Here is a 72,089-nt window from a genome sequence, read left to right on the forward strand (position 1 = left end):
TACGGTATGCACTGTAAATAGTTTTTAATATAATTCTCAGAATTATACATTACAGAATATTTAAAGTCTACTAATGGTCTATAGATGTTTCCTTCTTTATGAGTTTTAAGTCTGATATTAAGTTGATAAGTACGTATTTTATTAAAATCTCCCATTTTCTTATATTCTTGAGTCGTAAGATCTTTTCTTATGGATTTTTATTAATTTATTTAATTTTTTTTTTTTCATTTCTTCTATTGGGTTGCTGGGGAGAAATTCGTATTCTTCTGTAGATACTATTTGTTTTTTCTTTAGTTGTAATTCTGAGTTGTTGATTATTACAAGTGCGTGAGATTTGTCTGCTATAATAATAAATATACATTTACCTTTAAAAAATTACAATTAATTAAACTATTTATTTTATTATTTATGTTAATTGCGTTTTTTTTTCTACTATGCAATCTTTGTATAGACCTTTTTCTTTGAATTTCTGAAAGTTTCTACTAAAGTTTAATCTTAGTTGCATTTTGTCTTCTTGTATTCTCGGAATTGGTTGAATAGCACTTTGTATTTTCGCTACTACTTCGATTGATTTCGAAAAAATGGGTAAATTCATATTGTATCCATACAATAATAAACGGAAATAATCACTTGGTATATCAATATTTGTTAAATTTATAATTAATTTATTTAGACATTGCTCTTTTTCTGTATTTGACGGATAATCGTGGACCAGAATGCACGCTCTCGTATCTACAAGAAGGGTCTACGTTGAGTCTGGCGCCTTAGATCGCTCGGCCATTCTGACCTGTTCTGTCATCACGATTGATGGCTAATAAATGGTGAATGTTCAAGCAGTTTTATGACAGGCCGACGTTAAACTATCTAAACTATGATTCAATTGCAATTGTTTAGTTTACGGAATTTCGAAAGAAGTTATAACATGTTTTGTCTCTTACAAGGAATAAAATGTCCTTCAACTGAGTGATGACGTCGACGTTAAATTACAAATCGTTTTTCCATTTTGACACCAGAGTATTGGAATCAGAGGTGGGTGGTCCCGATTAACTGTACATGAATTTCTAATGCAAGACAGAAGTCATTTTATTTCAATTCAAAACTCTTTTCCTGAAAGAAGTTAAATAGATGAAAGGCCCGAATCTATTGCTAACAGGGGCGAGACAGTACATTACTAATTTGAGATTGAGAGCATGTATTTTAAATTAAATAAATTTAAGATATGGTAAAAAATTGCATGGTGTATGTGTAAATTTGCATCTTTATTTTCAGTTTGTTAAATATTTTATAAAGATTTGGAAACTTAGGAACAATTTTAAAAAGTTGTTAAAAAATTGAATTGTGTTTTTTTGTTCTTTCTTTGTTTATTGTTTGTGTTTTATATATGTATTTTTCACACTTGGAAAAGGCCAATAGTACAATACACCAGAAAAATTCTCAAAAAATAAAATTACAAAGACTTTATAATTTCATTTATTGACAACTTTTCTGCTATTAAGTTAGAGAATTATTTTATAAAGATTTGGTAACTTAAAAACAATTTTAAAAAGTTGTTAAAAAATTGAATTGTGTTTTTTTGTTCTTTCTTTGTTTATTGTTTGTGTTTTATATATGTATTTTTTACACTTGGAAAAGGCCAATAGTACAGTACACCAGAAAAATTCTCAAAAAATAAAATTACAAAGACTTTATAATTTCATTTATTGACAACTTTTCTGCTATTAAGTTAGAGAATTATTCTTAACAAAGTACTCGCAGAGACACACTTCAGTTTAATAATCTCTGTTTTATAGCATTTTATTTCGTGCTTTTGTATCGATAGAAATTCGCAAGTTTTTANGTATGCTGAAGTTATGCTGAACTTATACGGAAGTTATGCTGAAGTTTTTCTGAATTTATGTTGAACTTATGGTGAAGTCATGGTTACTTTATACTGAAGTTATGATAAATTTATGGTGAAGTTAAGAACATACTGTTATAGACGTCTCCAGTACTCACAAATAAACTCAAAAGAAATGTGCAAACAAACAGGGAAATGGTAAATAGCATTTCAACGTAAAACTATCAATGACAGCTTACAAGCTTTCGTTTTATTGCTACAGCATTATTGATTGCTTGTGCAAGAAATTGCAAAAATAATGCGCAGATTTTTACATATGCAATTTGAAGCTTCTGTTACTATTCTGTGAAGTAGCATTGCTCTTAAAGTTATGCTAAAGTTATACTGAAGTATGGTAAAGTTATATTGAAGTTATGTTAAATTTATGGAGAAGATTAAAAAATACGTGCAGATGTGAAAAATCAAATTACTGAATACAGTTGACCCTCTATAACACTGTTGATAATTCTGTTTTATATGAATTCCATGTTGTACGAGTCACTTAAATTTTACAAATATGTGTGCCGGGCTGTGAACGGCTCACGTATTTGTAAAATATAAGTTCAATACATGTTTGTTTTACCATCGACAGTATTTGTTAAATAATTTTTCAATCGCTGCCATTATGTGTAACAGTCGTGAAATTTAACACATTTCATCTGTTAAATCAAAAAGTATTTGATGAAATTTAGTCTGGCTTGGAAGAATACGGGACATATGATATTGGTCCTTATTCTTCCAAGCAAAAGGTAAATTAATTTCAAATTTATACAATAATTAAAAATCGAGTATACAATTTCAAATAAATGAATGAAATGTAAAACTTAATTTATTGAATTTCTTAATTAAATCGTCAATCTCTATATATTAAAATATTTCTATATACTTTGGCTTATTAATATCATACATGAAAAGGTATATAAGGCACAGTTAAAGTGTTTTAAAGCAATAATATTTAACAATGAGATCGAAATGTGCTGTGATCCTGTTACTTCTTGTGTTTTCAGTACAAAGAATTCAATGTAAGTAACTAAAAACATTCGTTATCTTTTAAAATATTCTTTATTTACGTGTGATAATCGTTAGGTTCAGAAGTTGAAGTGAAATATCTTCAGTTCTGCGATAGTAATTTTGGTGTCAGCCATTGTCAAGAAGCATGTGAAAGAGAAAATTACACTCATGGAAATTGTTTACAAGTTTCTTTGGATGTTCCTGATCTTTTATGCGTATGTAGCAGGCTGAGTGAATTGGTTTATGGATTAATGTATTACAAATAATAAAAACGTATGTACAAGTTTCTTAAACATGTATGTTTTACCTGTTTATTGAGAAATAAATCAAAATTGAACTACCTTTATGACTTGTTAAGTACTTAATAAATGTCTAAATAAAGTAAATGCGTATAATATAAGAATCGGGGTTTTTTCACGAATATCAAACAAAATCCCTTCTGCAAGTACGAATTACTGAGTGTACGATTTTGCATTTTGAACGACATTGTCATCCATGTTTTATACTTGTGTAAACTGTTGCAAAATTCGTATTGTTTGAGATACATCAGTTTACCTCGCACGATTTACTGCTATTTTCAACGGCAAACAAATAGATAAATCGAAATCTATGGACCACGTAAATAAGCGATGATTGCCTCAAGAATGAGCTGGTCTTATCATCAAAGCAAGCTCATGTTTACGGTCTCTTTAATTAATAATTCCTATGAATTCTGTCGAAAATGTCTGAAATTTTGCAGGAAGATTTGCGTATTAGTGACATTGATGTCGTTGAATTTTGATGGTTAAAGATCGAGGGGTGGGGAGATAGAGTGGGTCGTGTTTCGTGTCTTGAGTGGGATCAAACGTAATAAAGATTTTATTCGTTTTATTCGAGCGACCATATAAGCTAATGTGCTTGTATTTTATGCTGAAATTTTGAATAAATTCAATTAATAATATATCAAAAAATTGTAGTTTCAAATGTTAATTAAGTACATAAATTTATTATATATGTGTTAAAAGTATTTTATCTGTTTCATATATCAATATTTATAGAAATAAAACTTATCATAATGTAAGCATGTCAAAAACTTAAGAAACAAAAAAGTCTTTACAGTTTTCTAATAAGACAATGAAATTTCCGCATTTCTCTCAAGTATGGTTGCAATTTTCACGAAGAATTATTTTGGGGCCCATCAGGAGATTCTTCTGTACTTGTCTAACGAAAAAATTCATTTTGTTTTTCTTATAACACTGTTATATAAGTGATTTTCAGAACAGCATGTATGTATAATTGAATATCCACTTTAAAGAAATCCTAATTTTATTGCAAATTTTATTTAATGTTAGGACTTTGTAAAGATAATACATTTATTGCCATAAAAATTAACGCATGAATGAATGAAATTGTACATATGTGAGTATAACGATAATATAAGTGACTATAAAATAAAAGCAAAAATATCATTTATTGCAGAAAATACTACAAATAAAAAAGAGGATCTCGTACTCTGTTGAGCCACCTCTAGCGTGAATACACGATGCGCTACGGGCGGTTATGGAAGCGTACGGGTGTCCTGCGGTATCTCAGTCAACAGTTGCTGCGAGCGGTCCTCTAGTCCGACCGAATACCTAGGCTGTGCCAGATGAACCCAGACATGTTCGATCGGTGAAAAATCGGAAGACAGCGCAGGCCAGGGACGTATGGAAATATGGCGGAGGCAGTCTTGTGAAACCCTTGCTGTGTTTGGTCGAACATTGTTCTGTTGGAAAATGGCTCTTGGGAGCACTGCCACGAGAGACAACACACGTGGTTGCAGGATGTCACTAACATACCTCTGGACTGTCATGATTCCTTGGATCACTACTAGAGATGACTGGCTGTCGTATGCGATGGCACCCCAGACCATCACGCCAGCTATGGGGTGGTGTGCCTTTCCAAAGCGTAGACAGGATTAAGGCGATTGCCACGGGGCCTCCAAAGAACACGGCCGTCGTCAGTGTTGAAACTGAATCTGGGTTCTTTGCTGTAGAAGACTCGGTTCCATTCTGTTGCGGTCCATTCAGTCGGGAACGACACCACTCCAAACGGAGGAGACGACGGGTAGTGTCAATTGCAGCACACATAATGGCCGCTGCGGTAACAAATGTTTTTCACCCAGGCCCCTTCTATGTCCGGATGGCCGACCGTATGTCCGGAGGACCAGGCGGTTCTCTCGGCTAATGATCTGCTAAGAGCTTCCTGAGCCTGGGCGTCGTGTTTGCGAGCTCTCTAGTCTACTGGTCCAAACGCCTCCCCATAGTGTTGTCAGAACGGCTTCGGTGGTGGATTATTCGGCGAGATGATCATTCGGCTTCTCTCGGCCCGAATGATCCTTCCCCTCCCAAATTCGATTAGTTGTTCATATGGTCTTCGATTTGCGACGTAAACGTATTTACAGAGATATAACGTCCCTCTGCAACACGTAAAACTACAGACAGCGTGCTTTTTTATAAGCCAAAGGAAACGCACTTTAACGCTTTCTGATGACATTACACAATGAGCCATCGCGCTATAACTCTAACCATTTCTATATCTGCTTGACAAGTTTCTTAGCGATACCACAATCCTTTCTTGGCACGCTAATTTTTACGGCAAAGAGTATATTTTCAGAGCAAAAATTTGAGATCTGGTTCATTTGATAGCATGAACAAACTGCACCAGTGAATAAGTTACATTAGATATGATCAAGGTAAAAGGACTTGTATGGAAAGAAATGAATATCCATTATACACATACAGAGTTACAAAAGTTTCATAACTGGAAACTTAATATTTTTAAATCGAAGAAATAAAATTAAGTATAAAATATCAATTTCACTAAAATATTTTCTATTATTTTAAATATCAATATATCAAAATCTTGTCATTCTTTTCCATATTTATTATTTCAGTATATTACGTATAAAACAAAATACAATTTTAATAAACAGAGTGAATTTTAATAAATGCAGAAAAACAAGTCAAATTAATTCATCTAATTCTTAAAAACTGACTGATCTTTTGCGGGTTATCAATTCATCTACAGGACTGTCTGCAAACACTTTGGCATTTATCCAGGCGTAAATGTGGTCTTTCCAGCATTGCACAAGTATACGCACAGGGTATGATAATTTCAATGAGACTTTATAGTAAAATAAATTAATTCTTTCGAGAACAAACATGCATAAATAATGGGGAAGTCTCGCTGCAATACGTAAATGTAAGAACAAAAGTGCAAAATAAAAATGTGATCTTCATAAAAATAATGTTCATTGCCACAGAAGAACCATGTAAATTAAACATGTTCCTTTGTTGAAAGAATTGATTTATCCTTCTGTAAATATCACATTGGAACTAATGCTTTGTGGGCTAGGCATATATTCATGCATCGTGCAATACTGAAAAGACCTTTTTTGAGCCTGGATAAATGTTATTTTGATTGTTTATTATTTATTTTATCATTATACAGATGCATACTGTTTTTCTAAGTAGCAAGCAACCAAGTAAGCAAACCAATAGTCTAGTTCGTTTAATGTGAAATAAAGTACGTGCGCGTTGCGGCCCATCAGTGGACAAGCGGTTTCGTTCCCTGAACACTAGGTGTTCGGTTCGATAGGACGGGCTGGCCACGTGGAGATTTCCGGGTTTTCTCCACGTCTGTAACGCCTGAATAGGGGCCCCCTAAGCAGATCGCGTTGCCGTAACTTAGTAAAGAAACAAACATGCGCGTTGCCTGGTAAAGGGGTTTTAGTTTTTTTATAATTTGGCCCACCAATGGCCTAGTGGAAGAAACCACTGAACACTGGTAGTTACATAGCCGGATGTTCAAGCGGTGGCAGCCTGCCACTTTAGGAGGCCCAGGTGGTTCGATAACCCCTAAGAACTTTTCAGGATGGCCTTTTCCGATATGTCCGGCTCCAGCTCTCACCACCCGGCCGTCCCATTGAAGACCTGGTCGAACCCATAATGGGCTTGCAAAAAACGGCTGTCTTAGTGTCCACAGGGCAAAAAGAGACAAAAATTAACGTAAAAAAACACTAGTGGCTAGTCTTAGGTTGGGGCAGATTACGTGGAGTTTCCGGGTTTTCTTCAAGGGTTTGAAATCTAAATAGGAGCCAGTTTCCTAGAAAAAGTCCTCCCACGAAGCATTTCTTTCTGCCTTACTCCATTACTCTACTCTTTCTAATAATCCTATAAGATTTGGAAAAAAATAAAATATTTATTAAATAAATACAAGAAAAATGATTCCAAGTATAATAAAGTTCGAATTTAACAGATAAGAAGTAAGTAAATCAGCAATTTTGAAATATTTGAATGAAATATAAAACTTCTTTTGTTGAAGTTCGTGCTTCACCATCTGATAACAATTATTTGTTTTTGCATTTTTAGGAATTTCTCTGTATATATTTACGTGCTTAAATGTTATATATATATATATAAATTGTGGAATTAAAACATCGGTTACAATTCTTCAACATGAACTCGATTCTTCGCATGGTCTTGTTTGTTCTCGTTCTTATTCTTCTAACAATTCATTGTGAGTAATTACAAAGTTGTGTTTTTTCTTATTGTTGTTGTTGTAAGTATTTATATATATATAATAATGTTTAGGTTCAAAAGTGGAAGTGAAATATCTACATGTCTGCAATGCTGATCTGAACGCCGAACATTGTCATAAAACATGTGTAGATCAGAACTATACTTTTGGAAATTGTGTGGCATATTCGGCTGAAACGACTGATCTTATATGCGTGTGTAGCAGAACGAGAAATTGGGGCTGTTAATTAATTTAAATTCTTGTAAGAGCGTAGCTCAAGAGATAAATATAAATATCTGTAAGTTAGTTAATAAACTGTTCGATGCACTTAACAGAGTTTTGTATCAATAATTTTTAATGTATTAGTTATACTCATATTCATGGGGTAAATAGTGTTGTTTGTTTTATTAAGTTATGGCAACGCAACACTTGGACGATATGCCTGGGGGAAACGTCTTCCAGGAGGTCTTTTTTTAAGAGTAACTGGCCCCTATTTAGGCATTATAGATGTGGAGAAAATCCAGAAAAATCCACGCGGGTAGCCCGTCCTGGCGAGGCGCGAACCCACAACTGAACTCCCAGTGTTCAGGAAACGGAACCGATTGGCAACTGGTGGGCCGAGAGAACAGATAGATACACTACCTAAGTGAGAAGAGCGCTATGAACTACTAAATAGTCTAGGCAGAGCGTTAGCGAAGCCTTCTTCTATGTGGTTTCCCCCCAGGTAGGGAACCGAGCCTGGACGTGGCAGGGGGGCCAGGCGGTGAGAGACGACGGGTATTGGGTCCCGAAAGACTCGTCTTGGTCTCGATCGTTAGTGGAGTCTTATGACTCGAGCCGAAGGTTGCAGATGTGTCAGAACATCATGGGCTTTGGGTCTGTATACCAAGCCTTTTACTAGCTTGCTGTCCGATCGTCGTCTTTGGCGGGAGGCGACTCTGGCGGGGTTTCGAACATCTCCCTAAACTGGAACCTATCTCCGTTGGAGCGGACGGCTATAAGAGCTGCTAATTGGCATTGTGTCATGCAGGCTCACACTAAAACAGAAGGGAGACTGGCACGGTCGAGGCACGGGGCTATCCCTAATAGTATCGACAACGAGAGGGCCAAAACGAGCCCTCAGTAAGTCCGGAGCTGGGGGATGGTCGCTGTAGCCGTCGCAAATATGGTTCCTAAGGAGGACTTGTTTTCGGACGAGATATGCAGAGTGTAGTCGATCGGGCTTGTCCGATGGAAGTTGGCTGTATAGCTGATGGAAGCTGGTAGCCCTGCCGACGGAAGCGTAGGCACCCGTTGGCCTGCGGTGTGATGGCACTCGATAGGGGCGCTGCCGAAACGTGGTAGGGATCCTTCGCTTTGGCGAACGGTCCCGAGTCCCCCTACTCGCGACGGTTAAATCGTCTGCTTGTAGCGAGATGCACATTGTACCTTGGGCTGATGGGTTTTGTCCCTGATATTACACATTGGAGCACACAGTGGACGCTGAAACTTCTGGATTCAAATCTCTCATCGGTACAGTAACTGGAGGCCATGGATCTGACAATCCGAACCCTCTGGGATCTGAGACACACAAAGCGAACTCCTGCATCCACCCGGTGGCACGGGGCCGATGTTTCACGATAAGGGCGATTAAATGCAGTCGACTTAGCCCTAGCCCGTGGTAACACAGACCACGTAAAGCTCCTTCTGTCCGGTAAAAGAAGAACCAGCGTCCCAAGAGGAAGACCGGGCTTTGCACACCCAGGTGCTGGCTTGGGGCCGCGGCCTGCATGCCGAAGCCAGTGAGGCGAACTCGGAGGACTAGAAACGGGAAGAGCGTTTCCTAGTAGGAATGATGGGGCGGCCCAAGCCGAGCAACCAGCCGGACTGGGGTAACCTTGGGTAGGAGGCCATTTAAATGGGTAGCTGTCCCGGCAGCGGGCTAAGCAGTGACGACCCGGCAAAAAGGAGGCCAAAACGAGCCCTCAGTGAGTCCGAAGTCAGAGCTGGCTCTTAAACGCATTGATTCCCGAACGGATTCAGGGCACCCGTGAAAGGTCGGGATCACCCTAATCCCCTTTTTTTCTCTTTTTTATTATGATAGCAAAAGTAAAAAGTGTAAGAGAATGTGTTAAGGGTGCGTCTAGTGCGGACGTTACGCCTGATTACTCGAGCGATCATGTTGACAAAGTGATGGAGGGAGTAAGTGTGGAAGGCGGCGATACAACGAGCTCCAAGCCACAAGAGAGGCGGACCCTGCGCTCGGGCAAGGCCGCCGATCATCAACCACACGTGCCCAAAGGTGACGGGCAACCGGATACAGTCAAAGTATCGATCTCTTTAGGGAGCAGCGGGTCCGAGTCGGACTCGGCTAGTTCCGGTTCTGGGGATGTTTTCGACTCCGCCTCCTCTGGTGAGGAGAGTGAGTGGAAACCCGCGCCTAAGAACTCCAAAGCCAGAAGAAAACAAAGAGGGCAAAGGTGGCTAAGGCCAAGGCGGGAAAATCCGAAGGCGCCAAACCAAAGAATAAACCCACCAACGCTGCAGCGACCGTGGCGGAGGGGAAACCCTCTACCAAAAACAAAGGCGGGTCAGGGGTATAACCCAAGAAGAACCCTACCTAACAATGTTAAAAAATACCTAAATCTAGAAAGATCAGGCACTAAACTTACCGAAAATAATCGCAAAAGTTAGAGCAAAATTCAGAAAACACTCGAAACAATCGCATACCAACAAAGCAACAGACAATTGTCGAAATTCTATTGTTGCGTGGCGACTCAGTTTAATGCTAAAAATCTCGATTTTTTGACAGAATTTCGATTTCGGGGGGTTTCTGAGTCTGTCTTTCTACAGAAACGGACCATTCTGCTTTTTGTCCGTAGTCTTTCACTCACGCCCACAGAGACCAGGTGTAATCCATTTTCTTAGAGTTAGGATGTTCGAAGGCGTTCATAAACTATGTCGATTTGAATAGGATTCGACTTAAATCGAGCAATGGTAGAATCTTCTGGAACTGTTATTCTATAATTTGAACCCATTGTACATCTATAAATGCCCATTGCCTGGCCTTCCTTAATCTCGAGAACGCAGTTAGATACACGAAAGTAGAGATCATATATGAAAAGATTAAGAGTATATATGAACGTCCTATGCAAGGCGGAAGTTACGTTATTTCCATTCAAATCATTTCCCCCGAAAGGAGAGATGACAGGCACGCCTGTATTGCTGACAGGAAAAGTATGATGTACGGGGGCGAGACACTACAGTAGTAATTTGAGGTGGACAGCATATATTTTAAATTAAATTAAAAGTATAATTAAAAATTGCCGCCCGGCATTGTAAGCGTGTCACAATAAATAATTGCTGGTTATTTCTTTAATTGCAACTTTAAGAATTTTGAAAATAAATGGTTTATAAAGAAATAATATCGTTTTTTCGTTTCTGTGTTTAAATATTTCTCGAACGAAAACTTACGATATTTCACACGAACAAAACTTACAGGTTTTTGGTGTTTTTGCTTAACACGACAAACACGCAAACTTTAATTAATTAAAATCACGAAACATCATCAGCATTAAAATCTAATAACTTTGCTACGTTAAAATTACCGCGATTTAAACACTCATTTGATTTGTATATGGAAAAAAAGGTAAAGTATAAAACGTTTTTACTATTCTGACAGCCACTACAACAGGTACACTAGATATTTACTGGTAAAAAACAATAAATATTCCAATGAACATTCTTGATTGAGTGCAATACGGTTGGACATAGGCATATGCTATCCTGTGGCAGATGTTTTTACAGATGCCACTTGTAGATCGCCAGAAGATTTTTCCGAAACAATCCGGCAGCTTTAACACACGTTTTAAGGCGTCATAATCGCATGGGGGTATGAACTTCGACGACAGAAAAAGACAAAAGGTCTCACTGAGATTCGAACTAGGATCGCTGGATTCAAAGTCCAGAGTACTTACCGTTACACCACGAGACCTCCGGATGAGCTGCTTCTCGAAAGCCTGTTTAAAAGGCAATCGCGTGCCAACAGACGTTACTCTGTTCGTTTGTCACATGCAACGGAAATTTGAGTGTTGCAAAAATGCAATACCATTAAAAAAACGTTTCGTTTAATTCCCTCAGAACAATATGATCTGTAATTGATCACCTTATTGTTGTTACATATCTTTTCGTACTTACGGAACATTACTTTTTTTTTCCTGTCATGTAAATAGCTAATTTCATTATTATTCTCTTCTTCGTGAATAAATTCAATATTTTCATTCAGAGTATTCGCATAACTTTCAATGTTCTGTGCTGTATTAATATTAGAATCATATAAAATTAATATGTCGTCTACATATCTAGCTTAGAAGACAATATCTTTGAATTTTAAGGTTTTTTCATCAATTGACACCATAAAAATTTCCGCAAGTTTCGGGCCTTCTACCGATCTCATTGCTATTCCATTCTTTTGGCGGTAGTAATCTGTGGAAATTGCGAAATAGTTATTTTAAAAAGTAAATTTTATAAAATCTATAATACGATTAGATAAATTAAATTTACTTAAGTTTTCAACAATAAAATTCCAGTGTATTGATAGGTACATTGACTTTACGTCCGGACTTATAAATCGGAAAGAATCCTGGATTTGGCCTTGTAATAATCGATCTGTATTTTTTAATGCTATATTTGGAATACGGTATGCACTGTAAATAGTTTTTAATATAATTCTCAGAATTATACATTACAGAATATTTAAAGTCTACTAATGGTCTATAGATGTTTCCTTCTTTATGAGTTTTAAGTCTGATATTAAGTTGATAAGTACGTATTTTATTAAAATCTCCCATTTTCTTATATTCTTGAGTCGTAAGATCTTTTCTTATGGATTTTTATTAATTTATTTAATTTTTTTTTTTTCATTTCTTCTATTGGGTTGCTGGGGAGAAATTCGTATTCTTCTGTAGATACTATTTGTTTTTTCTTTAGTTGTAATTCTGAGTTGTTGATTATTACAAGTGCGTGAGATTTGTCTGCTATAATAATAAATATACATTTACCTTTAAAAAATTACAATTAATTAAACTATTTATTTTATTATTTATGTTAATTGCGTTTTTTTTTCTACTATGCAATCTTTGTATAGACCTTTTTCTTTGAATTTCTGAAAGTTTCTACTAAAGTTTAATCTTAGTTGCATTTTGTCTTCTTGTATTCTCGGAATTGGTTGAATAGCACTTTGTATTTTCGCTACTACTTCGATTGATTTCGAAAAAATGGGTAAATTCATATTGTATCCATACAATAATAAACGGAAATAATCACTTGGTATATCAATATTTGTTAAATTTATAATTAATTTATTTAGACATTGCTCTTTTTCTGTATTTGACGGATAATCGTGGACCAGAATGCACGCTCTCGTATCTACAAGAAGGGTCTACGTTGAGTCTGGCGCCTTAGATCGCTCGGCCATTCTGACCTGTTCTGTCATCACGATTGATGGCTAATAAATGGTGAATGTTCAAGCAGTTTTATGACAGGCCGACGTTAAACTATCTAAACTATGATTCAATTGCAATTGTTTAGTTTACGGAATTTCGAAAGAAGTTATAACATGTTTTGTCTCTTACAAGGAATAAAATGTCCTTCAACTGAGTGATGACGTCGACGTTAAATTACAAATCGTTTTTCCATTTTGACACCAGAGTATTGGAATCAGAGGTGGGTGGTCCCGATTAACTGTACATGAATTTCTAATGCAAGACAGAAGTCATTTTATTTCAATTCAAAACTCTTTTCCTGAAAGAAGTTAAATAGATGAAAGGCCCGAATCTATTGCTAACAGGGGCGAGACAGTACATTACTAATTTGAGATTGAGAGCATGTATTTTAAATTAAATAAATTTAAGATATGGTGAAAAATTGCATGGTGTATGTGTAAATTTGCATCTTTATTTTCAGTTTGTTAAATATTTTATAAAGATTTGCAAACTTAGGAACAATTTTAAAAAGTTGTTAAAAAATTGAATTGTGTTTTTTTGTTCTTTCTTTGTTTATTGTTTGTGTTTTATATATGTATTTTTCACACTTGGAAAAGGCCAATAGTACAGTACACCAGAAAAATTCTCAAAAAATAAAATTACAAAGACTTTATAATTTCATTTATTGACAACTTTTCTGCTATTAAGTTAGAGAATTATTCTTAACAAAGTACTCGCAGAGACACACTTCAGTTTAATAATCTCTGTTTTATAGCATTTTATTTCGTGCTTTTGTATCGATAGAAATTCGCAAGTTTTTAAAATGACTTTTTATATTTCTCTTTCGTTATGAATGGCGTACATTTTCTTCTGCTTTGACTTTCGGTTTAATTGCGAGAAAGATTATTTCAACTTTAATTATAAATTTGTCCAGAAATAAAATGTGCAGATATAATATTTAAACTGATACACGTAATCAATCGATATAAATTCAAATGTTTTATTAAGTATAAGTTTATATACACGTTTAATTGTTCAACATAATTATAATTGTAGCTTAGACATATGCTAACTGCAATAGTTCCCTTTTGTTTTCATTCGGGTGTCCAGTGTTGACACGCACGTTGTAGGCGAAAATCCATTATTTTCTGGTTAGAATTTCATTCTCGGTTGAAAGATTTCAAACGACCGAAGACGGTGCTAAGTTGTCACCGTCGACTTTAATTAACTGAAGTGGAAGAACACGTCCCTCGTAAGCGATGACGAAGGACATGTATCATTCCAAAAATTCCCAGCAGGAAAGGGAAGACGCCGAACCGAAATTAAAAGTCACATCCGGTCATTAGGTCAAAGCCAGGTAAAAGTCCACATCCGAGTAAAAATGTCACAATCGGGAACAAAAGTCACATCCGTGTAAAAATGTCACAATCGGGAATAAAAGTCACATTTAATAAGAAGACCTCGGAGATTTATTTCTTCCAGAAGAAGAAGATCTTCTTCCACCAAGGCTTCTTTCTCCTCTTTTTCAGGATCGATTTACACTCCCCCTTCGACTCCTTCCTCGCGTGCCTCTCTCTGCTCCGACCATTCCGGAACTTCTGGATATCTCTGTTCCAGGTAGTCGATGACAGACGAGGTGCTCTCATCGGGAATGGTTACAATCACCCGTTTCTTGTCGGGTTCCTCCGCACCCTCCAGCACTTTTTTCGGACGCACGCGAATCACTCGAATCGAAGAGGAAGACGTTCCTGATGTCGAGGAGCTTTCCTCCGCACTCTGTCCTCCAGAGGTATTCCAATTCTTTAGAGCCTTAAAATTATCCATTCTGCAAACAATAAAAACCGAGTATTAAATATTGTAGAACGAACGTTAAATTAAGAGAATATTAAAAAATTTTAATATTAATACGACAGAAAATGATCGTTTTAAGTATAAGAAAAATTGTAATCATGAATGAATATAAAGTTGTAATGGAATATTCGTTGTGGGAAAATTATCGCTGCTAATTGTGATTTAGTACCTAACAATGTTAAAAAATACCTAAATCTATAACGATCAGGCACTAAACTTACCTAAAATAATCGCAAAATATGCAGCAAAACTCTCCGAAAATACTCGAAACAATCGCATTCGAACAAAGCAACATACAATTGTCGAAATTCTATTGTTGCGTGGTGTCTCAGTTTAACGCTAAAAATATCGATATTTTGACAGAATTTCGATTTCAAAGTGTCTTTCTATATTAAATTGAGCAATTATAGAATCTTTTGGAACTGTTGTTTCTATATTGTTAAACCCATTGTAGATCTATAAATGCCCACTGTCCAGTCCTTCCTCAAAATGAAAACTTTAATATTTCGGAAAATTAATATAAAAATTTGTAATTGTCACTTTTATTTCCCTGTAAGGTTAGATTCTATTAGAACATATTGCACTTAGATGGCTGCACTCAAAGAACTGTTTAGGTTGTCTGTAGGAGCCGACATCTTCGGAAGTAGTACTGTTGTATCTCCAGGAAGCGCGAATAAACAGTAAATTGACGAAGAAAGAGATTCATACGTTCTTAATGACATAGGAGTGTACAAGACAACCGATAATCGCTTTAATCGTCATGATTAAACAATAAACAACAGCACTTATAATAGCTTAGAGATTCATTATGTACTTTTTAAAGTATTGTTTTTATCCTAATAAATTATTTTCTAAAATTATTGTAAATGCATATTTAAGAAAATACAGCATTTTGTGTTTGTCTAGTTATGTTTGAAAATGATGTCTAAATCTGTCTAAATCTGCATTCTTTTACACACAGCAGATAAATGAGCGCTGCTGCAAAATTCTGCAGTTTAACGCCGAGAAGTGTCGCGCCGCAACCGCCCAACTGAAGGTGGAAGTTTGCGGAGCGGGAGATTGATATCATCCTGCTCCAAGAGCCGTACCTAGTACATGGAAAAGTCGGTGGCCTCTCATTACACTGAAGCGTTTTTGCCCAAGAAGGTGACCACTGTCATGCTGCAGTTATTCTCACACGCAGGAATGTCGATGCGTATGCCTTCTACGTCTCTCGGCTTGTGGTGGCTGTAGAAATACGGTCGCCTACTTGCTCGTGGGCTGTGGTCTCCGCTTATCGTCCGCCAAGACTAAATCTGGGTGACCTTCTGAGTGAACTCGAAAGGGTTGTCCTGCCTCTCAGTTGGGTTGTCTTGGCTGGTTACTTCAACTCCAAGCACTCGCTGTGGGGATCCCCTGTGGACGGTTTCGACAGGAACATGATGAAGGAGTCGGTGGAAGTGTGGGACTGGCTTATCCTGAACGATCCGTTTGGGATTGCTACCTACTCTTCATCTCCGGGCGAAAGCTGGATCGACCTTACCATCGTTAATGGAGCTATGCTGAGACTGACCTCGCAATAGGAAACGGTCGATGCGGAAAGCTATAGCGATCATCGCTTCATCTCTTTTGAGGTGATGTGTGGCTCGTTTGCCTGGCCGAGCTGCCGTTACAAGCTGACCGCCGGAAACCGCGACTGATTCAGCAAATGCCTCGTTGAAAAGACAGCCGATATCGTTGCCAAAGTCTCTAAGGTTGAGAGTGTCGAGGACCTGGAGGAAGTTGTGGCCTTTCTTACCGATGCGTTCAGAGAAGCAGGAGACTTCACACTTGCGCTGCTGCGGCCCAACAACCACCGGTCAGTTCCCTGGTGGACCCAGGAGTTAAGTGTCCTACGGAAGCGTGTGAGGGCGTTTCGCCCACGCTTTCAACGATGCAGGGACGATGACCTTCGGGCTACCAGGAAACTGGAGTGCAATAGGGCCAATGCTGATTACAAGTACAAAGTGAACGATGCAAAAAAGACCTCATGGCTCAGATTCTGTCAGGAAATCAGTGGCGAGAACCCGTTCTGTCTTCCCTACAAGCTAGTGGTGGGCAAAGTCAAGCGTAGTTTGGTCTGGGGGGCCATGAAAAGACCTGATGGTACCCTAACCTCCACACAGGAGGAATCGATACAGGTGCTGCTCCGCTCGCATTTTCCATGCGATGAGCGGTCCGATGATACCGAAGAACAGAGGCGTCTTCGAAGTGACGCGGAGCTGCCCGTTCTTGAAGCCGAGTTACCCGTGCCGGTGTCCAAATCTGAAGTTGTTCGCGTTGTGAGCAGTCTAAGGAAGAGGAAGGCACCTGGCGTTGATTGGATCACGGCCGAAATGGTACAAGTTCTGCAACATGAACGTCCTGGCCTGCTCCGTGCTTTGTATCAGAAGTGTCTGCTCCTGGGTCACTTCCCAGTGCAGTGGAAACGGGCACGACTTGTGTTTATTCACAAGAATAGGCGTCCGAAGAACGAACCGAAGTCGTATCGACCGATCAGTCTCTTGCCAGTTCTAGGGAAGGTTCTAGATAAAATCCTTAGCGACAGAGTGTTTTACCACTTAAAGCGGAAAGGGCTGTTACACCCACACCAATTTGGGTTTCGGCCGGACTTGTCTACATGCCAAGCGCTACATCGTGCGGTCTCTCTGGTTCGCCAGAACCGCCGGCAGGGCCTCCACACGTCGCTCGTTTTGATGGACGTCGCGGGGGCTTTTGACAATGTCTGGTGGCCATCCATAGTGGGTGAACTGAGGAAAGCGAACCTGCCGACCACCCTTGTATCGCTTACCAGAAGTTTCCTGAGCGACCGCGAGGTAATCTATCAAACACCAAGTGCAAGTCATACGAAGATACTGGAGAGGAGTTGTCCCCAAGGATCCTGTATCGGCCCCTTACTTTGGAATGTTCTAGCGAACACGGCACTGCGACTAGTCCTTCTGGACGACGTCCAGTTGCAGGCATATGCAGACGATCTGTTGCTAGTAGTTGCAGGCTACAGCCGTAGCGACATGGAGAGTCGCGGCAACGAAGCAATAGAACGACTCGTTCGCTGGGGGGAGCTGCACAAGCTCTCGTTCAGCCCCGAGAAATCGGAGGCCCTGAAGGTGGCCCGGACTAGAGTGTTGGCCCGCCGACCAATATACCGGATCCGGGGGAACCCTATCAGAAGAGTAAATGAGCTCAAGTACCTCGGTGTTACCATAAATCAGACATTATGCTGGACGCCCCATTTGAGGAACGTCCGTGAAAAGACGAACCTCATGATAGCAGGACTGTCGAGACTAGCGAGGCAGGATTACGGCTTAAGCGGCGAAGCGCTTCGAACCATCTACAAGATGTGTGTTGAGCGTGTCGTCTGCTATGCCTGTGGTGTTTGGTGGAAAGATTCCACCAATGTTAAACAGAGCAGGACGCTGCTCTCGATACAGAGGCCCGCTGCTTTGCGGGTCATAAGGGCATACAGATCTGTGTCAACGGAGGCGGCCCTGGTCTTGGCCGGGCTGCTCCCGCTGCCCTTGGTTGTTAGCCAAGAGGCTGCCTTCTACCGAAACACAGTAGAAGGGATAGAGGCTTTGCATTGTAATCAGAAGTACCCAGTCAGGCTCAGACATAGAGTGGATGTCTTTAAGGTCCATCCGGCCCAACGGATTGGACTAGACTGGGAGGTCGGTGAACCGACTGGTACGGGTGTTGAAATATATACCGATGGCTCATAAGACGGCAGCTTAGTAGGTGCCGCGTATGTCGTCTACTGCGACGGAGTTGAAGTGTACGAACAGTCAGTCAGACTGAATGAGGAAGCGTCTGTGTTCCAGGCAGAACTGGTGGCCTTGGTGGGGGCGTCCCAGTGGATCCTATTACATCCGGGTCCGGAGCCGGTCACAGTTTACTCTGATAGCCAATCGTCGCTACAGGCTTTGAAAGACGGGTACCATCGCGATTCGCTGGTACATGAAATCAGAGGCATGGTGTTGAGGGCGAGGCTCGAGCGACACGTCGCCCTGTGGTGGGTCCGAGGCCACATCGGGATCCTGGGCAACGAGCGTGCCGATCAGCTGGCAAAGGTGAAAGCCAGCAGCTCATTTATAACGAGGACGGTGGAACCCTCGGCTGCTTATATTAAAGGCACATTGCTTAAAAGATCAATGACCAATTGGCAAGAGTGCTGGAATCATAGTACAGTAGTTAGGCCAGCCTACGCCTTCGTGCCTGTAGTTGACCTCTCTCCGGTGTGTTGCAATTAGCACACAACCCAGATACTGACCGGCCATGGAAGGTTTCTCATTTTATGTCCAGATTCGGACATGGAGATGGTAGCTGCTCCTGTGGGTGTCCTCGCGGTGACGCGAGACACTATGTACTTGACTGTCCTCTTACAAGGGACTTCCGCCGAAGGGCTGACCAAGTCGACTGGTCCCAGCCACCTAAACAAGTACTTCGAACGCTAGCAGCTAGTAAAGGAAACTTAAAGAAACTAAAGGAATTGATGGAAATAGTCATAAATTTATGATCTACTTGCCTAGTGAACGCGCTAGGCTGGGCCCCCTTTTCTTGTAGGGCAGGGGACCTCGCTGTTCGATATCTACTAAAGCAATCTATATTGCAACTGAGTGCCTAATCAATTAGTCAGTGGAACAAAGTGCGGCACATGCCGCACAACTTTTAAAGCTATGTCACGTTAGAGAGCTGGGTCTAGTGACCGCGAAAGCTCTCGCAGGGCCTGGCTTTGTAAGGCGGCAGGAACGCCCTCAGTCGAAGACAACGGAAAGACATAGTCTCTTAACCCTGTGGTGCCAATTCGGCGGGGCAGGGAAAGAGATCCCTATCGGGAAACGCCCTTAAGAGACTATGTGGTTTATAGAATTGCTTTTGTTCTGAAATTTTGATGGGTTGATTTTGATTAAACATTGCCATCTTTCATTAATTGCGATAAAGAATCCAAGAATGTGATAAAACTGGGGGTCCATGACTTCGTTTTCGAGATTCGGAAAAGTTCATGTTACAATGTCTATGCCCACTGACACGATTGAGCGAGCATAACTGTATTTAGGGGGAAAATATAAAAAAGCATGCTCCTAAAGGAAAATTGGCGCGATAAACGATTAAAACACAAGAACAAAACAATCGCGTGCAGCGAAGGATCGCCTCCTCCGTGTCCATAGGTGCAAGGATTGCCTCTTTCTCTTCGTCAAAAAGCAAATATTGCTTTTTTCGTATACAAATACCTTCCGTTATTTAGGTATATAAAAAAATAGATTTACAAATAAAATCGCTTATTGATGATAAATCATAAGACAATTCTTTCATATTCATATTATTTTACCATTTATTAGTGACTAAAGGAGATTTGCATACTAATGAAATGGATGCGCTTGTTTATTTTCGCATAAATCATTAAATCATGGCAGAATATTTGATAATGCAGGAAACATGACGACTTCAACGTTTTCAGAGTAAGCCTACGCTTTGATTTTATAATTGTCAATGCTGAAAACGCTGCTTCACATAAACATGCAGTAGAAAACGTTACTCAAATTCAATTACGTGACTCACGGTTTAAGAATTTTGTCTGTGTATTGAAAAGCAAATTTTTGTTATTCTCATGTAAATATTCTTTTAATTTTCTTATAAATGGTTTTTTTTCTTTGTATTCAGCCAATATTAACACCATGTGGAATGAGGAGTTCACACTTTTGATAGCCATACAATACTGGATAGTCACATCTGTTGTTGCAGCACATTTCTACAAGAGTTGGTCCTTCTCCTCTATTGAAGAATTCGTCATCATATGGACGATATTCGTTCACTGCAATTTGAATAAAGATTATATATTGAGTAAGACTCTATTATATCTGAAAATAAACTGAATTTTTATATAGAAAAATTAATTAATTTACATCTCCATTGTCTAAGTTTTGGAATGCATGCTTGAACCAACCAGACATACAGTGCGTGTCCACATGCTTGAACTTTACCCACTCGACTTTCTAAATAAATACATAAATATTAAGAAAGTTAAGGTGCAAATCGTTAATAGAAATTAGTATATTGTATAATATATTGTACAATCTTATATCATAGTGTAAATTTGGTAGGCACATTGTGTCAAACGGGAGTTGAAAAGCAACACCCTATACATCCTGTTCTCACCCACCAAAACATTCTTAGTCCTTCAAATTGATCCTGCAATCGTCACACAATGCAGAATCTACTACAGGTACACTAAATAGATTCTGAATTGTGTGGGAGAGTCACCAACGCTCAAGCCTGAAATGCCTATTGTATCTTGATCGATTGGAAGTTGAAGAGCAAGGGCCTCCATACCTGGTTCTCATCCACCTGAAAACCTTTAGTCAATTTTCTGACCTTCAGATGGATCTTGCAGTCATCACATAATGCAGAATAAAGGATAATGTATGGTACAAAAATTACACATAAATTTAATGTAATCATAGTTTTACATAAGGTTAATTGAATTTAGATTTTCTTTATATTAAATTTAAGAAATATCTCACCGTTTGGAACAATCAAAAGCGAAGAAAACAATAGAAAAATGATCATATACCGTGAAGTCACCATTATGTTTTTCTGTACTAAACCTTTGAATGTTTAATGGTTCATAAGGAAACTTTTATATATAATCGACATTATTTAAATTACACGTGACGTTCTACAAATTAAATTTTCATATAAATGTGTACAGTTAAAATTTCAGTAGCAGCTTGTGAAATTTATAGAATTTAATATTTAAAGTATAATTAAATTTCTACAGAATGGCAAACTGAGTATCAGTTACAATTAATATAAATGAAAAAAGTGCATTCTTTGTAATTTAATATCATAAACTGTTAAGGCAAAGCAACACGTGTTAAGGCCCACAACGTGGGCAACACATATTGCCCACGTGTTAAGGCAAAGCAACACGTGGGCAATATGCTAGGGAAGTGCCTCCTTGGGGATTTTCTATTGGAAACTGGCCCCTAATTAAGTGTTAATAACTTACATACAATTCTGTTTTAGGTACTGTACCTCAGTTTAGCGTCATTCAATTTAGTGTCAATTTCAGAGGCAATTGAAGTTCGAATGTAAACATTATTGTCGAGCCATAAAAATTATCAATATTTTTGTGGGTTTACACAAAATCGTTAAATCGAAGAATTCATTTGTACAGTAGACCCCCCTATAACACTGTTGATAATTCCGTGTTATATGAATTCCATGTTGTACGAGTCACTTATACTTTACAAATACGTGAGCCGTTCACTACAGTGTTATAGGGGGTCTACTGTAATTATATTGTATTGAAATCTTGTAATGTAAATGAACTGTTAAGAATTTATAATCATCATTTTAACGAAGTTCATTAATTACACACGTCAATACGTCAGTTTTTCTTGATATAACGCTGTTTCAAACGTGTCAATTTAGGCTAGAAATTTCATTTAAATCTGTAATTTTATAACCATAAATCTGTAAAATTTAATAAAATTAAATGAATTTTATGCTAGAATTATAAAATTTCGCTAGAAACCACAATAGTCACGAATACGAATTTCGTTTAAACATTCGTGTCTATAAAACTTTATGTAATTCTAAAAATAATTTTTATATTTATTTTATATATAAAAATATTATATTACGCAAATAAATTAAACATAATACAAAATTAGAAATCTATTTTACATTATACTATATAAGCTTGTATTTATAAGCACATTTGCAATGAAGAGTGTTCACGAGCATTAGAAATGAATGGGAAAATGATAAATTCACGAAAAATTATCTTCTTTCTTCTTGTTTGTACGGTCTTCATTGAACCATACGGTAAGAAATCTTTACTGAAATAAAAATTACATGTTTACTTAGAAATAATTCTTTATATATCAAATTGCTCTTGTGTTGCGCTGCCTTTATTCCATCAATTCACTCCTATAAGAAATTATTTTAGTTATAAAATGCTATAGATTGGATTAATTTAAATAATATATACCATAATATTTACATATTTGTTTCGTGTTTCCTTACAGCATGCCAAGTTGGTAAAGTTCAAGCATGTGGACACGCATTGTACACATGGTTAGTTCAAGCCTGTCTTCCAAAAATTAGAGGATGGAATCGTAAGTAAATTTCACTATCGAATCACAACGTGATTTTAATTGTGGTACTATAAAATATCTACAACTTTATTTTATTTCAGTTACAGCTTATCGTCCATATTATGAAGGATTCTTCGATAGAGGAGAAGGACCAACTCTTGTAGAAATGTGCTGCAACAACAGATGTGACTATCCAGTATTGTATGGTTATCAAAAGTGTGAACTCCTCATTCCACACGGTGTTAACGTTGGTTAAACGAGTAAAAATATGAAAAAATTTCTTTGTATTAAATTGAGAATAAAACTAAATTGTAAATTAATAAAAATTTTATTGATGTAAAAACTTTTATTAAATTTAAACTATTCATTTCTTTATAATATAGAAAATTTAACTGTAATGTGGATATGTTTTTTTTTTAAACGCGTTCAGCCCTGGAGCAATAAGAGGGCCTCTCTTAAGAAAGCCTATTATGGTTTCAGTCAGGCCCACAATGGGGCGTGTTGGGGAAGCCGGATGGATAGGGACAAGACTCAACATACCCGAAATAATCCTGGGGATTTTTTGATTCCGGGTCGTCCAGGCTGCTATCTTAAACTTCAAACGGAGTAATTTAATTAATTATTTTTCCTATTGTATTATGTATACAACGAGAAATATATAATGGTTTAATGCAAAGAGGAATTCATTGACGATTTTAATATATATACCTTGGAATACAAGCTAGAAACAATTATTAGGACCATCCAAAGATTGGCTTGGTTAGTTTTCTTTGTATACGGCAACGCGAGAAATGGGCGAGTTAGCCCGTTCGCGTAACTTTAACCCACTATCAACTACTACTGTTGAGTGATTTTATCTACTCGGTCACTGGTAGTCACTTGAAATTTAAATTTGACGATTATAATACTTTAACGAGCAACGCAAGATGGGGAAAATGAGCACCATAAACTCGTCGAAAACTTGTAAAGAACGTTTTGCAATATTTTCTACACTTATAATAGTTGTGAAACATAACGTGAAAGAACTGCAAAGTACCCTTCCACTGCACTTATACCAACATTTTTCCAATCCACTAAACACGCTTTAAGGTTGTTTCATTGAAATCCCGACTGGTAGCATAATTTTTTCATGGCATCGATCAGCTAAAACGGTGACTACCAAGCATTAATATTAGTCTATAAAACAGAAATAAGTCACACAATAATATATCACGTAAATACCGAACTCGAAAAACAGTATTTTCTGAACTATTGACCAAAAATCCGCGAACAACAAGAGCATTGTGAGCAGGTGCATTATCATGGTGCAAAATTCACGACTTTTTACGCCAAAAATCTGGTCGTTTTCTACGAATTGATTTATGCAAACGACGCAAAAAACTCAAATAATATTCTTTGTCGACAGTTTGGCCAGCCAGAGAAAATTTCGGATGCACAATATTACGACAATCGAAGAAAAAAGTCAACGCAAGATGGGTAACGTGAGGTTTTCCCTGGGTTTTTTTTTTTTCATTTTTATCGAAAAAGCGATCAGTTTCCTGTAGAAAATCTTCCTTAGCATATGACCCACGTTTTGCGTTGCCCTGTCACATTATACTTAAACTTTACACTTTTTTAAATTTATCGTTACTTATACACTTTTATATAAATTTGAAGTTGATTATAAAACGGATTTGAAAGATAGTTCCGTATTTATTTTGAAACAATTGCTAGTTTTTAATATTTTCATTGTGGCTTTGTATGGTGTGATACGGTAAAACAACACACGGATGATCTGCCAGGGAAATGCCTACCGGAGGAAGTTTCAATAGAAAATTAACCATCATTTAGGTGTGAGGCACCTGAGAAAACTCAATACGTCTACGTCGTTGGTCAGGTCAGAACCCACGACCAACCTATGTGTTCAGAAGTTTCATAAACTCGGAAACTAGTGGGTTGAGTTCTTTTTAAAATTAGCTTTTATTAATGTATTTATAACACAGATATACACAATTACATAACTCAATACAGATTATCAAGTTTTCTCTGAAACTATATTGAGAACTTCAATATTATGCGTATCAAGTGTATTATTTATCTTAGATATTTAAAGACCTGTGTATGGCGCACATGCATCTAAAGCCTGAGTTGTTACTATTTGGAATGCACAGTCCGAACCAATACTCCATTGAATCACACGTCGTACCACAGTTTTCGTCTGTAAAATTTTCATCGCACGAACCAATATACTTGATATATAATTCACTATCGTCGTCACCTAAAAGGAACATAAAAGTTAAAAATATTAATACGAATTTAATTCACACAATAATTATAAAGTTTATTGTGTTATATTGGGCAATCTGCTGAAAGGATGTCTCCCTGAAAAACCTTAGTGGAATCTGCCTCCTATTTAACGAACACCGAAACCTCCGCGTGGCTAGACTGTTAGCGAGAGACGAACCCAACACCAACTATTCACTGGTTTTATCCGCTCTGCCATTGGAGTGTCACACCATTCATTCAATGCTCAATATTTTATGGGTGCATGTAACAATACAATTTGTTTATTCCTATTATAACGGAAACTCAATTTCGTGGGCATTTTGTACACTACTTGCCACTTTTTGAAAGTGGAAAATCCTACATGCCGGTTGACTGAGCCAAGATATTTGGCATCAAAGTTTGAACAATAAAGATATTCTTTACCTTACATTTCCTTTGTAAGTACGTAATAAGAAAACCTTGAAATTTACTACGACTTATTTACTTATACTCCTACTTATAAGATATTGATGCCACTGAATTTTGGAAGAGAAATGAAAAGTGATGCGAACGTATAACAGAGGTTGGGTCATACTACGAGTAGATTAAACTTAATGAAAACGTTAGTCTTATATTAAAACAGTCATTTTAAACTAAAAGTTATTATAGAACATCATCTCCCTCTCTATAAATAAATTTAACTCATCACTCTCACATATCGAATCACGCCCAGTCGTTCACTCTGTGATGAGCGTGAAAAATGCCCATTACACTTTCTAACAGTATTCACACTAACTGGCGTAAGAATGTACAAAGTATGAAAAGTAAACGAAAAATTACACTTAAATACTGAATGTAAAAACCGATCGATGTATGACTGTTGTCACTTATGCAGTTACTTATTTAATTATATAATAGAAGTTCTACTTCTTAAGTGACGAAAAAGTTATTTATAACAAAACATTTAAAATAATTTAAATGAAAAATTCAAAAAGTGCTGAAATTAAGTAAAGAAAAATTTTAAAACAAATCTAAAATAATATCGACGTGTGATATGGATTCAAACTCGCATCCNTGGCGTAAGAATGTACAAAGTATGAAAAGTAAACGAAAAATTACACTTAAATACTGAATGTAAAAACCGATCGATGTATGACTGTTGTCACTTATGCAGTAATTTATTTAATTATATAATAAAAGTTCTATTTCTTAATTTTTAAGTAACAATAATAAGTGGCCCTCGTATTTCAACCATGATTTGAAGTAGGTTAATGCGTTAGCAGAAGGCACTGGAACTCTGGGTTAGGGTGTTGTCGATTAAAAAAAAACGAAAATTTTCAGACTATTGTCTATCACCTTCTGAAAATGAGCTCGTGCCCCTTTTATCAACACCCATCCGCTCTGTATCCGCAGTTGGTTCGGCCAGGACGGAACATCGTGGATCTGACCGAACTCACGATGGGCTTCATAAAGCGTTCTATTTGATCCCATAGAACAAAAAACCACACATAAGTAACGAAAAAGTTATTATAACAAAACATTTAAAATAATTTAAATGAAAAAATTCAAAAAGTGCTGAAATTAAGTAAAGAAAATTTTTAAAACAAATCTAAAATAATATCGACGTGTGATATGGATTCAAACTCGCATCCCCATGATTAAATATAAAATTTTAGATTTCTGTAATCTATTACGAAGGTCCTACATAGTTGCATGGACATAATTGTTCATTGCAGTAGGAAATCAGTATCGTTTCTCACTCCTTCATCCATTTTAATCGATTCCGTTAAAAGTCAGGTCAATCTGTAATGGGCATAATTTGTGATAAATCATAATATGCTAATGTCTCCTATTGAAAAATTAATTATTCAAATGGAAATGTAAATAATCTATTAATGATTATTTTATTTTCCATATAAAACCTAATTGTCATCTCGATAAAGGAACGACCACGACCAAACGGTTCATCTTCCTTAGCATATGACCCACGTTTTGCGTTGCCCTGTCACATTATACTTAAACTTTACACTTTTTTAAATTTATCGTTACTTATACACTTTTATATAAATTTGAAGTTGATTATAAAACGGATTTGAAAGATAGTTCCGTATTTATTTTGAAACAATTGCTAGTTTTTAATATTTTCATTGTGGCTTTGTATGGTGTGATACGGTAAAACAACACACGGATGATCTGCCAGGGAAATGCCTACCGGAGGAAGTTTCAATAGAAAATTAACCATCATTTAGGTGTGAGGCACCTGAGAAAACTCAATACGTCTACGTCGTTGGTCAGGTCAGAACCCACGACCAACCTATGTGTTCAGAAGTTTCATAAACTCGGAAACTAGTGGGTTGAGTTCTTTTTAAAATTAGCTTTTATTAATGTATTTATAACACAGATATACACAATTACATAACTCAATACAGATTATCAAGTTTTCTCTGAAACTATATTGAGAACTTCAATATTATGCGTATCAAGTGTATTATTTATCTTAGATATTTAAAGACCTGTGTATGGCGCACATGCATCTAAAGCCTGAGTTGTTACTATTTGGAATGCACAGTCCGAACCAATACTCCATTGAATCACACGTCGTACCACAGTTTTCGTCTGTAAAATTTTCATCGCACGAACCAATATACTTGATATATAATTCACTATCGTCGTCACCTAAAAGGAACATAAAAGTTAAAAATATTAATACGAATTTAATTCACACAATAATTATAAAGTTTATCGTGTTATATTGGGCAATCTGCTGAAAGGATGTCTCACTGAAAAACCTTAGTGGAATCTGCCTCCTATTTAACGAACACCGAAACCTCCGCGTGGCTAGACTGTTAGCGAGAGACGAACCCAACACCAACTATTCACTGGTTTTATCCGCTCTGCCATTGGAGTGTCACACCATTCATTCAATGCTCAATATTTTATGGGTGCATGTAACAGTACAATTTGTTTATTCCTATTATAACGGAAACTCAATTTCGTGAGCATTTTGTACACTACTTGCCACTTTTTGAAAGTGGAAAATCCTACATGCCGGTTGACTGAGCCNAGTAAGCCTTATTGAAAGATCTTTTTCCTATGAGCAAATATCAGATAAATCGTAGTTTTAGGATGCAATTTATTGTATTTATTGTGGCATCGTATATTTTTAATCATATTATAATTCATTTTATTTAAATATGTATATGCTCTCCACCTCAAATTAGTAGTGTCTTTTCTCTGTTTGTCTTTAACAATAGTCTTTCTAATCATTTACCTAAGTAGGGTGATTATTAATGATGATTTTAGTCGTTATTAGCATTTACAATTTATTTATTTTTTTATAAAATTCATTCCTAAACTCAAAATTAAAATTTTGGCCATTTTATAATAGTTAAAATTGTAAAAAAAATTTAATAAAATGTGATTAATGAGAATGTTTGTTTGTTTGTTCGCTATACACTACCAGGCATTTCGACCGATTGCTACGAAACTCGGTAGCAACATTTACATGAATCTAACTTAGATAATGTCGTACATCGCAATCCAAAATATTTATGAATTTATGTAAATCAATTAATTACTCTCTACATTCTGTTTGCTGATTTACACGTACAGCCATCTATTGGAAAAAATTTAACAAAATCATAAATTAAATACATTTCTTAGAAAAAACTATTATATTTTTAAATATATATATATATATTACATTTAGTTAATTACTACGACAGGTAGCATATAGCATTTGCCACTCAAATTTTTTTCAATTCTAAACGATAGTTTCTTAATAAGATCTTTGTAATAGCCGAAAGGATAAAGCCATCGAACACCGGCAGTTAGATAGCAGTGAGTTCGGGCATGGCCAACGTGGAGTTTTCCGGGTTTTCTTCACTTTAGTAACACCTAAATAGGGTTCAGCTTTTCATAAAAGTCTTCTTGGAATGCATCACCTTTGGCATATCGCTTACGTGTTGCGTTGCCGTAACCAAATAAAACAAACTAATTCTAGAGAGCGATTATTTATCGTAATAATGTCGGGCTGCAACTTTTCGTCAGATTATTCTCAATTATTTTAGTGGCGGTTTTGACCCTGTACGTCATACTTTTCCTGTTAACAATAAAATTATATCAGTAGTCTAGCTAACTCCATTCGGTTGAAAGTTTTCAATTGAAGTACGTGACTTCCGATCCAAACCGAAAGTTCACATATAGTTAATCCTGCATTTCCTGCCCTAAGCTTTTCATATTTGGTCTTGATTTTCATCTAATTAACTGATTTGTCGCGATTAAGAAAAGACGTACAGTCAAAGGGATGACAGTGAAAATTTAAAGGTCTACAATTTTTTTCAAATTGTAGCCCAATAATTTTTCTATGTATGCGATATTTACAAGAACATTCTTCCCATGTAGTTTATACAATCTGTTGCATAGGTTTAAACATTTTATTATTACATAAAAGGAATTTTTATCGCATTTTTACAATATATTGCTTCTTAGAGTTAACATTAGACGATATTATATCTGAAAATTTAAGATATAATTTCAATTCCTGTGTACTTGAACATTGAATTTGTGCCATTTCGTACTATCCGAGTATCGCGATAAACGAAATATTGGCCGAAATAACCAAACACTTTATACGGTTTTAATTTTTGTTACATTATACTATTTATATATAACTACAAAAAAATCTTACGTGAGGTTCATCATACCGACTGATCCAATCATTATAAAATTCTTTATTCCTCTACTGTACGCAATTTAAACAATTTTTAAATTGTGTTAAATTAGTCACTCGGTGTGATAACCCTTACGTAAGATAACCTTTGTAGTTATATAAACCAAATACTATACTCTAATAGAAGAGTTAGAAGTACAAAATACTTTAATACAGTACAGTAGACCCCTATAAAACGGGTTCATATAATACAGATTCGTATATAACGGCGAAAAAATGGCGATCGTATTTGTATAAACAAGCTAAAAGAAACTCTTATAATGCGGTAAAACGTCATCCCCGATTCGTGTCGCGACAGGATTGGTCGAATATAGACCAATAGCGGATATTGCACAGACCGTTGAGTTTAAATAAGCAGCGGACCTACTAAAACCATTTATTATTTAATTAACGGCCATAAAAATTAAATTTATATTAATGATGTCTCCAAAGTTCAGCGAATTTTTGACAGAAAAATAACTTATAGGGAAACACGCGCCCGCCGTTCGATGCGCCACTCCGCGACGAAAACAAGCTTAAGCAATGGCGTCGTCGAACGGTGCACACTCGGTAAGTAATCCTACAATTTTTTGTTTATAGCATAGTTTATATGGATTATTCCTAAAAAGTTATACGTGTTTTGGAAATGTTAAGTCAAATTAGTCTAGAATCGATTAATTTTATGGAAGAAAACCTTTCAAACAGCCGTAGTCTCTAAACTGCATACGTGCCGGGCTGTGATTGTCTCATGTACGGTATTTAACTGACTCGTAAAACATGGAATTCATATAACACGGAACGTATCTACCGTGTTATACGGGGGTCTACTGTATTTACCTAAATTACAGTGTGTGCAAACCTGCCAAACAAGAAAACTATTCAGTGCGGTGCCAAAAAGTGCCACAGATGGAATGTTAGTAATATTTACCATTTGTATGCAATATATACAAGAGATATTTTTTTATGCAGCGGCAAAATTAATATTATCATTTAAACTATAATCCACAACCACAGTGCATTTATCTTATAGTAAATTATATTACAGGCAGACACAGTGAACACTGTCTAACTATGAAGAGTGAATGGTGATTGAAATTAATGAATAATTATTTAGATATAAAATTCGTGTAATTTGTCTTTAGTTTTAGTCTTTTGTCTTCTAGTTTCCATTTATGTATTTTAAAACAGCTTATTGGGCTGCAATTTGAAAAAGCTCTTGACCTATGAATTGCCACTAACGTCTGCCTGTCTTTCCTTACTGTCGATAACGGAGTTAAACAGACGAAAGACGTGACCAGATATGGAACACTTGGAGACTGGAGAATTATGTACATACTTCCGATGAAAACTTAACGTTTCTGTATTTCAATTGCAATTTTTTTCCCGGATAGGTGTTGGGTAAACGATTAGTAAGACTGTATTGTTAAAGGAAAAGTATGATGTAGAGGGTCCAGGCACTACTAATTTGATGTGGAGAGCATATATAGATATATTCTTTAAATTAAATAAATAAAAAATATGATTAAAAATTGCTGATGTCACAATAAATACAGTATTTACTTCTTAAAAGTAGGATTTCTCTACTATTTGCGCTTAGGAAAAAGATCTTTGAATAATGCCTGGCTCCTACTATTTTTCCACTGTTTTACTTATCTTTCGCTTCTTTTTCTTCTTTTAATTCACATTCTTTCTGTTTTTCTCCTTCATTTAAATTCTACTTTAAACTAAATCTTCTACATAAAAGTCATATACCTTTTATTTATGAAGATTTCGTTGTCATCAAATTAATTTAATAAAATTTTAAACTTTATACAATTCTTTTAAAGTAATTTCATATAAACAGATCCTTTGCAAATAAAAAATAAAATTATAATGTTATAATCGTTGAAATAAAATATACTTCCGTATTCCTTACCTATATCAATGCACATAACTTATTGTATGCTAATATAGAGACATAAATTAATAAAATTTAATAAATTGAGTAAATTTTACATAGTCATTCTTGAATTTCAATTACAATTAATGATATATGTCACGTATAAGAATATTTTGTCTTGTCTCATGTACAGTTATTAAAATTTATATAATTTTTATGTTATTTATGACAATTTTAGAGGAATGTTTTATTATTAAAGAAATTAAAGATCCTTGTCATATTACATTGTGTATATATGCTTCCTCAGCCTTCACTTGGAAGCACATTCATGGTGTAGGACCATATTAGGAATAACATCAAAAATGGTAAATTTAGGAGTACTCGCCTTTCTGCTGATCTTTACTATTCTTATTGTAGCGCATGGTAAGAAATTTTAAGTAAATTACAGACTGGTCATATTTAATTAAGAATATAAAGCTTTTTGCTTTTGGTTTAATGGGTAAAAGCTACGTGGCCCGAAACCTAGACCGGTTGGTCGTGGTCGTTGTTTTATCGAGATGACAATTAGGTTTTATACGGAAAATAAAATAATCATTAATGGATTATTTATATTTCCATTTTAATAATTGAATTTTTAACGCTAGCCATCAGCATATTATACTTTATCACAGATTATGCCCATTACAGATTGGCCTGACCCTTAATGGAATCGATTAATATGGGCGAAAGGATAAGAAACGATGCTGTACAATGATCAGTTATGTCCATGTAATTATGTAGAATCGTCGTAATAAATTATATACGCATCTGAAAGTTTTTCTTTTTCCATGGTGATGCGATTTCGAATCCATATTTCACAGCGGTAATATTGTATATTAATTTAAAGAATATTTTTTTTACTTAATTTCAGCACTTTTTGATTTTTTTATTTAAATTATTTTAAATGTTATTACAGTATAAATAATTCTTCGTTAATTCTGTGTGTGTGTGTGTGTGTATTTTTTTTTTAATCCTCCGGACTCAGACCCACAATTCCAGGGCCTTCTGCTGAACACAATTGAAATACAAGCGCTTAATAAATTGTTACTTACGGGTTAAAAAGTAGAACTTTTATTATATAATTAAAGAAATAACTGAATAAGTGAATACAGGCTGAATCACGCCTACGTCAATCTTTACATTTAGTATTTGAGCGTAATTTTTCGTTCACTTTTCTTACCCTGTACATTCTTACGCCAGTTATTCAGTGTACTGTTAGAACGTATAATGTGCATTGTTTATTCTTATCATAGGTTTTTGTACGAATACAAAGAGATCGACTAAACGTGGTTCAATATATACTAATGATGAGTCGAATAAATTTTTCGGGAGAGAGATGATGTTTTAAAAATTTTATTTATATTTAATTATTTTCTTCATATTGTTTTTTCTAGAAACTACAGATTATCTATTATGTGCATGCAGATACGATTTGTATAATAGAATAGTGACAGCATGCAAGGAAAAACTTGAAAAATGGGGTTGTAAGTTCATTTATCTTTCCTCTATGATATAAATAAATTTTCGATTAATTTATTGACTTTTTAACGTAATATTACAAACAGTTCCTATCGTCTATATAACTTTGCAATCTTCGATGGAGAAATTGGAAGAAAGTTACACGATAAATGCTGTCTGGACAAATGCTTTAATTCAAATTTAAATGAAGATGCCGTGTGTAAACTTCTCACACCTTCTTCTTCAATTAAATAATAAAAGTCATGCATAATTAAAATAAAAATGTAAATTAATTTACATAATAAAAATATACAAAACAGTGCATTATATTGTAAATATTTCAGTTATTTCGGTGTAATTTTGATCTTATTTAATAGCATAAATCGATTAGATAAAAACATTAAACACTGGAAGTTTGTTAGTGGTGGATTCGCCTCTCTACTGTGGGCTGGCCTTATGAAGGTTTTTCTTGTTTTCTACACGTCTGTAACGCCTAAATAGGGTATTTTACCCTTAAAAAGACCTCCCGGAAGACATTTCTCGTAGACAGATTGCACAATTGTCACGTTGCCATAATTTAACCAAACAAACCGGTCCAGTCCGGAAGTTCGTGATATCGGGTGCAAAGTTTTCCACATCTAGTCTGGATTTTTTTATTTATATTACTTTCTAATGACGTACAGCCGCAATGGTAATCTATAGATTTGTCATTTCAATATTGCAGCCTAATAATAAATATTCTCATAGCTAACACGATATTTTCTATATACAGGTATACGTATTTTCAAGAACAGTTTTTAAATTGTTTAAAAGTTATAATTTAACTTATTTGGTAATGTTCTGGAATGTTATATTACACGGGAAGTTCTCGAATGGTATTTGTATAATTTGATGTGATCGAAGTCCACATAAGTCATAATTTGCAATGTGAATTTGTCAACGACGAAGATTTGTTACGAGAGGAGGAAAAAAGAACAATGGTTTTACAGAATTCGTGGAAATTTTTCTTTATTTTATCGGTTTTTTCGCTTCTATATATAACACACGGTAAGAATATATTTAAGTAACGTATAAATTTCTAAGAATACTTATAATCAGTTATATGTAACGTAATGTTACCGATACTTTCTCGTTTGTTACAATTAATTAATTAAGTGGTAGTAGAACTTGATTGAGCGTTTAGAGTATATTCGAAATACAGTAGACTGTCGTTAATTCGAACTCAGAGGGACGGCCTAAACAGTTTGGATTAAAAGGAGACCATTTTTGGATACTGCAGAAGAAAAATAGGTGAACTGAACAAGACACTTGGCAAGCAGATTAATGCTTAAGCAATGAGAGATACAAAACAAAGATATAGTAGTGAAATTCAATGGAATAAACGAACAAAATCACGACGAGCAAGCGCGCCACAGGGCCACAGTAAACGTGCCAACTGATTTAAAATGTTTTTAAATTGTAATTTATTTATTGTATTTTTTAGAAATTAATTTATTAAGTTTAAATTTGATCATTAGATTTCAAAAGTAGGAAGAAAATGTTAATCTACTAACACGCGCTCTTAATTCTAATAAAGAGGATTGAACACAGTCGAGTTCGAATTAACGAGTGAATTTTACATTGATTTAAATAGGAGTAACACGAGGACTAACGTCCAGTTAAAATTAGAAGGAAATTCGAATTACCCGAGTTCGAATTAACAACAAAATTAGCGCCAATCGGTGGTATTAAACCTATCGAACACCGCGGGTTCGCTCTTGACCTATGGGTTGATAGCGTGCTGTTTTCCGGGTTTTCTTTGATGTCTAACGCCTAAATAGAAACCAGTTTTGCATAGAAAGTTTTTCCGGAAGATATATTCCCCTTTGGCAGATCGCCTGTGTTGCGTTGCCTTAATCCATACATGTGCATTCATGAGCTTGGAGATCATCCACGAGCATTGGTTCTTCTGCCTTTTTTGACGTGATGCTGTCGGTTTATAGCATCTATTTTTCTCTTTATGCACTTGAAATTACACAAATTTATTATCTAAACTTCAAAATCAAAATTTTCTTATACACGTGTGGACCCTAGGGATATAGTTGTGGTTTTCTTCTGTCTTGTTGGTCCTGCGTGATTCAGTTGAAGAACACATGCAATATATCATATTTTATGACTTATAGGTGCATGTGAAGATGAATTTATGTGTCTACTACCTTTAATAATGACTTTATGCATAAGTTTGGGTGTTTGAAAATGACATATCATTGGAATTTAACTAAAATATGAAGTAACATTTAACATATTTCTTACTTAATATGGCATATTAAATAAAGTATAACAGTAATTTAATTCTACTTTTTAGAATACCAATGCCAACAAATGCAAGCTTGTGGACGTCGTCTGTACAATACGTTATTTTATGTCTGCGTGGGCCAAATTAGTCGATGGAGGCGTAAGTAACTTTAATATATTCTGTCATTAAATCACAGATAATACTTTATTTTCAAACATAATGATTTTTTTATATAATTATGTAGTTGATCACGTTCGTCCGTACGAAAAAAGGATTCTTCACTAGAGGAAGTGGATACGATTTAGTCTGTATGTGCTGTTGGAATGCGTGCAATCACTCAGTATTAAGTAACTATGAAAATTGCAAGCTTCTCATACCTCTATTTGCAAAAAACCAGGAATATTAAAAAAAGCCTATAAAGTTACTTGATTGTAAACATAAATTTTTATTAATGATCTATAAAATTAAATTGTTCAGTAAAAATGATAATATTTTGTAATTTTAACGTAATAAATCAAATAATAATTATATCATAGCCAAAACTATTGTTTGATATCAGTGATTTATTATCGAATTCGACAGAAATTTGTGTAACCAATAACTGTGTGGATAACACCATTGAACACTAGTCACTGGCACGCGAGTACATGAAGTTTTCGCGGGTTTTCTTCATGTGTGTGATACCTAAATGAAGACGTTTCTCGTAGAAAGTCTTCCTGACAAGCACCCACTTGGCTCCCTAAAGCATGGAGTTTAATGTAATTTTAAACAGAAATACAAAGAAGATAATCCAAATTATTTTAATTAAGAATTTTACAATTAGGCGAAATAAACAGATGTTGTATATAATTTTTGGATTTTCATTTATAGATCGATGTCAACACCTTCGGGAATGAGGAGTTCACACTTTTTATATCCATACAATACTGGATAATCGCATTTGTTCTCGCAACACATTTCTACGAGTTGAGGTCCTCTACCTATTGTGAAAAAGTCATCATCGTATGGACGATATGAAGTGACTATGTAATTAAAAAAATAGCAATTTACGTACCATACGCTTTAGCATATCGAAATTAAAAAGTGAATCTATACAAGAAGTAAAATTTACGTACGATTCCATGATCTAAGTGTTGGAAGACATGCTTGAACCAACCATGTGTATAGTTCGTGCCCACATGCTTGAACTTTGCCAACAGGACATCCTATAAAAAAACAATAGTATCTTAAAATTAATGTAATTTATAATAAATTTACAAGCTAAAATACCATATTTATGTTTATAATACTTCAAACAATTAGAATAAAATTGCCGTAAGGATATGGATTCGAACTCGGATCTTCATGGCTGTAGGATAACATGAAAATGCTTAGCAGTGTTTCTACATAATAATAGGAACACAAGTAATCTTGAGTAGTACGAAATTGAGCATCATTTCTCACTCCTCATCCATACTAATTAAGGGTTGTAATAGGCGTAAATTGTGATTAATCATACATCATATAACACGTTGATGCCTCGCGTTAATTAATTAATTATTCAAATAGAAATATAAAAAATCCATTAAATTAACAATTATTTTATTTTCCTATAAAAACAAATGCCATCTCTTGGTAAAACCACGATCACGAAATCGTGGACTCAATCCTCGAGGAAGAGTTTCCCCTGAAAAATCCGAGAAACTCCCGGGTTTTCTTCACTTGGCTAACATCTAAATAGAATTTAGGTGTTAGCTAAATGAAGAAGACTTTTTAAAGGAACAATTTTCCATAGAAAGTCTCCCTGGGAGGCATCACACTTGGCAAATTGCCATCGTGTTGCATTGCCGCATGCCATTAAGTTACAATCACAAACCTTCATAATCTTATATTAAGTATGCCTAGTCTGTAATTTAGTTAAAAATTTCTTACCGTGAGGTACAATTAAAATGGTACAGATGAACAGAAATAAGAAGAGTTCTCTCGAATTTACCATTTCTTTTTTCATTGCTAAACGTTGAGATTTACATTATGAATGTGCTTCTAAGTGAAAGCTCAGGAAGAGTCTTCTATATATATATATGTATATATTAATTAATAACTGTAAAGGAAGCAAAAGCAATATATTCTTATACGTGACAAATATCGATAATCATAACTTATGTTTAAGAATTAATGCGTAAAGTTTATTAAATATTACTGATTTATTTCTTTATATTAATATTTTCCTCTTTTAATCTCGAAAATGGAGTTAGGTAAATCACAAACGAGACAAGATAGGAAAAACTTAGGGAACAGGAGAATAGGGGGTGTGTTAGGTGGGTTTGTTGGCATCTATTTCGCTTAATATCTCATGATGGAGTAAAGATTATGTGACGAAATTTGGCACGGTAGCTTATATATGAGGGACATCGAAGCTATTAAATTTTGGTGATTAATGAACAAAGTTATGGAAAGATAAAGACACTCGTGTGTATCTCGTAATAACGAGTTAACTCCTTATTAGCATTTAAAATTTTTTATAAAACCAATCCCTACTATCAAAATTTACTTTATTGTCATCTTATAATAGTTAAAAATATAAAGGGTGGCAAGAGTAACAATTCCATGTGACTATTCGTTAATTAACGAAGCGTCAACCCACTATCAAATACTGATTTTAAGTGATTTTATCCTCTCAGACATCGGTAGTCACTTGCAATTTGAAAGTGACGATTACAAAAGTTTAACAATCGGTAAAATGAGCATATTTTAAAATAGAGTTTCCTAAACATTCTACTTTTCTATCGAGGATTAGGCCTACATATGAGTAATCTTAAAACAGAACACGTTTTACTATACCATGTGATAAAAAAGGTATCGGAATGGTTCAATAAAAAAACAAGATTTGAATTTATTCATATCTTGGCCAGCCAGAGAAAATTTCGGATGCACAACACCACGACAATCGAAGAAAAAAGTCAACGTTTTCGGAATGACTTGCCTCACGCCCGAATGATTTCCAGAATTGCTCGACAAGAACCAAAATTTATTGCAGCATGACTAATTGTTTAATGTCCATCATCGTGCACCAAGTGAGGTATTGTTCATCAGTCGAAATGGATGATCTACAAAAGCACGGTACGTCTTTCACGCGTTCTCTCTGCCTTCTTCCAACAACTCGTACCACTCAAAACCTCATGATTCTAATAGAAAATCGTTAACAAAGGCTTTTCGAAAGGCCACTGACTGTAAACATAAAAATTGACGTTGATTTATGATTCAAACTCGGCACCTCTTTTAAGATTTTGTTTTCGGCTTAGTATTATGGGATATGGTAGCGCAACACACGGACAGTCAGCAAGGAAAAACGTCTCACGGGTAAAGTTTCAATATGAAACTGATCATCGTTTAGGTGTGAGACACCTCAGAAAATTCAATGTGTTAACGTTCTTGGGTAGGTGTTCAGAGCTTTCATAAACTAGGACACTAGTTGGTGGAGTCAGTTTTCAGCTAGCTTTATTAATACATATATAAAACAGATATACATAAATTACATTACTCAATACAGAGTATCAAATGTAATTTTCGTTTTCGACGTTTAAATCTTTGTGTATGGCGCATACGCATGTATAGTTAGTTTCGCCGAACCTTAGAAGACACGCTCCAAACCAATAGTTCAAATATCCACAACTATCAAGACAGTCGTTTACAGTAAAATTTCCAACGCAAGAAGCAATATACTTGACGTATAATTCATCCAAATCACCTGAAAGGAATATAAAAGTTATAAATATTAATGCAAATTTAATTAGCACCGTAATTACACACGAATGTTTATTGATTTATTTGGGCTATATACCTCAGGGAAAAACTTTATCGGAAAACTTGCCAGTATTTTACAAACGTGAAGCAAACACAGAAAACTCCGCCTGTCAGGCTGTCAGAGAGAGGCGAATCCATCATCAACCACAAGTGTTTAGGGATTTTTTATGGGTGCATGTAACAATACAACCTTTTTTATTAGAGTTACAACGAAAATTGAACATTTAGTGAGCGATTCGTAGACTACTTTCCACTTTTTGAAAGTGGAAAATCCTAGAGAATTATCATTTGAATGAGCCACGATATTGGGCATCAAAGTTTGAACAATAAAGTTATTCTTTATCTTAGATCTCAATTGTACTGTATGTAATCAAAAAAATTTGAAATTTACTACGACTTATTTACTTTTACCCCAATATACAACGTATTGTTATAAATGAATAGAGGAAAGGGAATCAAAAGAGGTGGGAACATATGACAGAGCTTCTCCATCCCAAAAAATTTGACTCGTCACTCGCATATACTGAATCGTTATTTTTGCATTTGAACAAAAAACTATGATAAGAATAAAAAATGCTCTTTGAAAACTTTTTCAGATGCGTATAATCTATTACGACGAACCTACATAATTACATAGACATAACTGATCATGGCAGTAAGGAATTCAGCATCGTTTTTCACCCCTTCACTCATATTAATCGATTCCATTAAGGGTCAGGCCAATCTGTAATAGGCATAATTTGTGATAAAGCATAATATACTAATGGCTAGCGTTAAAAATTCAATTATTAAAATGGAAATGTAAATAATCCATTAATGATTATATTATTTTCCGTATAAAACTTCTATAAAACAACGACCACGACTAACCGGTCGAGGGTTCGGGCCACGTAGCTTTTACCCATTAAACCAAAAGCAAAAAGCTTTATATTCTTAATTAAATATGACCAGTCTGTAATTTACTTAAAATTTCTTACCATGCGCTACAATAAGAATAGTAAAGATCAGCAGAAAGGCGAGTACTCCTAAATTTACCATTTTTGATGTTATTCCTAATATGGTCCTACACCATGAATGTGCTTCCAAGTGAAAGCTGAGGAAGCATATATACACAATATAATATGACATGAAATATTTATGGCCAAGAATCTTTAATTTCTTTAAATAATAAAACTTTCTTACCATGCGCTACAATAAGAATAGTAAAGATCAGCAGAAAGGCGAGTACTCCTGAATTTACCATTTTTGATGTTATTCCTAATTTTTTACAGCAAACTGATCGCTGTTTCTATACAAATAAATAAAAAGCACGAAAAACGACTTTCATAGACGTCTAGCAACAATCCGTACGTCGTCGTCTATTTACCTTTGTAAATAAATGCTTGATTTGTGCTAAATGTCCGGTGTAATCGAGCGAAGAACGTGAATTAAATCTTGTTTTCGCATCATAAATACTGCTACACAAACGTTGGAAATGTTATAAAATGCCTTTGGTAACGATTTTCTATAAGAAACGGGAGGTTTTGAGTGGTACGAGTTGTTTGAAGAAGGCAGAGAACGCGTGAAAGATGAACAGGTGCTTTGGTAGATCATCCATCTCGACTGATGAACGAGATGATTCAGTTTTAGTCAGCGATTCGGTGCACGTTGATTGTCATTAAATAATTAGGAAAATTGGTTGACGTGTTGCAGTGACATTTGGATCTTGACGATCAATTCTAAAAGATCGTTTGGATTTGCTTCGATCCGTCCCTTAATTAAACGTTGAATTTTTTCTGAAGACAACAACGTGTCCGAGTGGACAAGAAAATGTTTCGTCGAAGTGAATCGTTCTTAAAATGCATCAGTACGGGTGATTAAGTTGGTATAAGTTCAATTGGAGGGAATTACACGGTACTTTTTAAGGGGACGAAATAAATTTCGATGAATAAATTAAAATCTTGCATTTTATTAAACCATTCTTGATATCTTCTGATCACAGGGTACAGTTAACGTGTCTTATATACTCTGTACGTTTAATGGAAATTTCAGTTTTAAGATTATTTTTACGTAATCCTCCATGGAAAAGTAGAAAATTTATAAAACTGTGTTTTAAAATATATATATAATTATATTTTAAATTTCTTGTTTATTTATTAAATATACATTAAATGATGTTTATATTACCCGAAGACATTATCAATTCTATCATAGAGATTTTGATTGTTGGTGGTCAATATATCTATTAATTAACACGATAGAAGATTAATATGAATAACTATTGCTTTGTTTAACGCAAATCTAAGTTGTGTATAATACGAAAAGTCTTTACACTTCGACCTCAATAGTCTGAAATACAACTAACGTTCACACTCGAACCTCAATAGTGATGAATTCTAGTATCCTTTACAGTTAAATCTTGGTTGAATTGTATTGTTTTTCTACATCAATGCACATAACTTATAGTGTGATAATATAGAGATTATAAATTAATAAAATTTAATAAATTGGATAAATTTTACATAGTAATTCTTGAATTTCAGTAATAATTAATGATATATGTCACGTATAAAAATATATATTTTGTTTCTCCTTTGTACAGTGATTAAAATTTATATAATTTTCATATTATCTACGACTATTTCAGAGAAATGTTTTATTATTTAAAGTAATTAAAGATGGTTGACCATAAATATTCCATGTCATATTTCATTGTATATATATATATATATATATATATATGCTTCCACAGCCTTCACTTGGAAGCACATTAATGGTGTAGGACCATATTAGGAATAACATCAAATATGGTAAATTCAAGAGTATTGGCATTTCTGCTGATCTGTAGTATTATTGTTGTAGCGCATGGTAAGAAATTCTAAGTAAATTTTAAGTAAATTACAGACTGGGTATATTTAATTAAAAATATTAAGGTTTTTGTGGTTTCATGGAATGTGGCAACCAACACGAGAGCGATTTTCCATGTGGGATGCCTCCCGGAAAAACTTTCTGCAACAAATTGGCCCCTATTTAGGTGTTACACGAGGGAAGAAAACCCGGAAAACTCCACGTGGCAATCTCTTTCTCCAGGCCAGAACCCATTATCTTGGTTCAAGTTGGAGTTCGGTTCGTCTCTTGCCAACACTCTAGGCAAGCGGAGGTTTCAGGGGTTTGCTTAAGATTTGTAAGACGTAAACAGGGGCCAGATTCTAATTAAAGTTTTTTCTGGGAGACGTCTTCGCGGCAGTTTTTCTAAATAAACCAATAAACTTTATACTTATTGTGTGAATTAAATTTGCATTAATATTTTTAACTTTTATATTTCTTTTAGGTGAACACGATGAATTAATTATCAAGTATGTTGGTGATTATTTATCACATGTATCGTGCGATAAAAATTGTTCTGATTCCGAATGTAATGCTACTTGTGAATCGATGGGCTATATATTCGGATCGTGCCGTGGAAACTTTGACAATTCACATTATACATGCATGTGCTCCATACACATTAGTTTAATTGGATAATACACTTGATACGCATAATATTAAAGTTCTCAGTTCAGAGAACACTTGATAATCTGTATTGAGTTATGTAATTATCTATATCTGTGTTATAAATGCATTAATAAAGTTAATTTAAAAAGAACTCAACCCACTAGTGTCCGAGTTTATGAAACCTCTGAACACATAGGTTGGTAGTGGGTTTTGACCTGACCAACGACGTAGAAGCATTGAGTTTTTTCGGATGTCTCACACCTAAAATGGTGGTCAGTTTCTTATTCAAATTCCATCCTCGAGACATTTTTCCATGCAGGCCGTTCGTGTGTTGCATTACCATATTTCACCATACAATGCCAAAAAGAAAAACGATATCTTAAGAATTAGTAATTGTTTCAAAATAAATACGGAATTATCTTTCAAATCCGTTTTATAATCAAGTTATAATTTATATGGAAGAGTATAAGCAACGATGATTTTAAAAATGTAAAGTGCATACAGTCGACCCCCCTATAATTACGGTCCCTATAATTACGATTCCTATAAAACTACGAAAAAATTGTGACCGGTATCCGTAAAAAACAGTAAAAAACCCCCTATATCTTATAGGGGGTTTTTTACTGTTTTCAAAGAATGGAACGTATCTATATCTTAAAGGGGGGTCGACTGTATATAATAGAACAGGACAACGCGAAACGTGGGTGGTGTGCCAAGGAGGATTTTCCACAGGAATCTGATCTCTATTTCTATATAAAAACAAGAGAAACTCCAGGTGGCCACCCCGTTAGTGAAGCACGAACCTGCGATTAGCGATCAGTGGTTTCGTCAATTCTACCACTGGTGGCAAAAATGCAAACTGAATTAATTCATTTCTATTGTGTCTGTTTTATCACGATAATCGCAATGGAATGTATTCGACGTTCTTCGGAATCTGTGCAGATTTAATGGACAGAAAACTTGCCTTAAAAAGTTTTTCTCTTGTGTTGTTCGATAAATACAGTCGAATCGCCAATAACAGTCATTCGTAAACAATGGCCACTTTTTTCAGAAATGATTTTAAACGAAAACACGTATACAGAATAATCTTCAAATAACTGACTTTTTTTATGTTTACTGTCAGTTGCCATTAGAATTTACTTAAAATACGTTTAAAATTAAAAATTAGCTGATGACTCTTAAGTATTGTTAAAGTACCATAAAGCTTATGTAGCAACAATTTCTATAATCTTCGTTGTAAAAAGAAAACTTTATTTTCCGTTAACACGGATTAATCTGAGGAAACGAGAGTAGTACGTTTCCGAATTTCTTTTTGATTTGTTCGTAAAGAATTATTGCGGCGGCGATTTTTTAAAATGTCCATTGTAATCGAGCGAAGAATGTGCATTAAATCTCGTTTTCGCATCATAATTACTGATACACAAACGTTGGAAATGTTATAAAATGCCTTTGTTAACGATTTTCTATCAGAAACAGGAGGTTTTGAGTGGTACGAGATGTTGGAAGGAAGCAGAGTACGAATCGTGCTTTGATAGAGCATCCGCTTCGATTGACGAGTCAGAGATTTGGTGCAGGCTGATGGTCATTAAACAATTAGGGAGATTGGTGGACATGCTCCATTAAATTTTGGACTTTGTCGAGCAATTCTAAAAGATTATTTCGGTTTGCGGGGAGTCGTCCCGAAAACGTTGAATTTTTTTTTTCGATTGTCGTGGTGTTGTGCATCCCGAATTCCTTCTGACTGGTGAAATTATCGACAAAGAATTTTATTAGAACGTTTTGTGTCGTTTGTGTAAATCACTTCGTAGAAAACGACCAGATTTTTGGGAGAAATGTCGTTGATTTTGCACCGCGGTAATGAACCTGCTCAAAATTCTCTTGTTACAAATACGGTTTGCGCGAACTCAGGATTCACGTGATATGTTACCGTGTGTAGTGCCGTAACTAGGCAAGTGTAACAGGTGCACCCGCACAGGGCCCACTTGAAAGGTGGCCCAAAATGCATGTATTTGTTTTATTATTTTCCCAAACCTAATTAATTAAGGGACCCAAATGCAAATTCTGGCACGAGGCACTGAAATGGCTAATTAGTCAAGGCACTGATCGTGTGACTTTTTCCTGTTTCCTTCACTAAAATTACTGCTTGGTGGTCACCGTTTTGAGCTGATCGATGACACAAAACAAAATTAGCTGTCAGTCCGGAAGAGAAAGAGTCGCAAAACGTTCTTCACAAGTCTTTGACGCTCATTTTTCTTATCATTCGTCACTTGTTAGACTTTTCTAATCGTTAATTTCAAATTTCAAGTGACTATCAGTGTCTGTGTGGATAAAATCACTCAACACTAGTATTTAGTAGTGGATTGACGCTTCGCGAAACGTGCGACCACATGGAATTACCACCCTCGCTACCCTTTACCCGACTTTACCCTTGTACCTATGCAAAGATGAGAAACAGAGATGGTATATCTGGGTAAAAATGTTGCATAGAGAATCCCTACTTTGAAAAACATTACCGGCAACGTTAAAACTTATACTAGACCACGTTGTAAATACGTTAAATATAGAAAATTAATACCGCAATTAATACATCGAGTTGGGAATTTTCGTTAAGAGAAGAACAATTGACAACGAATGGTACATTTGATAGTGGTGTTAGGTTTTATAAGAAAATGTAAATGCCAATAACGAGTTAAATCGTCATTACGTCTGACGCTACTCGAGATAGACACGACTCTTTTTATCTCCCTACCCCCTCCATCTTTACTCACCAAAATTTAATAGTATCAACGCCCCTCATTTACAAGCTACAATGCCAAATTTTGTTACATAATCTTTAATCAATCCTGAGATATTAAGCGAAATAAACGTCAACAAACCCCTTTATACACACATATACATATATATCCACGGAATTTTTTGCCCATTTTTGACTTATTTGGATTTAGGGTGTCTCAAAATATGGAGATTTGAAAAAATTTAATCCAATACTTTCCCTTGTATACAAAGAAAATGAAATTCTCTGAAATAACTCTTGAGGAATTTCGGATTTTTCTCCAATCTGAACAGCCATCTTTCTTCGTAGGTTGAAGTTTACAACATAATTTGGTTTAATTAAGGTTGTTAAATAGATTTTCCTGAATTGAATTAGATCAGTGATACTTAACCACTGATCTAACTCAATAACGTAACATCTGGCGCAAACGGGGAGTTCGTGTATAGTTAATCGGGGTCTCCTGTTCCTGTTCCGATTTCCGAATTCCTATAGATGGTTCCACTATTAATAATAAAATATTATTAAGTATATTAAAAACCAAAAGGGAGGGAAACTAACAATGAACTTACTGTTATTAAAATAATTAGTTTCCAGACATTAAATAAAACAAATACACCAAATCCATAAGACTGTATGAAGCCAACTGTCTTGTTACAATTCAATTTACAATGTGATGTGACTTTACTCTCATATCTGTTCAACATATGTAAAAAGGATGTCATGCCACCCCTTATGTAGCTTCAGTCCCACTTTGTTATTAATTCTAATGTCTTCCTGTATTTTAAGAATTTCTGTGTATAAATTTAAGGTGCTATCTAACTCTATCTAAATTAAAATCGTGGGCTTAAAGCGTCGTTTATTATCATTAAGGTATTTGTTTTTTTTTATAAAAAAGACCTTCGGAAGGGAGCCCAAAATGGTTAATTCACTACAACTCTTCATTTTCTTGGAAGCCACGATTGTGAGTGTCTTCACTTCATCATTTAGGTATCACATACATGAAGAAAACCCGAGAAAACTTCATGTACTCGCGTGCCAGTGAATAGGGTTCAATAGTGTTATCCACACAGTCATTGGTTACACAAATTTCTGTCGAATTCGATAATAAATCACTGATATCAAACAATAGTTTTGGCTATGATATAATTATTATTTGATTTATTACGTTAAAATTACAAAATATTATCATTTTTATTGAACAATTTAATTTTATACATCATTAATAAAAATTTATGTTAACAATCAAGTAACTTTCTAGGCTTTTTTTTGTTCCTGGATTTTTGTAAATGGAGGTATGAGAAGCTTGCAATTTTCATAGTTACTTAATACTGAGTGATTGCACGCATTCCAACAGCACATACAGACTAAATCGTATCCACTTCCTCTAGTGAAGAATCCTCGTACGAACGAACGTGATCAACTACATAATTATATTAAAAATTATTAAATTATGTTTGAAAATAAAGTATTATCTGTGATTTAATGACAGAATATATTAAAGTTAATTACTGCATTGACTAATTTGGCCCACGCAGACATAAAGTAACGTATTGTACAGACGACGTCCACAAGCTTGCATTTGTTGGCATTGGTATTCTAAAAAGTAGAATTAAATTACTGTTATACTTTATTTAATATGCCATATTAAGTAAGAAATATGTTAAATGTTACTTCATATTTTAGTTAAATTCCAATGATATGTCATTTTCAAACACCCAAACTTATGCATAAAGTCATTATTAAAGGTAGTAGACACATAAATTCATCTTCACATGCACCTATAAGTCATAAAATATGATATATTGCATGTGTTCTTCAACTGAATCACGCAGGACCAACAAGACAGAAGAAAACCACAACTATATCCCTAGGGTCCACACGTGTATAAGAAAATTTTGATTTTGAAGTTTAGATAATAAATTTGTGTAATTTCAAGTGCATAAAGAGAAAAATAGATGCGATAAACCGACAGCATCACGTCATAAAGGGTAGAAGAACCAAATCTCGTTAACGATCTCCAAGCTCATGAATGCATATGTATGGATTAAGGCAACGCAACACAGGCGATCTGCCAAGGAGAGAATATATCTTCCGGAAGAACTTTCTATGCAAAACTGATCTCTATTTAGGCGTTAGACACTAAAGAAAACCCGAAAAAACAGCACGCTACCAATCCATAGGTCAGGAGCGAACCCGCGGTGTTCGATGGGTTTAATACCACCGATGGGCGCTAATTCTGTCGTTAATTCGAACTCGGGTAATTCGAATTTCCTTCTAATTCTAACTTGACGTTAGTCCTCGTGTTACTCCTATTTAAATCAATGTAAAATTCACTCGTTAATTCGAACTCGACTGTGTTCAATCCTCTTTATTAGAATTAAGAGCGCGTGTTAGTAGATTAACATCTTCTTCCTACTTTTGAAATCTAATGATCAAATTTAAACTTAATAAATTAATTTCTAAAAAATACAATAAATAAATTACAATTTAAAAACATTTTAAATCAGTTGGCACGTTTACTGTGGCCCTGTGGCGCGCTTGCTCGTCGTGATTTTGTTCGTTTATTCCATTGAATTTCACTACTATATCTTTGTTTTGTATCTCTCATTGCTTAAGCATTAATCTGCTTGCCAAGTGTCTTGTTCAGTTCACCCATTTTTCTTCTGCAGTATCCAAAAATGGTCTCCTTTTAATCCAAACTGTTTAGGCTGCCCCTCTGAGTTCGAATTAACGACAGTCTACTGTATTTCGAATATACTCTAAACGCTCAGTCAAGTTCTACTATCACTTAATTAATTAATTGTAACAAACGAGAAAGTATCGGTAACATTACGTTACATATAACTGATTATAAATATTCTTAGAAATTTATACGTTACTTAAATATATTCTTACCTTGTCTGCGATAAAACAAATAAAAGCGAGAAGGGATAAAACCGATAAAATGAAGAGAAATTTACACGAATTCTGTAAAACCATTGTTCTTTTTTCCTCCTCTCGAAACGAATCTTCGTCGTTCATAAATTCACATTGTAAATATGATTTATGTGAACTTCAATCACATCAAATTACACAAATATCATTCGAGAACTTGCCGTATAAAGTTAAATTATAACAATTTTGAATGGTTTTATTCATTCGACTTTTGCTAGTATATAAATAAGATCGAAATTAAACCGAAATAACTGAAATATTTACAATATAATGCACCGTTTGGTATATTTTTATTATGTAAATTAATTTACAGTTTAATTTTAATTATTCGTGACTTTTATTATTTAACTGAAGAAGAAGGTATGAGAAGTTTACACACGGCATCTTCTTTTAAATTTACATAAAAGCATCTGGTCCAACAGCATCTATCGTGTAATTTTCTTCCAATTTCTCCACGAAAGATTGCAAAGTNTCTATATATACTCTACACATCAGATTAATAAGGACTTGTCTCTGTACATAATACTTTTCCTTTAACAATACAGTGTTACTAATCATTTACCTAACACCTTTCAGGGAAAAAATTGCAATTGATATACAGGGACATTTAGTTTGCATCAGAAGTATGTAGATAATTCTCCGGTCTCCAAGTGTTTTATATCTGTTCACGTCTTTCGTCTGTTTAACTCCGTTATCGACAGTAAGGAAAGTCAGGCAGACGTTAGTGGCAATTTATAGATCTAGAACTTTTTCATATTGCAGCCCAATAAGCTGTTGTAAAAAACACAAATGGAAAATAAACACAAACTACACCGTGTGCATACAGTCGACCCCCTATAACACTGTTGATAATTCCGTTTTATATGAATTCCAAGTAGTACGAGTCACTTGGATTTTACAAATACCTGTGCCGGGCTGTGAACGGCTTACGTATTACGAAAAAAGCACAGGAATTATTAAGCTTCAAAAAGAGTGATGCCACACACGCACCTGTACGGGTTTATGTGTATAAACGGAAAAAGGCTCGTTTATGGGGTTCTGAAGAACGGTTTAACTAAGACAAAAACAAGAAAATTCTGTTCAAGAGATGAGGTTCGAGTGTAACGAATGCTGTTATTTCTTACTACCAAGATTCAAGTGTAAAGTATTCTAGAATTCATCGCTATCGAGTTCTGAGTACAAACAGTTTTCATATTCTTGAATTTCAGTAATAATTAATGATATATGTCACGTATAAGAATATATTGTGTGTCCCTTGTACAGTTATTAAAGTTTATATAATTTTCATATTATTTACGACTATTTCAAAGAAATGTTTTGTTATTTTAAAGAAATGAAAGATTCTTGGCCATAAATATTTCATGTCATACTACCTTGTGTGTGTATATATATATACGCTTTCTCAACCTTCACTTGGAAGCACATTCATAGTGTAGAAGCCACATTTTCCCCGTTTAGGAATATCATGAAAAATGGTAAATTCAAGAGTACTCGTCTTTCTACTGATCTGTACTATTGTTGTTGTAGCACATGGTAAGATATTTTAAGTAAATCTGCCATGTGGGAGACCTCCCGGAAAAATTTTCTATAGCAAACTGCTGCCTATTTTGGTGTTAGACGAAAGAAGAAAACCCGGAAAACTCCATCTGGCCAGCTCAGTCTCCAGGCTCGAATCCTGAAACGGTTGATCGTGGTCGTTCTTTTATCAATAGATGACAATTAGGTTTTATATGGAAAATAAAATAATCATTAATAGATTATTTACATTTCCATTTGAATAATTAATTTTTGAATGGGAGACATTAGCATATTATGATTTATCACAACTTATGCCCATTACAGATTGACCTGACTCTTAATGGAATCGATTAAAATGGGTGAAGGAGTGAGAAACGATGCTGAATTTCTACTTCAATGATCAATTATGTCCATGCAACTATGTAGGACCTTCGTAACAGATTACAGAAATCTGAAATTTTATATTTGTTTACTTTCCATACTTTGTGCATTCTTTCGCCAGTTATTATGGGTACTGTTAGAACGTGTAATGGGCATTTTTCATGCTCATCATAGGTTCCGTACGAGTACATAGTGAACGACCGGGCGTGATTCGATATATGCGAGTGACGAGTCAAATTAATTTTTAGAGAGGGAGACGATGTTCTATAATAATTTTAAGTTCAAAATTACTGTTTTAATAACCGATAAGTGTAACGTTCTCATTAAGTTTTATCTACTCGTAGTATGACCCAACCTGTGTTGTATGTTCGCATTACTTTTCATTTCCTTTCAAAAATTCAATGGCATCACTATCTTATGTATACGGATATAAACAAATAAGTCGTAGTAAATTTCAAGACATTTGTGATTACCTACAGTATAGTTCAATGGAAATCTAAGATAAAGAATATCTTTATAGTTTAATGCCCTATATCTTGGTTCATTCAACTGATAGACATGTAGGATTTTCCACATTCAAAAAGTGGCAAGTAGTGTACAAAATGCCCAGGAAATTAAGTTTTCGTTATAACAGGATTTAAAAGGTTGTATTGTTTCATGCACCCGTAAATTATTGAACATTGAATGAACGGTGTGACATTGAGATGAATTTTCAATTANTTTTTGTAAATGGAGGTATGAGAAGCTTGCAATTTTCATAGTTACTTAATACTGAGTGATTGCACGCATTCCAACAGCACATACAGACTAAATCGTATCCACTTCCTCTAGTGAAGAATCCTTTTTCGTACGGACGAACGTGATCAACTACATAATTATATAAAAAAATTCATTATGTTTGAAAATAAAGTATTATCTGTGATTTAATGACAGAATATATTAAAGTTAATTACTGCATTGACTAATTTGGTACACACAGACATAGAGTAACGTACTGTACAGACGACGTCCACAAGCTTGCATTTGTTGGCATTGGTATTCTAAAAAGTAGAATTAAATTTCTCTTATAATTTATCTAATATGCCATATTAGGTAAGAGATATATTAAATGTTACTTCATTTCTTAGTTAAATTCCAATGATATGTCACTTTCAAACACCCAAACTTATGCATAAAGTCATTATTAAAGGTAGTAGACATATAAATTCATCTCCACGTGCACCTATAAGTCATAAAATATGATATATTGCAAGTATTCTTCAACTGGATCACGCAGGACCAACGAGACAGAAGAAAACCACAACTATGTCCCTATGGTCCACACGTGTATAAGAAAATTTTGATTTTGAAGTTTAGATAATAAATTTGTGTAATTTCAAGTGCATAAAGAGAAAAATAGATGCAATAAACCGACAGCATCACGTCATAAAGGATAGAAGAACCAATTCTCGTGGACGATCTCCAAGCTCATGANTGAACGGCTTACGTATTACGAAAAAAGCACAGGAATTATTAAGCTTCAAAAAGAGTGATGCCACACACGCACCTGTACGGGTTTATGTGTATAAACGGAAAAAGGCTCGTTTATGGGGTTCTGAAGAACGGTTTAACTAAGACAAAAACAAGAAAATTCTGTTCAAGAGATGAGGTTCGAGTGTAACGAATGCTGTTATTTCTTACTACCAAGATTCAAGTGTAAAGTATTCTAGAATTCATCGCTATCGAGTTCTGAGTACAAACAGTTTTCATATTCTTGAATTTCAGTAATAATTAATGATATATGTCACGTATAAGAATATATTGTGTGTCCCTTGTACAGTTATTAAAGTTTATATAATTTTCATATTATTTACGACTATTTCAAAGAAATGTTTTGTTATTTTAAAGAAATGAAAGATTCTTGGCCATAAATATTTCATGTCATACTACCTTGTGTGTATATATATATATATACGCTTTCTCAACCTTCACTTGGAAGCACATTCATAGTGTAGAAGCCACATTTTCCCCGTTTAGGAATATCATGAAAAATGGTAAATTCAAGAGTACTCGTCTTTCTACTGATCTGTACTATTGTTGTTGTAGCACATGGTAAGATATTTTAAGTAAATCTGCCATGTGGGAGACCTCCCGGAAAAATTTTCTATAGCAAACTGCTGCCTATTTTGGTGTTAGACGAAAGAAGAAAACCCTGAAAACTCCATCTGGCCAGCTCAGTCTCCAGGCTCGAATCCTGAAACGGTTGGTCGTGGTCGTTCTTTTATCAATAGATGACAATTAGGTTTTATATGGAAAATAAAATAATCATTAATAGATTATTTACATTTCCATTTGAATAATTAATTTTTGAATGGGAGACATTAGCATATTATGATTTATCACAACTTATGCCCATTACAGATTGACCTGACTCTTAATGGAATCGATTAAAATGGGTGAAGGAGTGAGAAACGATGCTGAATTTCTACTTCAATGATCAATTATGTCCATGCAACTATGTAGGACCTTCGTAACAGATTACAGAAATCTGAAATTTTATATTTGTTTACTTTCCATACTTTGTGCATTCTTTCGCCAGTTATTATGGGTACTGTTAGAACGTGTAATGGGCATTTTTCATGCTCATCATAGGTTCCGTACGAGTACATAGTGAACGACCGGGCGTGATTCGATATATGCGAGTGACGAGTCAAATTAATTTTTAGAGAGGGAGACGATGTTCTATAATAATTTTAAGTTCAAAATTACTGTTTTAATAACCGATAAGTGTAACGTTCTCATTAAGTTTTATCTACTCGTAGTATGACCCAACCTGTGTTGTATGTTCGCATTACTTTTCATTTCCTTTCAAAAATTCAATGGCATCACTATCTTATGTATACGGATATAAACAAATAAGTCGTAGTAAATTTCAAGACATTTGTGATTACCTACAGTATAGTTCAATGGAAATCTAAGATAAAGAATATCTTTATAGTTTAATGCCCTATATCTTGGTTCATTCAACTGATAGACATGTAGGATTTTCCACATTCAAAAAGTGGCAAGTAGTGTACAAAATGCCCAGGAAATTAAGTTTTCGTTATAACAGGATTTAAAAGGTTGTATTGTTTCATGCACCCGTAAATTATTGAACATTGAATGAACGGTGTGACATTGAGATGAATTTTCAATTAATTTCGTTACCATTAACAAATGATTTTATTATATAATTCATTATGGAACATTTCAATAAGATGTAATTTTTTGATCCCGTTATCAATTTTGTGTTGTAGCCGAGTGGATAAAACCAGTGAAGAGTTATAGTTGGTGTTGGGTTCGCCTCTCGCTAAGTCTAGCCACGCGGAGGTTTCGGTGTTCGCTAAATAAGAGGCAGATTCAGCTAAGATTTTTCAGGGAGACATTCTTTCAGCAGATTGTCCCTTATAACACAATAAACTTTATAATTATTGTGTTAATTAAATTTGTATTAATATTTTTAACTTTACTTTTATGTTCCTTTTAGGTGAAGACGATAATGAATTATATATGAAGTATATTGGTGCGTGCGATGAAAATTTTACAGACGAAACCTGTGTTATGAGTTGTGATTCAATGGAGTATTGGTACGGGCGGTGCGTTTCAAATACTGACAACTCAGGCTTTAGATGCTTGTGCGCCATACACAAGTCTTTAGATGTCTAAGATAAATAATACACTTGATACGCATAATATTGAAGTTCTCAATATAGTTTCAGAGAAAACTTGATAATCTGTATTGAGTTATGTAATTGTGTATAATCTGTGTTATAAATGCATTAATAAAGCTAATTTGAAAAAGAACTCAACCCACTAGTTTCCGAGTTTATGAAACGTCTGAACATCGATGGGTTTTGACCTGCCGAAGGACGTAAACGCATTGAGTTTTCTGAAGTGTCTCACATTTGAATTATGGGTTAGTTTTATATTGAAACTTCACCCGTGAGACATTTTCCATTGCTGACCGTCCTTGCGTTACCGTATCCCACCATAAAAAAAAAAACTAAAAACAGAATCTTAAGAAATAATAAAACGTCTTAAAAGAAGTGCCGAGTTTTCTTTGATACCAGTTTTGTAATCAATTTAAAATTTATATAAGAGAGTGTAAGCAACGATAAATTCAAAAATGTAAAATGCGTGTATAATGGGATGGGGTAACGCAAAACTTAGGCAATGTGCCAAGGAGGATTTTTTTACAGCAAACTGATCGCTGTTTCTATACAAATAAATAAAAAGCACGAAAAACGACTTTCATAGACGTCTAGCAACAATCCGTACGTCGTCGTCTATTTACCTTTGTAAATAAATGCTTGATTTGTGCTAAATGTCCGGTGTAATCGAGCGAAGAACGTGAATTAAATCTTGTTTTCGCATCATAAATACTGCTACACAAACGTTGGAAATGTTATAAAATGCCTTTGGTAACGATTTTCTATAAGAAACGGGAGGTTTTGAGTGGTACGAGTTGTTTGAAGAAGGCAGAGAACGCGTGAAAGATGAACAGGTGCTTTGGTAGATCATCCATCTCGACTGATGAACGAGATGATTCAGTTTTAGTCAGCGATTCGGTGCACGTTGATTGTCATTAAATAATTAGGAAAATTGGTTGACGTGTTGCAGTGACATTTGGATCTTGACGATCAATTCTAAAAGATCGTTTGGATTTGCTTCGATCCGTCCCTTAATTAAACGTTGAATTTTTTCTGAAGACAACAACGTGTCCGAGTGGACAAGAAAATGTTTCGTCGAAGTGAATCGTTCTTAAAATGCATCAGTACGGGTGATTAAGTTGGTATAAGTTCAATTGGAGGGAATTACACGGTACTTTTTAAGGGGACGAAATAAATTTCGATGAATAAATTAAAATCTTGCATTTTATTAAACCATTCTTGATATCTTCTGATCACAGGGTACAGTTAACGTGTCTTATATACTCTGTACGTTTAATGGAAATTTCAGTTTTAAGATTATTTTTACGTAATCCTCCATGGAAAAGTAGAAAATTTATAAAACTGTGTTTTAAAATATATATATAATTATATTTTAAATTTCTTGTTTATTTATTAAATATACATTAAATGATGTTTATATTACCCGAAGACATTATCAATTCTATCATAGAGATTTTGATTGTTGGTGGTCAATATATCTATTAATTAACACGATAGAAGATTAATATGAATAACTATTGCTTTGTTTAACGCAAATCTAAGTTGTGTATAATACGAAAAGTCTTTACACTTCGACCTCAATAGTCTGAAATACAACTAACGTTCACACTCGAACCTCAATAGTGATGAATTCTAGTATCCTTTACAGTTAAATCTTGGTTGAATTGTATTGTTTTTCTACATCAATGCACATAACTTATAGTGTGATAATATAGAGATTATAAATTAATAAAATTTAATAAATTGGATAAATTTTACATAGTAATTCTTGAATTTCAGTAATAATTAATGATATATGTCACGTATAAAAATATATATTTTGTTTCTCCTTTGTACAGTGATTAAAATTTATATAATTTTCATATTATCTACGACTATTTCAGAGAAATGTTTTATTATTTAAAGTAATTAAAGATGGTTGACCATAAATATTCCATGTCATATTTCATTGTATATATATATATATATATATATATATGCTTCCACAGCCTTCACTTGGAAGCACATTAATGGTGTAGGACCATATTAGGAATAACATCAAATATGGTAAATTCAAGAGTATTGGCATTTCTGCTGATCTGTAGTATTATTGTTGTAGCGCATGGTAAGAAATTCTAAGTAAATTTTAAGTAAATTACAGACTGGGTATATTTAATTAAAAATATTAAGGTTTTTGTGGTTTCATGGAATGTGGCAACCAACACGAGAGCGATTTTCCATGTGGGATGCCTCCCGGAAAAACTTTCTGCAACAAATTGGCCCCTATTTAGGTGTTACACGAGGGAAGAAAACCCGGAAAACTCCACGTGGCAATCTCTTTCTCCAGGCCAGAACCCATTATCTTGGTTCAAGTTGGAGTTCGGTTCGTCTCTTGCCAACACTCTAGGCAAGCGGAGGTTTCAGGGGTTTGCTTAAGATTTGTAAGACGTAAACAGGGGCCAGATTNTTTTTAAGTTCCATTCTTTTTTCTATTATATATTTCCATACTGTTGGAAGCGCATTAGCATCCCTTTTTATTTTACTTTTATAAATTTCCACCTTTTCCATCTCAAACGCAATGGATGGAGAGTGCACCGTGATAACTGAAGTGATAACTTCAGTTTTATTTCCCACTTTTTTCGCAGTAATTTATTTTTTTGGGAATGTGCGCATATGTACTGAGTTCGATGAACCGTTAGACTTACATCCAAATTCACAGTAATACTTATTATTTACCATCGTAGGTTGAACACTTTTTAATTCTAATAGATCACAGACTTTATACCCATAGCAGCCACTATTACGTAGTTCGCGCTAATACCGCTAGATGCCAGATCTATCGTTGGCACAAGCGAATTTAGGCGTTAGACACTAAAGAAAACCCGAAAAGACAGCACGCTACCAATCCATAGGTCAGGAGCGAACCCGCGGTGTTCGATGGGTTTAATACCACCGATTGGCGCTAATTCTGTCGTTAATTCGAACTCGGGTAATTCGAATTTCCTTCTAATTCTAACTTGACGTTAGTCCTCGTGTTACTCCTATTTAAATCGATGTAAAATTCACTCGTTAATTCGAACTCGACTGTGTTCAATCCTCTTTATTAGAATTAAGAGCGCGTGTTAGTAGATTAACATCTTCTTCCTACTTTTGAAATCTAATGATCAAATTTAAACTTAATAAATTAATTTCTAAAAAATACAATAAATAAATTACAATTTAAAAACATTTTAAATCAGTTGGCACGTTTACTGTGGCCCTGTGGCGCGCTTGCTCGTCGTGATTTTGTTCGTTTATTCCATTGAATTTCACTACTATATCTTTGTTTTGTATCTCTCATTGCTTAAGCATTAATCTGCTTGCCAAGTGTCTTGTTCAGTTCACCCATTTTTCTTCTGCAGTATCCAAAAATGGTCTCCTTTTAATCCAAACTGTTTAGGCTGCCCCTCTGAGTTCGAATTAACGACAGTCTACTGTATTTCGAATATACTCTAAACGCTCAATCAAGTTCTACTACCACTTAATTAATTAATTGTAACAAACGAGAAAGTATCGGTAACATTACGTTACATATAACTGATTATAAATATTCTTAGAAATTTATACGTTACTTAAATATATTCTTACCTTGTCTGCGATAAAACAAATAAAAGCGAGAAGGGATAAAACCGATAAAATGAAGAGAAATTTACACGAATTCTGTAAAACCATTGTTCTTTTTTCCTCCTCTCGAAACGAATCTTCGTCGTTCATAAATTCACATTGTAAATATGATTTATGTGAACTTCAATCACATCAAATTACACAAATATCATTCGAGAACTTGCCGTATAAAGTTAAATTATAACAATTTTGAATGGTTTTATTCATTCGACTTTTGCTAGTATATAAATAAGATCGAAATTAAACCGAAATAACTGAAATATTTACAATATAATGCACCGTTTGGTATATTTTTATTATGTAAATTAATTTACAGTTTAATTTTAATTATTCGTGACTTTTATTATTTAACTGAAGAAGAAGGTATGAGAAGTTTACACACGGCATCTTCTTTTAAATTTACATAAAAGCATCTGGTCCAACAGCATCTATCGTGTAATTTTCTTCCAATTTCTCCACGAAAGATTGCAAAGTTATATAGACGATAGGAACTGTCTGTAATATTACGTTAAAAATTCAATAAATTAATCGAAAATTTATTTATAATATCATAGAGGAAAGATAAATGAACTTACAACCCCATTTTTCAAGTTTCTCTTTGCATGCTGTCACTATTCTATTATACAAATCGTATCTGCATGCACGTATTCTATGATCTGCAGCTTCTAGAAGAAAGAATAAGAAGAAAATAATTAAATATAAATAAAAAAAATGATGTATTAACAATCGTATACCTACTAGAAAATTATTCACCTGCCGATTTTTCTTCTAATAACCAGCGAATTATCTATGTATCGAGTTCAATTTCAGAAGTTATACGCAAGAAATTACAGTAAATAACTAATTATGTAATTTTCCTCTAATGGTTTTTATCCTCTGGACCACTTATAAGGATTAGGGGAATGATTTATATGTAATCTAATTGTAGCGTACAGTTTTAATAATTAATATAAACTCTGTGAGTAAATTTTACTGTAAACTAATCTATCTCTCGTTTAAAGTCTTGAAAACAAAATATGAGCCTATTTATGTATAAAATGCTAAATAATATACAAATAACAATGATAATGACATGCTGTCGTACGCAATCAGCAAGTTTTAGATCTTTTTTTTTTAACGATTTTTTTAAACTTTTTCCTCCCTATAAAGGTATTAAGAAAGCCTTTTTTAGCAATCCCATTATGGGTTTTCCAGGCTTACAATGGACAGCTAAATGGTGAGAGACGAGACTGATACATCTAAACGGATCACCCCGAACAATTTCTAGGGATTTTTTCACCCGTCTTAATCCCCCAAAGCGGTAGACTTAGACCTTAACTGCTCGGCCTCATCTTAACAATTAATTAATATTTAAAAAAATCATTAATTAAAACTTAATTATACTCTGTACTTACCATTCTTTACAACGAAAATGACTAGAATCAACACTAAATTTCTTAAAAACTTCATTTTTTCCAGCATAAATCCTTGTTTGCAGTCTTACTAACAATAGAAATCACGAGTTTCATTCACTTATATAGCGTATATTACAGCTGTCAAAAAAAAATTAATAAATAAATTCATAACATCCTGTGTAATTTAAGATCCTTAATAAAATATAATAAATTCCATTTAAATATAATAATAATATATTATTTATATTTTATAAGTAATTAGATGCAAGCATAATTTGATTGAATAATATCATTCAAATGACACATGAAATACAGATGTACAAAGGCCGTGACGTTTTTTAAAAACAGATCTATTGTTACGTCATTAGATTTGTTAACGGTTTTAACGTTCGTTATTTTATACGTTGTATCGGGTCATTCAAACGTGATTTATTACTTTAAATTGATTAGATTCGATTTGAAAGGACCCGTGCGAATTGGCATTCGGCTTACCACGATATTCGTATTGTAAGATTATTAGGATAAGGCAGTGCAATACATGGGCAATCTGTCTTCAGGGAGGTCTTTTTAAAGGTATTGGCTCCTATTTTAAAGGTAATTGGCTTGTAAATACATAAATAATTCACCTTTAAAAATAGTAAAATTAATTCTTATTATCACTATAAGATGGCGCTTGTTTCCCATTAATATCACTAGAAATATATATATAAGTAACGCATTCGTTGAGGTATCGATTCGCCATCGTTAGTCCAATGAACTTTTTTTTTTCTTTTTCACTATTTATTAAATATTAAATAATATATTGTATATCAGAAACCGTTCAATTTTGTAATATTTTCGGAAATAGTGCATAAATTAAAAAATATATATTTTTAATTAAACTGGTAACGAGGACTAAACATGGCGGCAGTTGTCTTGTNGGGTAATTTGTTGATTGCATGATGTTTATCACGTCTTCTCTATTGTTTGATTTTTCTCGGGAATCTATACATTTAATTGTGTAATAATTTTTCCTGGAACCTACTTATTCACATTATATTAATGACTCGATAAGTAATAAATGGAAATTGGCATATCAAAAACAATAGCTTATGTCTGGTAGTCCAAGAGAACAGATAAAAATAAACATGATATCATTTTCTATATATTTTTTTTTCTTGTTTTTAATTATTTATTTAGATTTTAAAAACTTGAAAATGTATATTTTAGTATATTAAAAGAAAGAAGAGAAAATGCTGATAAATTTTTAAATATATTTATGTTTTAAATTGATAATTTTATTTTCTGATTTAATAATTCAAAAGCTTGTTTCTAAAGTCGAAATTGTAGTTTTTCGACTTTTTTAACAGGGAAAATAGTAATAAAACACATGATAAATCTATTTTAAAATAGAATTGTTTTAAGAAAATCACGATAAAATGTCAAATAGAAATATATTTATATTTTAAATCTTAACTTAATCATTTTTCAATAGGAATTATGTAATTTGTTTGAAATTTTTCCTGTTCGTACATGTAGCACGAAAGCAAAATTAATATCGTTAGAAAGAGGAGATTGTTTCGAACTTACCTTATATAGAGTGCCATAAAAGAAACAGTTCTTACCCCTTTATAGCTATATATTTTTGTCAGCATAACCACTTATCTAGTATCTCTTTCATGTTATTTTCAATTGGAAGATTTTTATGAAGGATCTAGCCAAAATTAGAACATCCTCATAGTAAACTCTTTCCACGTGTTTGACCTGCACTCTTAGGCTTTCTTATTACAAGTCACACGGTAGCTTATGAGTTCTATTACGTACAAGAAACCATTATTTTCCGGTTTTCCGGTTATTATGGAGCTATTGCCATTGGAATAAACATCGTTTTTCTCTAGAGATGTTTGCAATTAGATTCTAGTTCCTTGAACCCTTTTCTTTCTTTCTTCTAACAGAAAATTGACAAAAGAAAGTTTAAAGAAAATTAAAAATTTCTATTCTGAAAGCAAAATTTTCAAAATGTGCATATATTTTTAGTCAAATAACCTACTTTCTAGTTTAGGACGAAACTTTTATATAGTCCTAATGGATGAAGAAAGAGAGAGAAATTAGGAAATTCTTCCTGTTTATATAATTCTAGAGTTAAAGTAGAATAATTTAAAAACATTTTTTTTTTTCTTTTATCTAAAAATACGGAACAACTTGGATTTAAATTCATTTTGATGAGATTTTTAGGCCAATGCGGGTTGTATAAATTTCTATTTTATGATTTTAATCGTAGCTCTTCTCCTTATACGTTTATTTTATTTCTAAATTAAGAGCTAGATAAATGAAACTAAACAAATATAGATCTAGATAAAAGGAAAATACACGAGTTACGTTATACAGAGATAATAGAAAATCGGCACATAAGATGGGTCAATGATGTTCGACATGCGAAAGAATAGACTAATGTGGGAAGCAGAACCTGAATGCACTTTTAATGTAATAATAATGTTAGAATATCTTAAAATAAGGAAAAATATAAAAATCAAGTTAATGGCTTTTTTCAATTTTCTAGCTAAATTTCGAATATTTTAATATATATTTTCATTTTCTGTTAGGGAGATTAGCTATAAATTCCGTTATCTTCACCTACTTATACTTTATAATAATTACATTTCGCAATATGCATATATTTATGCTTGTAGATTAAATTTATAAAATAATTTTTAATAATTCGTGATAGTTTGTTGTGATGAAAAATCAAAAATAAACTCTCTTCATCATTTTTTCAGCTCCTATCGATTTAGTCCGATTTCGCGTGACAAAATTCACTCAGATTTATTTATTATTGTTTTTTTTTAACCAGATATATCGACTCAATAATAGGTTATCGATAATTTCATAAATTCCACATAATAAATGTATTGTTAATAGACAATAAAAAGAACCTCATATTTTCAAATTTAAAGCATTTAAAAAAGCATAAAAACATAATTTATCTTTAAAAAAAATGTTTTCAAACTAATTTTACAATTTAACAAGGATATCCCTTTAAAATCTCTTTAAAAAATGCCTTTAAAAATCCCCAAAATTTAAATATTATATGCAAATGAGGTGTTGCATTACATAACTTATTTAATTTTTATAAAGATAAATCGAGTATTAACCGGTTTCAGTATTTTTAAAAGATATAACGAAAGCATTTTTGTATATAGATTATGTCCTTGTGGATATCATAAGTCATTGTGATTTATATTTTCGACAACACGTGTATGTTATATCTACCTACGCACTTAACTACCATATCTGTCTGCCAGACATCTTAACAGACAACTTTGTAGTTGATCTACTTATATAATCAGGATAGTAGACAATTCAGGACATTTGAACCAATAAACATTGTTGTATGTCGCATCGATTTCCTTTTTTTTTACTCTTGACATTATGCAATTACCCTATCGTAATACAATATATATTTTAAATCTTATGTTAGCATTCTATTATATAAAACACTACATCTTTATCTACGCCTTAAGCTATTCTATTGAATAATCCAATCTTTATTAAGGGGGGAGCGTTAGCGAAGCTTCTTCTATGGGACTTGAGAATTGTGCTCGTTTTCAAAATCTTTCGGGTCGATTTCGATTAAACTTTGCCATTTTCCATTAATTAAGTCGGCGAATCCAAAAATGCAATAAAAAATTGGGATTTCGAGATATAAGGTCGTTTCACGAGCGAGCGCGACAAAGCGATATCGCACGAATCGCGCGACTTTGTCGTTCTTAAAATTTAATGGGTCAATTTTGATAAAATTTCTACGTTCTCTAATTCGACTGAGAACACCTAACAAAATTTACGTCTATGAGTCAAAAATAAAAACAGTATCGCGCGCGCCGAACGGAAAATAGTCGAATAAAACGAATAAGACATAAGAACAAAGCAAACAATGGCGATTTCTTTGTTATTGAATCTCCTCTCCGTACCTGGTCTGTGCAAGGGTCGTGTCGCCCGTGGCCTTCAGGCACCAGGATAGCCTCTTTGGTGGAGGCATGTGTCCTCGTCCGTCAGATACAAGGATCGTTTCTTCTGTGCCTAACAGCAACCGGCACGACTCTATTATTAAAGGAAAAGTACAGGGCAAGACACTACAGTACTACTTTGAAATGGAGAGCATATATTTTAAATTTAGAAACACGATTAAAACTTGCAGCAATTTTTTTTACTTGTTTCATATTTTATTATTTTTTTCAATTCTTCTAATTCATAATTTGTTACTAGAAATTAATTGTACTGTTGTTCTACGTTAATATTCGCGTATGATCTAATTTAATTACGCAAAAATGTACGTTCGATTTTGATTTCGAGCATTCCCTCTAAAAATATTTTGGAGTAATGTCACGGTAAATAGAGATATCTAATTACATTGGACCGCGTGTTATTAGTTTAAATAATAACTATTACGAATATAACTAAAGTTCTAAATATATTACTGTATTATTCGAATGAATTCACTGATAAGTTACTGTTGAATTTCGTCGCAATTTGTATAATTGGGCTGCAATTATCTAATTGCAGACCTATACATTTTCACTATCGTCTGACTGCCCTTCGGTAATATGGGGAAAAGAATTGAATAGATGGAAATCGAGAGCATATATAAGAAGCCTAGGAATCGGAGACATGAATTAACTATATAAAAACTTCCGGTCTGTGTCTGGCTTTCTATATCTGGTTTGGATTTTTATCTATTTAGATAGATGTTTCTTGGAATAACAATAGAAAAACAGACAGACAACGATAGGAATTTACAAGTCTGCGATGAAAATTATAGCTCAATTATATAAAAAATTTTACTAATAAGTATATATTTATTTAATTTTTACAGAAACAAAGCTATAAAATAAATCGAAATTACATTCTTATATTTATTTAAATATGTAAAAATTTTCTTTAAAATATTTATAATACAACTACACACCATAACAAAAACACGTAAGGAGTGAGTTTGTTCACATCTATTATAAAATCTATTATATTTATATATAAAATTAGATGAGATGAAAAGCAATTTTTTTTTAAATTAATGTGTTTTTCTGCTATGAAATGACCTTATTATTTGCGGCNAGATTATTTATAAAACTTGAAATTTCCAGAATTATTTTATGAGAAAATAATTCTGGGACGGGCATTGACACCATTTTTAGGTAACATCCTTTCGTTTTTTAATTCTTAAATATTTTATTCGTTTATTTTAAAATATATATATATATATATGGTAAGAACCTAAAGAAATTCGTGTATTAATGTAAAATTGTACTGTTTTTTTTATGAAGTACCCATGTATTGCAACATGCAAGAAATCGATTTGAAACTCAGGATGGAGGATTAGAAATTGCTCAGGTAGACTTGAAATTTTAGATATGATTTTTTTTAATATATAATACCCTGAAATGTTAGAAAAGATTTCAATGCTTGAGGTAAGAATACCTATATGGTCATTCAACTTCTTTGGAATTGAACGGGGGTGAAAGTTGAAAAATTCCAAGGATTCTGGTTTTTGTCGCAATGTCATCTTATTATAAATATGTTGGTGTTAAAGTCATTAGTCAATGTTTCCATAACTTTTTTTTTTCCTCCTTTGCTTAAAAGTAATTCCTCCTCTTTGATTAAATCTTGGTTTCAGAAGATTGGCAGTTTCTAATCAACTTTTATGATGATATTTTTCATAAATTATGTACTTTTTATGTGTTATAAATATGTTCAATAAATAAAATAAGTTTAAAAAGTTGTCTGAAGATTTTCATTCTTGTATTTGCTTAAAAAAATCCAGCAAAGAGTTGTTTAACTTTCCTGGTAATATTTACTGGCTCCATCTGTTATGATATTTTATTTTAAAAACTTAATATTTTTAACTATTATAAAATGACAAAATGCTTAATTTTCAGGGTAAGGGTGGGTTTTATAAAACAAATTGTAGATGCTAACAACGAATAAAATCGTTATTATGTCTGNATATTTTTAACTATTATAAAATGACAAAATGCTTAATTTTCAGGGTAAGGGTGGGTTTTATAAAACAAATTGTAGATGCTAACAACGAATAAAATCGTTATTATGTCCGATCCTACTCGAAATATGACACTAAACTCTCGTTATCTCCCCATCCCCTCGACCTTTAATCACCAAAATTTAACAGTATCAACCCCCCTAATACACAAACCTCCCTGCAAAATTTCAGAAATTTTCGACAAAAAGCACGGGAGTTATTATGCTTCAAAGAGGGTGACAAAATCGTGCCCCCCACACATAAACCCACTGACATCCATAGATACAAAATCAATCCTCGAATTTTTTGCATATCTCGATGTTTAAACGTTCCCTGAGTTCAAAAATATAAAAATCTTGGACCGATCGTTATACTTTCTCTCTGTTATGTGTAACAGTCAACATTTTTATGTATCTGTATAAGTTAGATAAAGAATTATACACCGTTCAATGTAATGTATATGCATCAAATTTGGCATGAATATTCTTTGATACCATAGAAAATATACTGTGGAGATGGTGGTGTTCGCCACCCCCATCTCCACAGTATAAAGCCCCTCTTAACTTAAGCCCTTATTTAAGCTCAAGCAATTTTCTGTGTTTTTCAGTTTCGTTATGGGTTCAGAGTCTAAAAGCTCGAGCGATCCAGGCACACGCAAATAGTAAAATATAATAGTAAATTGAAAAAAATGATACTGTTTTTATACTTAATTAAATAATTCTTTTCACTAGAGAATTTATTGAAATCCTAATTGAGAAGTCTAATCTTAATAAATCTTCAAACAACCTTGGATTTTGACCTTTCAGAAACAGGATAGAAGCACCCAGTTTAAAATAAAAAATAATAATAATAATAATAAATATATGTACTATTATTCTGTAAATTATGCAGTTTCCTACCCTGTTTACTTCAAGTAATAATTTATGATTTATTAAAATATGAAGGAATTATTGTTTTTAAAATACTAAACAGTTGTTTACATCCGATTGAAGTTCGTGCCAAAAAATAAGATTAAAATGTCAACATGGTTATAATATCTTTAAGAACGTTTTTAAAATTATATTAGCATTAAAATAAACTAAAAATGGGTCGTAATTATGGTATGAAGCATTAAAATGCTATAATGTTAAGGGGTATGAAGTTTAAGAGGGAAGGAAGATGGCGAAATGTAGTGTATATAATGGAGAGGGAGGGGGTCGAAGCATGTCTACTTGATCTGTTTTAGTGTCATATGAATGTCAGGAGGGCCTAATAGTTCGACAATAGTTTATAGACCCTTCTGACATTCGTATGACATTAATATCACTAAAACTAATAAAGATTAACACGTAACTAAAGGGTTTTTAAAAGTATATACAGTAAAAATAAAAGTACACACAGGAGGGAGGTGAATTAAAAACTGTACACGTAATTAATTGGCGGTTTCTAACAAGGTGACAGTATTATGAGCATGTTAGTGTTATACAAACTGTAAGAGAGAGCATTTTTAGCAGGTTAACACTTGGTAATATTCAATTAGAATTCTAAGCACATTAAAACCGTACAAATGCTACAATATTAGGAGTGAACAAGAGGTTCCGTTCCCTGAACACTGGGTGGTTAGTTCGCGCCTCGCCAGGACGTGGGGTTTTCCGGGTTTTCTCCACGTCTAAATAGGAGCCAGTTGTCTTTAAAAAGACTTCCCGGAAGGCATTTCTCCTAAGCTGATCGCCCAAGTGTTGCGTTGCCGTAACTTAACTAAACAAAGCTACAATATTAACATTTCGTTACCATTAATGGCATCGCATAAATGCTACTGTGTTCAAGTGTTACTATAAACATAAAAATATTAATTTTTGAATCGTTTTTAATAAATTATCAAGCGTTTAAATTATTTCTAATCGATTAACAGCTTAAATTTAAAATAAAATAAAACTGAATTTATTAGGGAATAAGAATTTATTACATCAAAAAATATTGCTAAATTTGGAAGTAGAATATTTGATACTGAGCCAAAATTATGAATAAAATATTTATTTACAACTTGAAATAATGACGATATTTAATAAAAATTTATATTCTAGAAAAATTCAAATTATTCTCCTTTTCTGGTTATTATTGTTGCCAAGAATTTTCTCTTATATTTAAATATAAATTTTATTATAAATTCTAAAACTGATTTGGTAATTTCTAGCTAATTTACATAAAATTTACATATAAAAATTTACTACAAGTGGCCGAGTGGATTAATATATCAAACACTGGCCGTGGTTTCGAGCCTGGACGATGGGTTGGACACGTGGAATTTACCGGGTTTTATTCACGTTTGTAATACCTAAATAAGGGTCAGTTTTCCTAGAAAGTCCTTCCGAAAGGCATGCCACAACCGAATAAACTTAAAACTCGTGGGGTAGCATCTTTTTTTTGTATATTATCTCAATTTTTTATCCTCATATGTAGGATGGCCAAGAGGTTAATATGCCAGCTTTTTGCTTTGGGTCCCTCACTGCCTTGCCGCTCCATGGTTTGGACGAACCCATAACGCGTTTGATAATAAAAAAAAATCACACTTAATGTCCATAGAAAAAAAAGAATTTTAAAAAATCTACTTGTTTAACAAATAATACCCTTTAATTCTTTTTTTTAAATGTAATACAAATACACTTTATTATATATACGTAGAATATTATTAGAATGAAAGAGTTATCATACACATGACATAATTACTGTAATGCATTTCGGCCGCTGGTATTAATGGTCCTCATCAGTTATATACTTAACTACAGTATATCATATAAGTGATGAGGGTCATTAACACCAAGCACGAAATGCATTTTAGGAGAAATATAAGGCATTAATTGTGTTCGTGTGTGTGACAACCTTTTTATTGTAATAAAATTCAACGGATGTGTAATATATTTGTATTTTAAAAAAACCCTGATTCTTTTTACCTCTATTTCCTTAATGATTTGCTTTTTTTTTTTTTTTTTTTATATTGTCTACTTGGACTTTGTTTATTAATACTGGTGTAGTTTCTGATTAGCAAAGAGAGGAAGTCTTAGTCAAAAATGGGCCCACCAGTGGCAAGCGGTTCCATTCCTAGAACACTTGGAGTTCGGTCGTGGGTTCGCGCCTTGCCAGGGCGGGGAGTGCTCAGGGTTTTCTCCACGTTTGTAACGCCTAAATAGGGAGCCAGTTGCCCTTAAAACGACCTTCCGGAAGGCATTCCCTCCCTAGACAGATCGCCCAAGTATTGCATTGCAATAACTTAATAAACCAAAACATGCATGCATGTATGCATGGCTCTTAGGGTATGTGTATGGGGGTGCCACGATTTTATTCATCCACTTTGAAGTTTAATTACTCCTGTCGAAAATTTGAAGTCTAATTACTTTTGTCGAAAATTTCTGAAATTTTGCAAGGAGGTTCGAGTATTAGGAAGATTGATGGTATTAAATTTTGGTGGTTAAAGGTTGAAGGGGTCATATAACACGAGCCAACTCCTACAGACCAATTTCTATCTCTACCTTTAAAGACAATTTTTTTAACTTTGCATATTTGATCGTAATTTTCTCTTTGCCCATGCTATATTTTTTTTCCAACACTTAAATGTATTTACATCAATCTGGGTGACTTTTTCTTGTATCTTTTTGCTTCTCTCTGCGGCACTCGGCACTCAGTAGCCAATTTTTATTCTTGTAACGATTTTATTATTTATTCTTACACTTAATTCTCGTGTTTTTTTACGTGCAGATAATCTGAAATTATTAGTAGTAATTATGAAACCTTTATATTTTTTAATGTATGTACTATATATGTACTGTACAACTATTGTTTATTTGTTCGAGTTTAATTGATTTTATATGAGGAATATTTTTATTGTTATGTTTTGGGGGCAGTAATCCCTAGTCCACCAGAACTTTAATGATTGTAGACCAAAATAAAATAAATATAAAAAAAATTTAACAAATAATTTTCTGCTTTAATAAAGCACATTCTGTCCAACATTTTTCTGCTTTTCTAAAGCACGTTCTGTCCAACATTTTTCTGCTTTTCTAAAGCACGTTCTGTCCAACATTTTTCTGCTTTTCTAAAGCACGTTCTGTCCAACATTTTTCTGCTTTTCTAAAGCACGTTCTGTCCAACATTTTTCTGCTTTTCTAAAGCACGTTCTGTCCAACATTTTTCTGCTTTTCTAAAGCACGTTCTGTCCAACATTTTTCTGCTTTTCTAAAGCACGTTCTGTCCAACATTTTTCTGCTTTTCTAAAGCACGTTCTGTCCAACATTTTTCTGCTTTTCTAAAGCACGTTCTGTCCAACATTTTTCTGCTTTTCTAAAGCACGTTCTGTCCAACATTTTTCTGCTTTTCTAAAGCACATTCTGTCCAACATTTTTCTGCTTTTCTAAAGCACATTCTGTCCAACATTTTCCTGCTTTTCTAAAGCACATTCTGTCCAACATTTTCCTGCTTTTCTAAAGCACATTCTGTCCAACATTTTTCTGCTTTTCTAAAACACATTCTAGAAAAATGTAAATATTTTTATAAATAAGGGATTTTTCATTGTTACTTATTATCTTAAATATAAAATTATATGTACATATTTATATAAAGAGAGAGAATCAAAACTCGATATATCGTCTTCTGCGTGAAGTGCTGATTAAAACACCTGACTGTATCTTCTTTATGAGTCCGTAAGTTATTAAGTATAGTCGACCCCCCTATAACACGGGTTCCTATATTTCGGATTCCTATATCACGGCTAAAAACTTGCGACAATATTCTTACAAACATGCTAAAAACACTCGTATAATTCGGTATAACGTCAGCGCCGACTCGTGTCGCGACAGGATTGGTCGAATCTAGACCAATAGCGTATATTGCACAAACCGTTGAGTTTAAACGAGCAGCGGATCTACTAAAACCATTTATTATTTAACTAACGGCCATAAAAATTATATTTATATTAATGATGTCTCCAATGTTCAACGAATTTTTTGCAAAAAAAAAAAAATAATCAGGAAGCACGCGAGCGCCATTCGATGACAAGCTCCACGACGAAAACAAGCTTAAGCAATGGCGTCGTTGAACGGTGCACACTAGGTAAGCAATCCTACAATTTTTTGTTTATAGCATAGTTTATATGGATTATTCCCAAACAATTATAGGTGTTTTGGAAATGTTGAATCGAATTAGTGTAGAATCGTTTAATTTTATGGAAGAAACCTTTCAAACAACCTTAGTCCGTAAACTGCATACGTGCCGGGCTGTGATCGGCTGGACTCATAGAAAATGGATTCATAAAAACGGAACGTATCTACCGTGTTATAGGGAGGTCGACTGTATAGGGCAGTGTTTCTAAACCTCTAACGAATCGTCGCCCCCTTCAACGTAGTATCGCCCCCTTCAATAAAATCGTTGTGTAGTATCGCCCCTTCACTACAAAATTCCGATGCCGAGGGCCAAGACTAACGCCAAATTCGTACTGCATTGAAAAGACTATTGACCAGTGCCGGCCCGAGGCAAGTTTTAGGAGGAGCGAGATCCTATTATAGGGCCCGGGGGTGGAACCCCGCCCACGCGCGTTTCAACAAATAAGGCCATTCACATACTGGCCATACGCTTGCAATTAAAATATCGAAAAGTGAAAAATATTTTTACCTTTAATTTTCTTTACCACTGAGACGCCCCCTGGGACTTAGCGCCTGGAGCGGCTGCTCCGTTCGCCCTATGGTAGGGCCGGCTCTGCTATTGACTAGTATAATGTTATTTGTTTAATTATTGTACGATATAACAAATAAAATATCTAATTATTCTTAATATAATGTTTTACTACATCGCCCAGAAAGTTGTTTTTTCGCCCCCCAAAATATAAATTGTTAGTAATCGCCCCCTGAACATGGAAAAACGTCCACATGGGGGCGATATCGCCCCGTTGAGAAACACTGGTATAGGATATTGCATGATAAATAATATTGTCATCACTAAACTAAATCACGTGACTTTCAAGCTCCCAGATTTAAATTTGTGCTCATATCTCATTACTATACATAATTTTCACTGTATGAGATACTTTAGTTTAGCGATGATTTCGGAAGCAAATAAATTGGTGCTAAATTGAAGTTTAATTGTATTACTTTCCCTGCTGTTATATAACAGAGGGAAAATATAATCCGTCAAAATGTGACCCCCCAACACCTACGTTTTTGGACTAGGAGGACTTTCAAACGTCGAGAAATGCAAAAACATTTGGGGATTTTTTTTCTATATGTGAGTGGAAGACACAAATTTTTCATCCAATTTGAAGCTTAATTACTCTTGTGCCCTTTGTCGAAAATTTCTGAATTTTTGCAGGGAGGTTTATGTTTTAGGGAGGAAAGTTTGTATAAATTTTCAGATAAATCGGACAATTGGTTCGGGAAATATGACTTTAAATTTATAACATCTCCCGACCCAATCTGAAAACTTAAAAGCAATGGTAGCAAGTATTAGGTATGAAAACAAATAAAGTCCAATAATTAAACGCGCATAGCATCACTTACCGAAAAAACTACAGTAGAACTTCAATTTAGAGACACCATTTGGCATTAAATCGAGTATGGCGCTAAACTAAAGTTTAAAATACCTCAAATATACTCATACGAATTGGAGGGTGCATGGAAGTCACGTGATTCGTTATGTTGGCTATATTTAATAGCAGCGAGAACGTCGGCGCTTTACGGGAGTGGCGTTATTCGAAGGCCGCTATATGGGGGTATAAATTCATTATAACTTTTTAAAAATTAATTTTATAGCTTACATCGAGTTATCGAGTATGCAATGAATACTTGATATTCTATATTCTATAAAATTTACGAAAATATAAATTTAAAATGAAATATGTGAAATGTTACTCAATAGATTTACTTATGTTGTAATATTTAAATATATTTCATATTATTTGAACTTGAAAGATGTAAACAACCGTATAAATCTAATAATAACGATCGACGTAAGTATTAAATATAATTAAATGATTTTAATTAATTTTTGAAATGATTTAACTAATTT

General features: G+C 34.1%; 4 protein-coding genes and 2 long non-coding RNA genes across 7 annotated transcripts in view; 3 read left to right on the plus strand and 3 right to left on the minus strand.

The window, feature by feature from the left end:
• The first annotated feature begins 7,338 nt into the window (after positions 1 to 7,338).
• Positions 7,339 to 7,762, plus strand: LOC111618706. The gene is made up of 2 exons (XR_002755618.1): positions 7,339 to 7,426; positions 7,501 to 7,762. It is a non-coding gene; the product is annotated as an uncharacterized LOC111618706 (long non-coding RNA).
• Positions 7,763 to 20,102: 12,340 nt separating this feature from the next.
• LOC111618707 lies at positions 20,103 to 21,364 on the minus strand. Its single transcript, XM_023360278.1, has 3 exons — positions 21,276 to 21,364; positions 20,658 to 20,747; positions 20,103 to 20,566 (listed from the first exon to the last, which is right to left on the minus strand). Exons 1-3 carry the CDS (start codon positions 21,337 to 21,339, stop codon positions 20,412 to 20,414), a joined length of 309 nt encoding a protein of 102 aa, XP_023216046.1. The 5' UTR covers positions 21,340 to 21,364; the 3' UTR covers positions 20,103 to 20,411.
• A 1,110-nt stretch (positions 21,365 to 22,474) lies between these two features.
• Positions 22,475 to 23,147, plus strand: LOC111618715. Its single transcript, XM_023360284.1, has 3 exons — positions 22,475 to 22,584; positions 22,788 to 22,877; positions 22,958 to 23,147. The coding sequence occupies exons 1-3, from the start codon at positions 22,509 to 22,511 to the stop codon at positions 23,110 to 23,112; spliced, it is 321 nt and encodes a 106-aa protein (XP_023216052.1). The 5' UTR covers positions 22,475 to 22,508; the 3' UTR covers positions 23,113 to 23,147.
• Positions 23,148 to 34,139: 10,992 nt separating this feature from the next.
• LOC111618709 lies at positions 34,140 to 35,951 on the plus strand. The gene is made up of 3 exons (XR_002755621.1): positions 34,140 to 34,234; positions 35,532 to 35,621; positions 35,707 to 35,951. It is a non-coding gene; the product is annotated as an uncharacterized LOC111618709 (long non-coding RNA).
• Positions 35,952 to 36,086: 135 nt separating this feature from the next.
• LOC111618708 lies at positions 36,087 to 37,489 on the minus strand. 2 transcript variants are annotated; one of them, XM_023360280.1, is made up of 4 exons: positions 37,374 to 37,489; positions 36,578 to 36,667; positions 36,280 to 36,484; positions 36,087 to 36,201 (listed from the first exon to the last, which is right to left on the minus strand). In XM_023360280.1, the coding sequence occupies exons 1-3, from the start codon at positions 37,447 to 37,449 to the stop codon at positions 36,327 to 36,329; spliced, it is 324 nt and encodes a 107-aa protein (XP_023216048.1). In that variant the 5' UTR covers positions 37,450 to 37,489; the 3' UTR covers positions 36,087 to 36,201; positions 36,280 to 36,326. The 2 variants fall into 2 exon arrangements, with proteins under 2 accessions (XP_023216048.1, XP_023216047.1); XM_023360279.1 differs by lacking the exon at positions 36,087 to 36,201 and having other exon boundaries at positions 36,233 to 36,484.
• Positions 37,490 to 57,936: 20,447 nt separating this feature from the next.
• Positions 57,937 to 72,089, minus strand: part of LOC111618726 — a 20,134-nt gene continuing 5,981 nt past the window's right edge. The window contains exons 2-4 of the mRNA XM_023360294.1: positions 59,051 to 59,188; positions 58,232 to 58,321; positions 57,937 to 58,151 (exon numbers count right to left, since the gene is read on the minus strand). Coding sequence (XP_023216062.1) covers positions 58,000 to 58,151; positions 58,232 to 58,321; positions 59,051 to 59,117 — 309 coding nt within the window. The 5' untranslated portion in view covers positions 59,118 to 59,188 and the 3' untranslated portion in view covers positions 57,937 to 57,999. The remainder of the gene's footprint in view (positions 58,152 to 58,231; positions 58,322 to 59,050; positions 59,189 to 72,089) is intronic.

This window comes from Centruroides sculpturatus, unplaced genomic scaffold (assembly GCF_000671375.1).
Source record: "Centruroides sculpturatus isolate CEXI.00-Female unplaced genomic scaffold, Cexi_2.0 scaffold236, whole genome shotgun sequence".
Taxonomy (NCBI): domain Eukaryota; kingdom Metazoa; phylum Arthropoda; class Arachnida; order Scorpiones; family Buthidae; genus Centruroides; species Centruroides sculpturatus.

Excerpts from the sequence above, each read along its gene's own strand:
- LOC111618715 (XM_023360284.1), top strand. The coding sequence starts at position 22,509 with ATGAATGGGAAAATGATAAATTCACGAAAAATTATCTTCTTTCTTCTT. Across the intron at positions 22,585-22,787 it reads GGTCTTCATTGAACCATACG|CATGCCAAGTTGGTAAAGTT; the intron begins GTAAGAAATCTT and ends GTTTCCTTACAG. Across the intron at positions 22,878-22,957 it reads AAAAATTAGAGGATGGAATC|TTACAGCTTATCGTCCATAT; the intron begins GTAAGTAAATTT and ends ATTTTATTTCAG.
- LOC111618708 (XM_023360280.1), bottom strand. The coding sequence starts at position 37,449 with ATGAAAAAAGAAATGGTAAATTCGAGAGAACTCTTCTTATTTCTGTTC. Across the intron at positions 36,668-37,373 it reads CATTTTAATTGTACCTCACG|GATGTCCTGTTGGCAAAGTT; the intron begins GTAAGAAATTTT and ends GTTTTTTTATAG. Across the intron at positions 36,485-36,577 it reads AACACTTAGATCATGGAATC|TCACTTCATATCGTCCATAC; the intron begins GTACGTAAATTT and ends TTAATTACATAG.
- LOC111618707 (XM_023360278.1), bottom strand. The coding sequence starts at position 21,339 with ATGGTGACTTCACGGTATATGATCATTTTTCTATTGTTTTCTTCGCTT. Across the intron at positions 20,748-21,275 it reads GCTTTTGATTGTTCCAAACG|AAAGTCGAGTGGGTAAAGTT; the intron begins GTGAGATATTTC and ends GTATTTATTTAG. Across the intron at positions 20,567-20,657 it reads AAAACTTAGACAATGGAGAT|TGAACGAATATCGTCCATAT; the intron begins GTAAATTAATTA and ends TTCAAATTGCAG.